The sequence below is a fragment of the Helianthus annuus genome, chromosome 3 (genome assembly GCF_002127325.2).
Source record: "Helianthus annuus cultivar XRQ/B chromosome 3, HanXRQr2.0-SUNRISE, whole genome shotgun sequence".
Lineage (NCBI taxonomy): Eukaryota > Viridiplantae > Streptophyta > Magnoliopsida > Asterales > Asteraceae > Helianthus > Helianthus annuus.
The window spans coordinates 75,512,128-75,584,216 of record NC_035435.2 but is presented as its reverse complement, the minus strand read 5'-3'; the positions used below and the strand labels follow the sequence as shown (position 1 = coordinate 75,584,216).

Here is a 72,089-nt window from a genome sequence, read left to right as displayed (position 1 = left end):
CAAGCCTCAAACCTGTTAAAAAAGTTTGTACCCAAATACGAAAATAACTATAAACCACATAGTCCATTTTCTGTAATTAACTCTTATTGTTATTAATAAACATGTCATGGTGGTTTTTATTGTTTCTTTCACTTTGTACGATAATTTCCATGTGTACTGAACTTAATCTGATGCGTGTGTACCAGTGTGAATCCTTATCTTGTATTGAATGACAACACTAATAGTATTCTGAATTTGGAGACTTTGAATAAAGTACAAATAAAAATGTAAGGAAGGAGGGGGGGTGTAATCAGGAAGGAGGGGGGGTGTGTATAGAATGGGCCGTGTATAGAATGGGCCAAATGTAACTGACTTATACAAGATTTATAAAACACATCAAAGGGATATTTTTTTTCTCTCAAACGTGTAGGGAGACTTTTCAAAGAGATATTTTTTTTCTCTCGAACGTGTAAGGATGCTTTTCATATATGTTTAGCTTTCCAATTTTTTTGGTTTAGAAAAGTGGCCAAAACAATCGTACTTTTTTTAGGAGCTAAAACTAGCCAAAACCATCGTACTTTTTTTTTCATATATGAACGGTCTATTGAATCCATAAAAACTAATTGTTCAATTAAACACCCTATATATAACTCATTTCTTTTACAAACGCTACACCACACTTCGCATACTCCTTTTTTCTAACAATCTCTAAACAAACATTACACCCTCTATTAATCAAATGGCCGAATGGACCAAAAAACGAAGAGATCACGTTGGCAAGTGTTTGGGTTACTTTCACTGTGCGCATGGTTCGAGGGTCTTGTGAGACGTGAATTCAAATCATCAACGTATTTCAGGAAAAAATAGGTAACCAAACCCGTAAAGTATACGAACTCGTGAATAGGTGGCATATTATCCAACTTAATGGTGCCAAGTTTGACAAATTGCTCAAAGAGGCGATGAACAATCAACAAAATCAAAACGAGGACGACATTTGGGTAGCCCTTGGTGAATATAAACGGACATACGGCCCCAAATAATTTGAATCTCACGTTGAGGTTTGGAAAATCATGTGAATTCATCCGCAATAGAAAGAAGTTTTATGTATTTTACCAATTTTAAGTAGTGTTATTTGTTAATTCTAAGTTATTTATTATCCTTACGTTTTAATAATATTATAATTTAGTAATTTCAATTTGTTGAATTTGTTTTTTATTTAAAAAAAAGTTGTAGGGTATTTGAAAGGAGTGATACCGGTGCTTTGATGGTTTGAACGTAGTTTAGGATAAAACTATATGACAGTGCAGGATTAAAGGAGGCTATAATACATGAAAGGAGTGGCTCCTCCACCATATGCAAATTGAAATCTTATGTTGGGATCTCAAAACTTTGGGTAGAGTTTTAATAGTCACGTCGCTTCCCAAAAGATAAAAAAGATAAGAGTCTTTTATTACTCGGCTAAAGCCTCATCAAATGAATTAGTTACAAAGGTAATTAGAATTACAAATTGTCAAGCCATCTTTATTTGTTTCAACTCAAACCAATGTCATCTTTGAACCATTAATCAGTCATTCTACATTTTCAATAGACATATGGAACAACATGCCTAAGTCTTCGATTTACACTAGCAAGTTAATTGATGGATGTTGACATACATATTAAAAGTCTCCTCTAGACCTCGACCACTCTACTACCTTACACACCATATATCAAAACCATCTACGTAGCATAACATGTGATTTAGTAAATAAATCAAGTAAATAAATCAAGTAAATAAATCTTGAATATATGACTTTTATTTTCTAGGGGGAAGGAGTGCCCAGATTAAATACCCAAACTCTCTGTAATCTTCTTGAGTTACATCACTGAAACCACCCACTGCCTTCTCCTACCCTCTTTAATGGCATCACTTAAACCTTCGTACCATCTTCGTTTTTTCTTGTTTTATTACAAATAAAAATAATTAAACACATAAAATTAATACATTTCTAAAATATAAAATTACTATCATTTGCGGTTGCTAAAAGAGTTGAAATCAACAACATGCAACAGAGGATAACACGTGTGTGTTTCATTTCGCTAACTCGAGTATTTCTAGTGTTTGGTTTGCATATTTTCATCAGCTTGAATGGTATACATACACTTTCTTAAACATGTTTAGTTTTTAAAATAAATATTAAATACTTTTCTTTGATGTGAAGGCAAACATAGCACATTTTTTACTATTCAAACCTATGTAAAATCATAACAACAATAATAATAATGAGTATATTTCTTCATAAATGAGTATTAATCATATCTTTTCATATGATTATATTAATTTTCAACATGGTCACTAAATTCGTGCATTTGTTTAAAAAATTATACTATTAAATCGAACATTTTTTTTTTCTTTTTGATAAGAGTACACAATTGATTTACTTTCTATAATTAAAGAAATAGTTTTCTAATTACAAAAACGAACGTGTTGTTATGTAACAGCACAATTATTAATAACGCAATTTTCCAGATCTACCACATATCGACACCCTGTAAATGATATAACAATAAAATTATATGCACAATTATCTAGAACTTGACACATATCAACAACGTGTTAATATATAACAACATAGTTATATGCACAATATGATTATATGTCTTTTAAAATATATACAAGTGTACTCATACAATAGAGAAAAAATTGTTAGATTTAATAGTATATTTAAAAAAGATAATATCGTATAAAAAAGTCAATGCCGTATAAATTAATTGAGAAAGATAAAAAGAGTTAACAATGGTAGAGTATACAAATTTTATCTCTCCACCTCACTTCTAGCTCTTTACAAACTTTTAAGTATTTACTAATATTAGTTATTAAAACTTCAAACGTGTTAAAAAAGTTAGTACCCAAATGTAAAAATAGCTATTAACCACAGAGATTCATCTGTGTAATTAACTCTTATTGTTATTTATAAACATGTCACGGTGGTTTTTATTGTTTCTTTCACTTTGTACCATAACTTCCATGTGTATGTGTACTGAACTTAACCTTATGCGCGTGTGCAAGTGTGAATCATTGTCTTGTATTGAATGATAACACTAAGAAATCTTGATCCTCTCTTAATAGTACAAATAAAAATGTAACTGACTTATACAAGATTTATAAAGCACTTCAAAGGGATATTTTTTCTCTCAAACGTGTAAGAGACTTTTCATATATGTTTAGCTTTCCAATTAATTTGTTTAGAAAAGTGGCCAAAACCATCTTACTTTTTTTAGCGGCTAACACTGGCCAAAACTATCTTATTTTTTTAACAGCTAAAACTGGCCAAAACTATCTAATGCATTAACAAAACCTTGACCAAAACCAAAACACATATGGTGTATATAGGTGGAGGGGGTAACCCAGGGGTAGCGTGCGAGGGTTTGAACCTACAACGGCTACACCGCTGCCACCCCTTCGAGTAGGCTTGGCGGGCAAGTTGCAAGGGTAGTGGAAGCTGCAGTTGTGTGGCCAAATATGACCGATGGAAACATGGGTTGAACGATCTTATGGATCCTTAAAAACTTATTTTACAACTAAACACCTTATATATAACTCATTTCTTTTATAAACACTACACCACACTTCACACACTCCTTTTTTTAACAATCTCTAAACAAACATTACACCCTCTATTAATCAAATGGCCGAACGGACCAAAAAACAAAGAGATCACGTTGGTAAGTGTTTGGTTACTTTCACGTGCGCATGGTTCGAGGGTCTTGTGAGACGTGGCGTCAAATCATAGACGTATTTCAGGAAAAAATAGGTAACAGAACCCACAAAGTATACGAACTCGTGAATAGGTGGCATATTATCCAACTTAACGGTGCTAAGTTTGACAGATTGCTCAAAGAGGCGATGAACAATCAACAAAATCAAAACGAGGACGCCATTTGGGTAACCCTTGGTGAATATAAACGGACATACGACCCCTGATAATTTGAATCTCACCTTGAGGTTTGGAAAATCATGTGAATTCATCCGCAATAGAAAGAATTTTTTATGTATTTATCAATTTTAAGTTGTGTTATTTGTTAATTATAAGTTATTTATTATCTTTATGTTTTAATAATATTATGTTGTAGTAGTTTCAATTTGTTGAATTTGTTTTTTGTTTAAAAAAAAGTTGTAGGGTATTTGAAAGGAGTGATACCAGTGTTTTGATGGTTTGAACGTAGTTTAGGATAAAAATTATGTGAAAGTGCAGGATTAAAGGAGGCTAGAATATATGAAAGGAATGGCTCCTCCACCATAAGCAAATTGAAATCTTATGTTGGGATATCAAAACTTTTGGTAGAGTTTTAATAGTCACTCCGCTTCCCAAAAGATAAAAAAGATAACAGTCATTTATCACTCGGCTAAAGCCTCATCCAATGAACTAGTTACAAGGGGAACTAGAATTACATATTGTCAAGCCATCTTTATTTGTTTCAACTCAAATCAATGTCATATTTGAACCATTAATCGGTCATTTTACATTTTCAAAGGATATATGGAACAACATGCCTAAGTCTTCGATTTACACTAGCAAGTTAATTGATGGATGTTGACATACATACGAAAAGTCTCCTCTAGACCTCTACTACCTTACACACCATATATCAAAAACATCTACGTAGCGTAACTGTGATTCAGTAAATAAATCTTGAATATATGACTTTTATTTTCTAGGGGGAAGGAGTGCCCAGATTAGATATCCAAACTCTCTCTAATCTTCTTGAGTTACGTCACTGAAACCATCCACTGCCTTCTCCTACCCTCTTTAATGGCGTCACTTAAACCTTCGTACCATCTTCCTTTTTTCTTGTTTTATTACAAATAAAACTAATTAAACACAAAAACGAATACATTTCTATAATATACAATTACTACATTCCTCAACATTAATATTAAACATTCAACACATAATTTAAAAATGAGTAAACTGCCATTTTGGTCCCTGTGGTTTGGCCAGTTTTGCCACTTTAGTCCAAATCTCAAACTTATTACATCTGGGTCCCTGTGGTTTGTATTTTGTTGCCATTTTAGTCCAAAACTCAAAATATCTCATTTTTGACTGTTTTAAGGTCCCTTTTTGTCCTTTTAGTGCAGGGGTAGTTTGGTCATAAAAGAATCTTCATCTTTTACCCAGATCTTCATCTTCCCCAAAAGTCTCACACCTCTCTCTCTCTCTTCTCTCTCTCTATCTCTAAAGTATCCTCACTCTCTCTCTAAAGTCATCACTCTCCTCCTCCTCCGGTTAACCTGCACAACTGATGAATATATATCACCTCCAAATGTATCCGTGTTTTTAAAGATCATTGAAAGAGTTGCTGGTAGGGAGATATCATGAGGATTCTGAGATCTTGTAGTACTTGCTGAGGCGTAAGTAGCTGAACTAAGTGCCTTTACTAAAACCCTAATAAGCCTGTGTTGTGAATGAATATGATCATCAATTGTGTCTGAGGACTCCCCAATTCTCATTGAATCAATCATTCTAACAACTTCTATATGCAGTCGGTTGGTGAAAAGGTTAACTCCTCCCAAGTCTTGTAAAAGAGTGACTGCTGAATTGCTGTAATCCATGAGTTTTTGTAGAGTCTTCACAGCAAACAGACAAGATTCATGTGTGTGGGCTCGGTGTCATCTAACAGGGGTAAAAAAGTTGAAACCATTCCCAAACCCCGTATAATGTTTCCAGGACTTGAAGTTGTTATCACTTGAAGTAAGTGAAATTGAAGGAGTGCTTCAATGAATGCAATAGACGGTGGATCAGTAGACTTGTTTAATGATGAAATCTCCTTTTGCAGCACATTAATTTGGGGATCTGGTGGGTGGATCTGGAAACATGAGAGAGAAACATGAGAGAGAAACATGGTGGGTGGATCTGGAAATTACCTTTACAGAAATGGCAAGCTTAGGTTTCGATTTGGCACCAGAAACGCCTCTGCCACGTCAGCATCAGCACCGTTCACCAGAGGAATCCGGAGGATGAGTGTCTTCGTCGCCACCGCCACGTCAGCTACAGCGGCGTTAACCGGAGGAGGAGGAGGAGAGTGATGACTTTAGAGAGAGAGTGTGGAAACTTTAGAGATAGAGAGAGAGAAGAGAGAGAGAGAGAGAGAGGTGGGAGACTTTTGGGGAAGATGAAGATCTGGGTAAAAGATGAAGATTTTTTTATGACCACACTACCCCTGCACTAAAGGACAAAAAAAGGGACCTTAAAACAGTAAAAAATGAGATATTTTGAGTTTTGGACTAAAATGACAACAAAATGCAAACCACAGGGACCCAGATGTAATACGTTTGAGATTTGGACTAAAGTGGCAAAACTGGCCAAACCACATGGACCAAAATGGCAGTTTACTCTTTAAAAATAATACATTTCTGAAAGGTAATTAAGTTTTTTTTTTTACAAAAATAGAAAAAATCTATAATATATAAAGAGTATTTAAAAGATAAAAACATACATTAATTTACATCACTACAATAAAAAGGGGAAATGGATTATATCACCCTAAACTAAGCAAAATTGGCCAATACCACTCCCAACTTTCAATTTGGCTCACACCACCCTCAACTAAGTCAAACAGTTTTTGACGAGCAGTACAGGAAGTGGGTTCATTCGTTTGCGAAGTGCTTGAGTTAGCGAGTTTACGGGTTATTGCTTGGTTCAACAATGAATTCTCCAAGCAGCGTTTCTCAACGTGAGTTGGTTTGGAAACAACTCTAGTTTTGGATATATCGAGGGTGAAACCGTAGAAGACGTGATCCGAAGATTTACGCAACTGCTTTCTGAGACCGAGAAGAGCGGATTAATTGTAACACTTGGTAGGATTAATAGGGCTTTTCTGTACGGTTTGCCACGTAGCAAGACATGGGACTATCGTGTTGCAGTTATCATGGGGACATACAATCATGCTACAACGGAAACAAAAGATGTGATCTCCTTAGTCAATAAATATGTCCAAGATGACAAGCAGAGGAATTAGAATCACGCAAACACATCGTCTTCTATGTCCAACTGTGGAAAGGCCGTTGCTAATTCGCCACTTGTTACCGATCTCAGCACTGCTCAGATTCCCTCATCTTCACCTGTGACTGCTACATCATCTGATGTGAAAGCCCCACACTCAACAGGATCTCATCCAGATGAAGTGGCCAAACCAGCACCGCAAGCCCAAGACCAAATTCAGCCAGACAAACCAAGATCGCTCATTGACACTGTCAACTATCTGTTCTGTACTGAACCGTGCAGGAATAGGGTTACACAAATTAGGGCACTCAATTCTAAAACGATGGACGATTACAACAGTGTCATGGCAAAGTACATCAGTCTTCGAGAGAACAATAAAATTCTCTATGAAAAGATTGACGCACTTAAGAAGGATATAGCTCAGCTTCACAGAGGCGTGAATCAACAACAATGTTGGGTTCACGACTACAAATATAGACTCACAGTTAAAACTCTTGAATGTGACTCTGTAAAGGGTGAGCTAGAGCTCCTCACTGGAAAGTATAAACAAAACGAGTTAAACATCAAAAAGTTTGATACTTCTAGTGACACTGTTCGTAATCTGTGCGATGTGCAACTTGCTTATAAAGAAAATAAGGGCAAGGGTTTGGGCTACAAGCAGGTTCCACCGCCATATAATCATAATTACTCAAGAATGCCTACTACTGAGCAAGAACAAGAAAATTATGATACAATGATATATGGTAAATCGAGTGATTATGTTCCATGGGAGCCTTTCAAACCAAAGAATGCCAGACCCGCTGATTTTAAAAAACCAATGAATTTTGTTAAAAATGCGGATCAAAATTGCTCGAACGAATCGGCTGGCGAATCTGAAAAAGAAAATGAAACCAAACCAGTAAAAACGTCAACTGAGGAGCACCAAGAAATTATGTCAAGTTATGATTCTGATTCTGTAGATAACATTAACTGTTTTAGTACATGTGCAGAATCAGTGATAGTTGAAGAGCAGTCTGTAGTGGATGATGAACCACATTCAGTTGTTGCTGATGTTGCTGATGATTCAGATGCTACCAAACCCGATCATTACGCTTGGAACTGTGTTATGTCTTGGTATGCTGAGAGTCGGGGTATTCCGATTAAAACTGATGATTCAGGTGCTGTGGTTTTAGATTATGATCATGACGAAAATGCTTTAACAGGGAAATCTGATGTTTTGTCTGATACACTTGAAACACCAGTTTCAAGTGACTCAGAAATCAGTTCTACTGATTCGGGTAACTATTCTAGTGTGCCTGAAACATCAACTGATACATCAGAAATTTTTAAACAGGATAAAGATAAGAAAGTTGATATGTTTAACTGTGTTTGTGAAGAAATTGATGAACAGGGATCATCTGATGAACCTGACATTCAAGTTGCAGATTCTGGTACTTCAGATGATGAGCGTAGCGCTTCTGGGAATTTTGAGTATGACAAACACTCAGAACTAAGAAGTGCAACGCCCGAAGAAAGTCAAACAGTTTCAAACATAGTTAATTCAACAGATGATTCAACTCTCGATCCCAAAGGATCAGATTCTGAAGAAAGCATTTCATGTAAAGCAAAGTCTACCGAATCTACTCCTTTAAAGAAAAGACAATCACGTAAAAGCAGAACCACAGAAAACGAAAATTCAAAAGGAAAACCCGTCTCTCAAACAAACTGAACCTAAGCTGAAGGGTAAAGCTGTCGATATGTTGGTGCATATTCTGTGACAACAGCTTAGATTTGGTCTTTGGATATCTTGTAATTAGTTAAACGATAAACAGTTATAGGGTTTAGCTTTGTATTAGTGAGATAATTGAGTTTGGGCTAAACTAAACCCACATTGGGTCATAGGGGACGAATTGGGCTTGCCCAAGTAGTAAACCCTAGTCCAACTTGTAAACCTTGTGTTATATGAAAAAGGTTAGGCTTTAGGGTTTAGGTTAATCAGCCAAAACAAAGTTTGTGAGAATTTCGTGAGAGCATTACTAGCTTGGACGAAATTAGGGCTAGGGATCTTGATTGATTGTAATTCTTGTTTGATAGATAATCAATAAAGACCCGGAATGAAAGTGATTTGTTGTTTCTGTTCCTACATGTTTCTGTAACAAATCTGATCTAGAGGATTCCGCACTCTAGGTTAGACATACAATTCTGTGACGATCCATACACATCAAGGGGACCTACAATTGGTATCAGAGAGTTAGGCTCTTGAAGGCTCGGTTCAGAATTGTTTGCTGTAGAAACAGGGAGTTTTTCAAATCTTTGAAAATTAGGGTTTTGAAATTATCGAAATTTTTTGTGTGTTTGATACTGATTTTCGATTTTTGTTGGCTGTTTTGATCTTCTGTTTTGTTTGATTGCTGTTTTGCAGGTTTTTGGGTTTCCAGGAAAGTTTTTGGTTGATTGTTTTGAAGAAATTTTGGTTGAATTTCTTGAAGATTCGAAGACTGTCTTCGTGTTCTTCATTAAGTTCATCATTTTTTTGTCAAGAGTTTGCTGATTTGCTTGTTTGATTGTGCCGAATTGTGTTGGAGAATCTTCAGAATTTCGAACAGATCAAGTTTCCAAAGTCAAGTTTCCAAAGTTACTGGTCCAGCGATTTTAACTATAGGCGATTTTAACAAATTCGCAGATTAGTCTAGCATATTTAACTGATCAGCGAATTTGGGAATAAACATCTCGGTGATCGGCGAAGTTAAATCCAAAGGAGACTTTGGTAATCGTATAATTTTCCACAGCGAAATTATTACGATTTTCGGCGACTTTACAGGTCGTCGTAATAGCGAATTTGACCAGCGAAAATAAACAGCGAACCTTATCAGCGAAATTGACTAGTGAACTAAATCTGCGAAATTAAACAAACACCAGACCAGCGAATTTAAGTGATTATCCAGCGAAATTAACATAACCAGCAAATTTAAAAGTGGTGGAATTTCAGTTGGCAAGCGTCGATAAAATTTCAGTGTTTTGCAAATAGAAATTGATCCGTAGCTCGTTTGACGAAACCGTTTGCACCGTTGAATTCGTGTGATTTTTAGGACAAAAAGACTCTGGAAAATCCCGAATTCGGTTTTTGACATTATATATCATTGGATTCGTCTTTTTGAGACGATTCTAACGGTGTAATTTGGTAACCACTGTTTTCGGAAATATTCTGTACGGTTTGCTCAAAGAGGCGATGAACAATCAACAAAATCAAAACGAGGACGCCATTTGGGTAACCCTTGGTGAATATAAACGGACATACGACCCCTGATAATTTGAATCTCACCTTGAGGTTTGGAAAAACATGTGAATTCATCCGCAATAGAAAGAATTTTTTATGTATTTATCAATTTTAAGTTGTGTTATTTGTTAATTATAAGTTATTTATTATCTTTATGTTTTAATAATATTATGTTGTAGTAATTTCAATTTGTTGAATTTGTTTTTTGTTTAAAAAAAAGTTGTAGGGTATTTGAAAGGAGTGATACCAGTGTTTTGATGGTTTGAACGTAGTTTAGGATAAAAATTATGTGAAAGTGCAGGATTAAAGGAGGCTAGAATATATGAAAGGAATGGCTCCTCCACCAAAAGCAAATTGAAATCTTATGTTGGGATATCAAAACTTTTGGTAGAGTTTTAATAGTCACTCCGCTTCCCAAAAGATAAAAAAAGATAACAGTCGTTTATCACTCGGTTAAAGCCTCATCCAATGAACTAGTTACAAGGGGAACTAGAATTACATATTGTCAAGCCATCTTTATTTGTTTCAACTCAAATCAATGTCATATTTGAACCATTAATCGGTCATTTTACATTTTCAAAGGATATATGGAACAACATGCCTAAGTCTTCGATTTACAATGGAGAGTTAATTGATGGATGTTGACATACATTCGAAAAGTCTCCTCTAGACCTCTACTACCTTACACACCATATATCAAAAACATCTACGTAGCGTAACTGTGATTCAGTAAATAAATCTTGAATATATGACTTCTATTTTCTAGGGGGAAGGAGTGCCCAGATTAGATATCCAAACTCTCTCTAATCTTCTTGAGTTACGTCACTTAAACCATCCACTGCCTTCTCCTACCCTCTTTAATGGCGTCACTTAAACCTTCGTACCATCTTCCTTTTTTCTTGTTTTATTACAAATAAAACTAATTAAACACAAAAACGAATACATTTCTAAAATATACAATTACTACATTCCTCAACATTAATATTAAACATTCAACACATAATTTAAAAATAATACATTTCTGAAAGGTAATTAAGTTTTTTTTTTTTTTTACAAAAATAGAAAAAATCTATAATATATAAAGAGTATTTAAAAGATAAAAACATAAATTAATTTACATCACTACAATAAAAAGGGGAAATGGATTATATCACCCTAAACTAAGCAAAATTGGCCAATACCACTCCCAACTTTCAATTTGGCTCACACCACCCTCAACTTAATATTTAGGTGTCAGCGTCACCCCTTCGTTAAATAATCATTAACTAAGTCTGTTTTTTTATCCTACGTGGCATGGAGCTGATGACGTGGATAGCCTACGTGGATAGACCCATTAAATAACCCCTGTATTATTAAGATAACCCCTAAATCAGTTGCATTTCGTCTCAAACACCAAGTTCACTGCGACGATGGCGATCGAGCCCTAATACCCTGTTATTTGACGATTGCAGCCAAAATTCAGACAACGTAGAGGTAAGGTTTATGTTAGGATTCATTGCATTGTGATTTTACACACTGATTTAACTGATGGATTGTATCGATGTTTGTTAGTCCCGAAAAACCCGTGACATCACTCGACGGTTCGATCGAACGCGGAATATAAGATCAAACCGAAAGAACAAAAAGAAATATTTTATTTGGAAACGTAGTGCCCTTGCTTAGATCGCACACAGTCTCGAAGACTTTCTGGTACGATCTTCGAGAACCTTGCACACAATCCCTAGGATTCTCGGGTACAAGGCTCTCAATTTGGGGCTACATGATTACACAATGGAGAGCTCTACCCTAATAATCTAATCAAGACTATTTATAGGAGCCTCTACCCCATTGGCCCACAAGGCGTAGCCCAAGTCCAAGTGCTAATCTAAACCAAATAAACATAAATAAAAGTAATAAAGATAAGCGTAAAACTTTGGACCTAACAATCTCCCCCTAGTTTGATGCTTTCTTTATTACGGTTTAGACAATCTCCAAACTCGGGTCTTCTCCTTTAGTGGCCCAGCGGTTAACGAGCCCATCAATGTATCTCGGATGTTACGAAGCTATTTTGGATGAAAAATGACAGAATGAGATGCGTCTCGGATTGTTGCGACATATTTCGGATGAACTATGTATGTGTTTTGGATGATCTCGAATAAGAATGGTGATTGTTCGAGAAGAGCCGATGATGTCTGACGAAGTGTTTAATTCGAGATGCTCAATTTTCAGTCTGAAATGGTTATATAACTGATAATGTCTGATGATATTTGCTGATAATAATATTTGATGGTATTTCCATGCGTGGCCCAAAGACCATTGTAGGGCCCAATCATGAATCAGCTGCCATAAGCATCCTTTTTACAAGTGTGCCCATAATTTTAGAAAGCAGAATGATTTGCTAATCATTGGGCCAACTCTTGCCCATCAAAAGCTTATGCGAGACCCTAGCTGAAAACTTTTGACAGCCGACAACATGCAAGTGCTGCAATCTCGACCGTTGATCAGCTCCATCATCCAATGGTGTATATTTCTTAGGGTTTTTGATGATTCTGATTGGACATCATGTGCACAGCCGCCACATTCATTCCCAAACATCCTTTGCCTGCTGATGTCATCAACTTCATTATTGTTCTCACCTTCTCCGATAATCCTCTCCGACATCGTTCATTTCGAACCACCGTGCACCTTCGTCGGACCTCCACAACCACCACCTCTGATCTCTGTTATTCTCCGTTCAATATTGTCTTATCATCTTCAGCGCCTCGTCATTTTGTGGTAGTGGTGGTAGGTTTTAAAATTAGGGTTTGGTGTTGTTTCAACGAAGAAGAAGACAGTTCGTACGGATTGTTTAAATAGATTTTCAGTTTTCTTAATAATAATATTTAATAATAATAATTAGGTAATCATTACATAATCATTAATAATAATATTAATTAAAAGTTTATATTAAGATATATATTTATAATATTATAAATAGTTTATTTTAATATTAATTAAAAAGATTTATATATATAATACTAAAAAAATTAATTAAAAATATATATTACTTTAAAAAAAATTTAAAGGGGTTATTTAAAAATATTTAAAAAAGGGGTTTTTGTTTCGTTTTGGGGTAAAAAGTTTCGACAGGTTTTTGACGAGCAGTACAGGAAGTGGGTTCATTCGTTTGCGAAGTGCTTGAGTTAGCGAGTTTACGGGTTATTGCTTGGTTCAACAATGAATTCTCCAAGCAGCGTTCCTCAACGTGAGTTGGTTTGGAAACAACTTGATAGTTTTGGATATATCGAGGGTGAAACCGTAGAAGACCTGATCAGAAGATTTACGCAACTGCTTTCTGAGATCGCGAAGAGCGGATTAAATGTAACACTTGGTAGGATTAACAGGGCTTTTCTGTACGGTTTGCCACGTAGCAAGACATGGGACTATCGTGTTGCAGTTATCATGGGGACATACAATCATGCTACAACGGAAACAAAAGATGTGATCTCCTTAGTCAATAAATATGTCCAAGATGACAAGCAGAGGAATTAGAATCACGCAAACACATCATCTTCTATGTCCAACTGTGGAAAGGCCGTTGCTAATTCGCCACTTGTTACCGATCTCAGCACTGCTCAGATTCCCTCATCTTCACCTGTGACTGCTACATCATCTGATGTGAAAGCCCCACACTCAACAGGATCTCATCCAGATGAAGTGGCCAAACCAGCACCGCAAGCCCAAGACCAAATTCAGCCAGACAAACCAAGATCGCTCATCGACACTGTCAACTATCTGTTGTGTACTGAACCGTGCAGGAATAGAGTTGCACAACTTAGGGCACTCAATTCTAAAATGATGGACGATTACAATAGTGTCATGGCAAAGTACATCAGTCTTCGAGAGAACAATAAAATTCTCTATGAAAAGATTGACGCACTTAAGAAGGATATAGCTCAGCTTCACAGAGACATGAATCAACAACAATGTTGGGTTCACGACTACAAACATAGACTCACAGTTAAAACTCTTGAATGTGACTCTGTGAAGGGTGAGCTAGAGCTCCTCACTGGAAAGTATAAACAAAACGAGTTAAACATCAAAAAGTTTGATACTTCTAGTGACACTGTTCGTAATTTGTGCGATTTGCAACTTGCTTATAAAGAAAATAAGGGTAAGGGTTTAGGCTACAAACAGGTTCCACCGCCATATAATCATAAATACTCAAGAATGCCTACTACTGAGCAAGAACAAGAAAATTATGATACAATGATATATGGTAAATCGAGTGATTATGTTCCATGGGAGCCTTTCAAACCAAAGAATGCCAGACCCGCTGATTTTAAAAAACCAATGAATTTTGTTAAAAATGCGGATCAAAATTGCTCAAACGAATCGGCTGGCGAATCTGAAAAAGAAAATGAAACCAAACCAGTAAAAACGTCAACTAAGGAGCACCAAGAAATTATGTCAAGTTATGATTCTGATTCTGTAGATAACATTAATTGTTTTAGTACATGTGCAGAATCAGTGGTAGTTGAAGAGCAGTGTGTAGTGGATGATGAACCGCATTCAGTTGTTGCTGATGTTGCTGATGATTCGGATGCTACCAAACCCGATCATTACGCTTGGAACTGTGTTATGTCTTGGTATGCTGAGAGTCGGGGTATTCCGATAAAAACTAATGATTCAGGTACTGTGGTTTTAGATTATGATCATGACGAAAATGATTTAACAGGGAAATCTGATGTTTTGTCTGATACACTTGAAACACCAGTTTCAAGTGACTCAGAAATCAGTTCTACTGATTCGGGTAACTATTCTAGTGTGCCTGAAACATCAACTGATACATCAGAAATTTTTAAACAGGATAAAGATAAGAAAGTTGATATGTTTAACTGTGTTTGTGAAGAAATTGATGAACAGGGATCATCTGATGAACCTGACATTCAAGTTGCAGATTCTGGTACTTCAGATGATGAGCGTAGCGCTTCTGGGAGTTTTGAGTATGACAAATAGTTTCAAACATAGATTGCTCAAACAAACTAAACCTAAGCTGAAGGGTAAAGCTGTCGATATTTTGGTGCATATTCTGTGACAACAGCTTAGATTTGGTCTTTGGATATCTTGTAATTAGTTAAACGATAAACAGTTAGCGGGTTTAGCTTTGTATTAGTGAGATAATTGAGTTTGGGCCAAACTAAACCCACATTGGGTCATAGGGGACGAATTGGGCTTGCCCAAGTAGTAAGCCCTAGTCCAACTTGTAAACCTTGTATTATATAAACAAGGTTAGGCTTTAGGGTTTAGGTTAATCAGCCAAAACAGAGTTTGTGAGAATTTCGTGATAGCATTACTAGCTTGGACGAAATTAGGGTTAGGGATCTTGATTGATTGTAATTCTTGTTTGATAGATAATCAATAAAGATCTGGATTGAAAGTGATTTGCTGTTTCTGTTCCTACATGTTTCTGTAACAAATCTGATCTAGAGGATTCCGCACTCTAGGTTAGACATACAATTCTGTGACGATCCATACACATCAAGGGGACCTATAATTGGTATCAGAGCGTTAGGCTCTTGAAGGCTCGGTTCAGAATTGTTTGCTGCAGAAACAGGGAGTTTTACAAATCTTTGAAAATTAGGGTTTTGAAATTTTCAAAATTTTTTGTGTGTTTGATACTGATTTTCGATTTTTGTTGGCTGTTTTGATCTTTTATTTTGTTTGATTGCTGTTTTGCAGGTTTTCGGGTTTCCAGGAAAGTTTTTGGTTGATTGTTTTGAAGAAATTTTGGTTGAATTTCTTGAAGATTCGAAGACTGTCTTCGTGTTCTTCATTAAGTTCATCAATTTTTTGTCAAAAGTTTGCTGATTTGCTTGTTTGATTGTGCAGAATTGTGTTGGAGAATGTTTAGAATTTCGAACAGATCAAGTTTCCAAAGTTACTGGTCCAGCGATTTTAACTATAGGCGATTTTAACAAATTTGCAGATTAGTCTAGCATATTTAACTGATCAGCGAATTTGGGAATAAACATCTCGGTGATCGGCGAAGTTAAATCCAAAGGCGACTTTGGTAATCGTATAATTTTCCACAACAAAATTATTTCGATTTTCGGCGACTTTACAGGTCGTCGTAATAGCGAATTTGTCCAGCGAAAATAAACAGCGAACCTTATCAGCGAAATTGACTAGTGAACTAAATCTGCGAAATTAAACAAACATCAGACCAGCGAATTTAAGTGATTTTCCAGCGAAATTAACATAACCAGCAAATTTAAAAGTGGTGGAATTTCAGTTGGCAAGCGTCGATAAAATTTCAGTGTTTTGCAAATAGAAATTGATCCGTAGCTCGTTTGACGAAACCGTTTGCACCGTTGAATTCATGTGATTTTTAGGAAAAAAAAAAAAAGACTCTGGAAAATCCCGAATTCGGTTTTTGACATTATATATCATTGGATTCGTCTTTTTGAGACGATTCTAACGGTGTAATTTGGTAACCACTGTTTTCAGAAATATTCTGTACGGTTTTCTTAGTCTGCAACGTTAAAATGTCGAACATGTCTACTTTGAATGAGCTGTTAAAGATGGAGCATGAGGTTGGCACTACCAACAAACCACCTAAAATGATGAAGGTGGAAAATTACTTGACTTGGAAGGATCGTTTTCAATCATTCGTTGAATATCAGGACACGCGTTTGTGGATATGCATTGAAGATGGGTACATAAACCCAGTACATGACTTTGAGGGCAGACCACGATTAACAGCCTTTGTGAACATGCAAGAGGCTGACAAAAAGATGTATGAGGCTGAAAAGAGAGCCTTGGCTGCAATCAAAATGTTCTTACCTGATAGCATCAAGCATACTTTCAAGAAGTACACAACTTCAAAAAATATGTGGGATGCGTTAGAGAAAAGATACGCGAGAAATGCAGATGTCAAGAAAAACAAAGTTGATCTACTGAAGAAGCAGTTTGCTGTTTTCAAGTACATGAAGCATGAGTCACTTGAAGACATCATCACTCGTTACTACCATCTGATGTCAGAAATGGAAAATTATGAGATCGATTGCTATTCTGACGTAGAGAAGAATGACAAGCTGCTAGATGCTTTGCCTACCAAGTGGGATATCTACACTCTCAAGATCAAGGGTGAAGCAGATTATGAGGCAAAAGAGCTTGAAGAGGTTGTTGGCAAGCTGAGAGCTTATGAGCTCAGCATGAAGAAGAAAGATACTGGATATGATCAGGTTCAAGATCTAGCGGTTTACAATGGGCTTACATCTTCTTCATCTCACAACGCTTCTAGTGACTCTGCTACTGCGTTTCTATCATATGAGAATGAGCAGGTTACGGTGAATGAGGATGGTGATGTGTGTTTTGTAGCTGCCTCAGGAGGATCATCAGGAGGAAAGAAAACATCAGCTTCTAAGTAGAGTAGTAGTGCTAAGTCGATGCCAATGAGTGTGAAGTCTGCTGAAGAACATCTGGCTCTACTTGCTTCATTTGTTGCTTCGTATGAGAATTATATTCAGGGGAAGATATCTGATCCTGCTACTTTAGATGAAGACTATGATCAGATTGACCCTGATGATCTTGAAGAGATGGATTTGCAATGGCAAATGGCCATGATTTCTAGACGAGGGAAGAGGTTTATGAATAGAACAGGAAGGAAGTTTGTAGGCAGGAGTGTTGGTTTCGACAAGACCAAAGTTGTAACATTTGTGCCTGTAATCATTGTGAACAGTTCAATTATCAATAAAACAATGTTATTTTATCCCAATGATTGTTTGATTGTGTTTTACATTTTTCATATTTTAACTTTTGTTCAATTTCAAACTCTATATCGCTTTCTAGAGAATTATACGCAAACTAGTACGTAAACGTACTCAGTTTAATGCGACAAATACTCCGGAACATCAACATATACTCAACATACCTTAAATAACCTTTACATAACTTAGAAATAAGTTTTGAAGGCTTTGGTATGGCAAAAACAAGTTAAATCGCTTACAGGGACTAAACTTGACAAACTGCGAAAGTATGCCAATTTAAACTGTAACGAACATTCCGGAACATGTCCATAAGTTAAACATACCATAAATATCCTTTACATAGCTTAGAAATAGGCTTTGAGGGGTTTGGTATGCTAAAACAAACTTTTGGATCATTCAGGGGCTAAAAGTGTCAAAAAGTGCACAAGTTTGCACTTTCGCGCATAACTTACGTTCTGAATACATCCGGACATCCAAAAATTTATGTAAGCATCCTTATATTATGCCTTAGTGTTTGGCATGAGAAAAATCCATTCGTCGATCAATTTGGATCGTCTTTTGCGCTTATGCGCATTCCGTCGTAATTAACCGAACATCGCGACCGTACGGCCAAACGAACTGACATCCGACATATTTTTGAGCATATTTTCAGTTCCCTATACTTTAACATCATTTTAGAGCTTTGAAATGAGGTTAACGGGGCTTAAACGTGCCAAAAAACGCATCAAATACCAAGTTTTGGTGCTGCAGGGACCAAAACTGTAAATCTGCCAAACTAGGGGCTTACGGACCGTAAGCCAAAGCCCATACGGTCCGTAAGGGGTCCCCAGTACAGCAGAACCCACATTTAATGCTGATTGGCTCTTCAAATGGCGAAAGGTCCAATTGCCTTTTCACCCAATCAAAGGCCAAGGGCCATATTCAGTGAATCTAGTAATGTAACACATGTACGCACAAGATCGTGGCACGATATTCGATAAAACGATCCTAACGGTTCCACTTTTCCTATAAATACCCCCCCCATTTTGCTCAAAACCCACACAATCTGATCTTAAGGCTCTAAGTTGGAACCATTGTTTCATACCTGAGCCATTTTGGTCTAGATTAGCATTCGGGGACCCTCCGTAAGTATTCTTTCGTTCTTTTATTCGCTTTTCGAGTCCGAAAGTCGACGTTTTGTTGACTTTCTGCATTGACCAGCTTATGGTCGATGCGAAGTTCATTAGAACTTCATAACGTGAGCGTGATCACGATGGTTATAGTCCGTAGTGACTATACCTACTGATCACCACGTTATCTAGGCTCAGTGACGAGCCGTAGTTTCGGCCAAAATGTGCATTCTTGCATATTTTGTAACCAAACTACTCGTAGGCATCAAAGCCGTTTGTTTTGATGTCAAACCTGTTTTCAAACTTAGTTAAGCATGTTCTAACATGCTTAGCTCGTCACTTTTAGTTTAGTGCTTATATAGGGTCGTAAGGTAAGCGATCTAAACCATCGCTTATACTTTCGAACCCGACCCATTTGGTCGATCATTAGGATCCGACCAAACACATTAGGTGACCATAGCTATAACCTTCCGAGGTTATGCCTTGTGGTCACGATGTTAGGCGTTCCAGACGCGTTCTACGCGAACGGCGCGTAAGGTAGCATAAGCTACCTAAACGGGTCGTGATGGGTTGCAAGCACCTAGGTTAAGTTTCATTTTAGTATGTAGGCTTTGTTAAACCATATTACACGAGTCTCCATACTCGTTTGGTTTACGAACCCGCATACTATCCGATCCTTCCGATTTGGTCCGGTATATTGACATAGCTACCTATTAGGTGCCGTTTGATATTCCGTGATCTCTAGCATTATTTGGTTATTATACAAGAACTACAAAGCAATCTCAGGTGAGTACATTGAACCCCTCTTTTACTGTTTTCCAAACTGTTTTGGGGTGAAACACATGTGCCTATCTGTTACATTCACGCTTTCCATGTTTTCACATCATATGCCTGCTATGTTGTTAGTACATTATAGTACACGATTTCATTACATTTCATGCTATGTATGCCCATTGTGTGCGTACTTAGTACATTGATTTACATTATATTTCTGTTGCATATGTTTACTCAGCATATGGACACATTGATTTACATGAACATTTCTGTTGCATATGTTTACTCAACATATGGACACATTGATTTACATGAACATTTTCGTTGCATATGTTTACTCAGCATATGGACACATTGATTTACATGAATATTTCTGCTGCATATGTTTACTCAGCATATGGGCACATTGATTTACATGAACATTTCTGTTGCATATGTTTACTCAGCATATGGACACATTGATTTACATGAACATTTCTGCTTCGTATGTTTACTTAGCATACTTAGTACAATTGTTTACATCACATGCCTTCATTTTGTTATGACATTTGGTTTGTTTAACATGGGACAATACATTCATTAACATTAGCTACGCCGTTCGTTAGTAGGTAGTGGTACCATAGGAATTGACAACTTCCGTTTCTGAAATCCTGGGTTTGATAGGATTGGAAGGAATGACCGAATTCGATATACATAACTTAGATAAACCTTTAGTTTGTTTAAGGGTTTATCGCCGCAGTCTCAAGGCTTGGATGTATGCATAGTTTACAATACCGCGTAAATGTTAATATCAATAGAGCATGCATTTTTCCACAGAACATAACGTTGATTTAAACCACGTTTTACCTCAATGACTTGTTTTGTGCATTTTACATATGGTTTAAGTTGATACATTTCGCTTACCATACATGATACATTTTGGGATACACATTACATAATTTACATTGAACATAAACACGTTGACATTGACATACACATTTAGTGGTTTTCATTGCACATAAACATTTAACATGGTTTACACAATAACACTTGACATTTGGTTTATACATGAACAATTTACATGGTGGATTGGTTTGGGTAAATGGTTTGAGTAACGTGGAGTATGTAATATAATGCAAACATGGTGGATACGCCGCTGGTACTTCCTATATATAAATGTTTGTATAATATTACATATCTTAGCGTTATCTAAATCATTTCAGTTTAGACATATAACATTTTATACAAATTACATACTTTTCATAAAACATTGTCTTACAAAACAACTTATTACATTCAACTCATTTTACCTGGTTACTCGTTTAACCTTGCACTTATCTATACGTATCAATTGATGTTATCGTTTTTCAAATGGTTTACAAAGCAAGACGAATTACAAGGTTCATGACTGACTGTTATTAAACATTCTTTAAACTCAAGTCATGAATCCCATTTTCACAAAACCTATGTATCTCACAGGCATTTTTATGCTGACGTACCTACTTTCACATGTGTTTTCAGGAGCTGTTCCATAGGATGTTGATCACGATACTAGGGCGGACCTGTGCCTTAGAGACTAAAACTGAAGATAGACTTAGTTAACTATGTTATAAACTCTTTATTTTCCTGTCTAAGACAATGTACTACCCTTGTTTAATAAATAAAATGTAACTTTAATTTCCATGGTTGTATAACAATTAATTCTGTCCACAACACTCCCCGACGTTTTCCGCCGCGGTTGCATGTTATACGCGGTCGGGGTGTGACAAAAGTGAGGTGCTTTAATTGTCAAAGTTATGGGCATTTTGCTAGGGAATGTCAGAAACAAAAGCAAGATAATTTGAGTCAGAGTTCAAACAACAGGAATGCATCAAACAACTCTAGCTCAAAGGCTTTGATCTCTACAGCAGGAGAAGGTTCGTATGACTGGAGCATCCATCTAGAAGACAATGACAATGCCACTCAGGCATTCATGGCAGAGATAGTGCCTATTGATGATGATAAAGCTACCGTGGGAGATGCTGAAGTGAAAGTGGATGCTGAGGTGAAGGTAGAGAATAAAGCTGCAGAAGAAAAGAAGGTTGATCAGACATCAGTTGCTAAAGATGAAAAGCAAAAGTCTGAACATGAAAGGGAAGCTGAAGAAAAGGATGCCAAGTATAAAAGAATGGAAGCTCAGCTTGCGGCTCTAATGGCCAACCTTGATAAACAAACAGGAGAGGTAAAGTCTAATTCTGTGTGTTTAAAATGCCGTGAACTACAGGGTGAGGTTGACAGGTTGTCCACACACAACCAAAGTTTGGTAAGCGAAATGTCTAACATTAAAGAATCAAATTTTTTTGCTAAAAGAAATGAATCTCTATACTTGAAGAAAATAAAAGGTTATGAAATTGAAATTGATTCTTTAACCTGCAAACTAAACGAAAAACTTCAAGTCATAGACTTAGCTCATGACATGATGGCTGAGAAAACAAAAGAGATTTCTGAAAAATGCAAAGAGTTGACAGATGCACAACTCAAAATTGTTGAACTTGAAAAGAAGTTAGGACAATTCAGGGATTCTACTTTTGTCATGAAACACATGATGGGTGGGTTAAAGAAGAGTAATGACAAGACTAGTGTGGGATTCCATGGCTTTAATGAAGTCTCACCTCCTCTTAGTCATGATTATTCATTCCTACCTGATGAAGATGAGCTAACCAATTTTATGTCAACAGCACCAAGTAGTTCCACATCAAGTCAAGGAAGTGTGTCTGAGAATGAAGATGTGAAGAAGGACAATAACAGCAAACCTGTTTTGAAAAAGAAAACTTCACAACCTAAGAATAAAAATTCGACTTTTGCTAAAAAGATAAATTTTGTTCAAGGAAGTGACATGAAAAACGAGACAGTTGTTATTGAAAATGAATTGAACGTAGAGTTTTCTAAAAATAAAAACAAAGAAAATTCTGAAATTAAGCAAACTGAAACAAATCCTTCTAAGGCATCTTCATCAAAGCCTGAATCTAGTTCAAAGGCTTCAGATAAGAAGTCTTCGAAAAAGAGATCGTGCTTCAAGTGTCACACAAAGGGACATGTAGCTAGCTGTTGTCCTAACAAAAAGAGTGAAGCGCAAGTTAGTGAGAGGAAGAGAGAGAAGTCACCAGAGAAGAGTGGTGATAAGCAGGAGAGAGAGTCCAACTCTCCAAAGAAATCTGCTTCTAAGCAACCAGAGAAAGTTGCTATTGGTGTGGATAAGGCTGAAAAAGGAACTCCACAAGTTCCTCGTTTTCAAAGAAATCAACCAAGATTTCAGCCTAGATCACCACTAGGCAGATATGAGAGACCTAGAAGCAGTTCACCAAGACTGAACAATTTTAATTCAAATAATTTCAGAAGTCAAGGTCAATATCAAAATCGATACCAAAATAATGGTGGTCGAAATTTTTATAACAATGGCTTTAGAAATTACAACGATAATGCTTCTTGGAATCAAAATAAAAATTTTCAAAGGTCAAATAGTCCAAACACACATAGGAACCCTCAGGACCAAAGACCTAGTGGAAATCAAAATCAAATTCCAACAGGTCTGAGATCCAAGACTCCAGTTAGGAGTAATGGATATTGGATGGATGTTCCAGTAGTTGCTGAATTTGGACGACCCAAGACCATTAAGGCTTGGGTCCCCCAATCTAACTAATTTCGTAGTTGGTATGTGCAGGAGCTGCTAAGGAGGATTATCAACTTATGTTGATAGTGGCTGCTCTAGGCACATAAAGGGGGTTGTGAGATTGTTTGATATATGTATTAAATGATTTAAATTGAAGTTCAAAGTGCTGAGTTGACACAGAAGATAACCTGGCAGATCTTTATACTAAAGCATTTGACAGGGCTCGCTTTGAACACTTAGTCGAACTCAACGGGATGAGGAATCCTGAATAACTGATTGTTCATAAGAATTTTGTAAATAGTTTACTGCTTTTCTTAAAAATCAAAAATACAAAAACATTAAAAAAATCAAAAACATAAAAAAAATTATTAGAAAATCAAAAATTGAGTTATCACTGTGTGAAAAAGGAGAAATGATAGTACATCAGCAAGTTAGACTGTCACACTGAAATTGAACCTAAATTGCTTAAGTGTGATAGCAGCTTCATCATACGATGTACCAGTAGGCAAAAGCATGAAATAATCAACTTACCAATGTGATATAAACCTAAACGAACTAAATATGAGTGGGGAACACATCAGTGGTGTATGGTTTAATGACCTTAAATCTTGTGTTGATAGATTGCCAAAATCTGAGGTTTTGGGTCTCTATACTGTTATTTCATCTGGGGATATCAGGGGTGTCCTTCTACTGCATCCAGATACATGCTGACCTAGACACACCCAGGATATCTTAAAAGATCTAAAAATGCCAAAACCCTGAAAATGGAGAAGCTCTCATAAAGAGTCATTCAAAAAGTGCAAAAAGCATAAATCGTACAAAAAAATGGTATTTGTCTTAGCCCTCGATAAGATATTTTGGTCTCTCTGCTGTACGGAAGTACTGACCTGTTCACCAATTATCTATTGTTGAAAATAAAACGGATGAATTCAGTATACTCACCTACTACGATGAATCTTTGTGCATACCTTGATCGCGGGGGTATATCCTGAAGCGGGACACACTCATATATCAGAAATAAAATTACCTTAACGTATCATACGGTAATGGTACTTGAAATGTTCATGCATTTTGTTTAAGTGGACAAACATACTGGTAATCGTCTTGAACTGCTTTTCACTAAAACATTAAATAAAGAATAATCTAATTGTGTGAAACAGTTTGATTATGCTGATATGATCTTCTTACCAGTGATTCTCACAAAAATAGAGTGTTTATTGCTTTTGTATTTCCTTACTTTCAAAAAATATAAAAATCCAAAAATAGTGTCTTTTCTGTTTAAAATTCTTAATGTACGGAAAACTGTTATTCTTGGAGGAATTGTTACTGATAGGGGGAGACAGTGTTAGAAAGTGAGTTCAAAATTTTCAATCAGGCAGGTTCTTCTGTGTTGGACAAAAGTTTTGCGTGTTGATGAAGTTGAAAATGCTTAATCTGTAATACAGTTTAACTATCTCTTGAAAAATAATAATTTATTTAACTTTGTTGAAAAATTCTTATGGTTTCTCGAGATGTTTGTTTTATAGTACACAGATTGAAATAGTATGTTGCTGAGAAGTTGCTAAGAAGATGAGAGTTTGATTGGATGCATGGTAGAACCTCCTTTCTACATTGCAGACAAGATTGAAGAGTTTGAAGATTGTTGTGCAAATGCTGAACTGGAGTTTACTCAAACGCTAACGTGTTGAAGATTTGGTGATTGGATGCATCAGCTTAGGGGGAGTTTGTTGCTGACAGAAGCTATTAAAGCTGAAGCTATCCAAAGACCAAAGACAGTGCAAGACTACATGAAGATTGCAAGAAGACTGAAGATAAAGTTTTTATGAAGCTATTGTCAAGGGGGAGTTTGTTGGTGCATATTCTGTGATAACAACTTAGATTTGGTCTTTGGACATCTTGTAATTAGTTAAACAATAAACAGTTAGCGGGTTTAGCTTTGTATTAGTGAGATAATTGAGTTTGGGCTAAACTAAACCCACATTGGGTCATAGGGGACGAATTGGGCTTGCCCAAGTAGTAAACCCTAGTCCAACTTGTAAAACCTTGTGTTATATAAACAAGGTTAGGCTTTAGGGTTTAGGTTAATCAGCCAAAACAGAGTTTATGAGAATTTCGTGAGAGCATTACTAGCTTGGACGAAATTAGGGTTAGGGATCTTGATTGATTGTAATTCTTGTTTGATAAACAATCAATAAAGATCCGGATTGAAAGTGATTTGCTGTTTCTGTTCCTACACGTTTTCTGCTTATTCTGAACAAGAGGATTCCGCACTCTTGATCGGATTGACAATTCTGTGAAGATCCATACGAACAAGGGGACCTACACGATACTTGCTCTTGTGCTGATAACTGTAAGCAGGGTTCTTCCAAGACCAAACATATGTACAAGCAATCAGCATCAAAGGAAAAGAAAAAACCAAATCAGTTCCCTGGAATAACACAAGCAGAACTGAATGTCTTTTTCTCAAAGAGACAAACCTGTTTTAATTGTGGAATTTTGGGGCACATTGCTAGAAACTGTGTTAATCGTCCCTACTACTCCGGTAACACACATCATCAGCTATGCATTATCGATCAGTCGGAGATCGATTTTCTCGAGCCAAGCCTTCTGATGGACACTGGAATCTAGCAAAAAGGAACCATCAAAGGTTTTCAACCACAAACGGGTTCCAAAGACAGCAAATGGAGTCAAAAGTCTCATTTGTAAAGAAAAATATTTCAAACAACACTGACTCTAAGATTTGGAAGCCCACGGTTCTTGCTGGATCTCAGTCTCACTGGTCACAACCGTCAACATCGACATCTTCACCTCAAACCTCAAATTATACCAAAAGTTATATGATCTTTCGTGAGGTTTCATACACTGATAGCGATGGTCAACTCAGGTCAATAATGGCTTGGGTTCCAGTTTCTAATTAATCCCGCTAAGTGTGCAGGAACGGCTACGGAGGGCGATCGTTAGACCTTGGTTTATCGGTAGTAGTTGTTTCAGACACGTGACAGAAGACTTATCCCAGTTGAATAACATAAAAGGGTATTTGACGGTGGATTTGTCAACTTTGCGGGAGGGGAAACTGGAAGAAAAACCATGAAGGGCGCTGTCAAAAACGGGATTCTCATCTTCTCAGACGTCAATTATGTCCCTGATCTGAAGCACAATCTTTTGAGCGTATCTATGATGTGCGATAAAAGAATGGAGGTTCTCTTCACCAAGAGTGGCTCGCAACTTCATTCTTCGACTGTTCAGAAGCCGATTTCTGAACCTGCTATAGCTATCCCTGATGGTGCAGTCTGTAACACTGAAGTCTCCTCAGGACTCTTAAACATTCAAGGAACTTCTCTGTTTCTAGGAGCAATTCCCTTAGATTGCACTGTAGATCCACCGGTGATCAACAACGCTACTGCACCAAATGAGGGGGAGCAATCTGGAATAGCATCAAGAAGTTTCTATATCACAAATATAATTAGCCCAGTAGCTGTTGGTGTACAAACTCGCAGCAAATCGGGCGACATCAACACATGCCTATTTAGAAACAAACAAGATGTCATTAGCATGATAGTGACGAACAAGGCATGACTGGAAATTCAAGGCTTCGATCAAGTTGAAGGTGTGGATTATGATGAGGTGCATGCACCGGTGGCACGTAATGGAGGCCATTCGTATATTCGTATGATGAGAAAAAAGTTCGAAATGCGCTCATTGGGAAAAGTGAAAATATTTATGGGCTTGCAAGTTCGTCAAAACAGGGATATCAAGTCTACATCGGCTGGATGCCAATTCTTGGGAGACAGTCTCATCTCGTGGCAGTGCAAGAAGCAACAACTCACATTTGCAGCGGAAGCAAAGTGCGTTGCAGCATCTGCTGCCTGCTGCTCTCAGGTTCTTTGGATACAACACTAGATCAAGGATTTCGGTTTGACTTATCTAAACTCTACTAATTATTTTGATAATGATGTCGTTATCCAGATTATCAAGAACCCTGTCTTTTACTCTAAAACCAAGCACATTGATATCAAGGTTCACTTTATTCGAGATTGCTTTGACAGAGGATTGTTTAAACCTAAACTGATCCACACTGATTCTAATTCAGCGGATCTTTTTACAAAACCTGTCAGCGTCTCGAGATTCAATGAGCTTGTAGATCTTTTGAGAATGATGCGTATCACCGACTGAGCAACGACAAAAAAAAAAAAATAACCAGGGTTTCTATACTTATGTAAATAAATAAGTAAATTTGCGCATAAAGTGTGATGCACAAATTTAGGGGGGGGGACGTATATGTACATATGCAAAAAAAAAAAAAAAACATATATGTACATATGCATTGTTTGAGGGGTAGAAAAGAAAACAAAAATCGTGCCAAAGAATACGCATTGTTTGAGGGGAAGAAATAGTTGCTTGGGAAATGAAATGAGCTTTCGTGTTAAAGAACTTGATTAACACACGTAAGGTTTCAATGTTAAACAAGTTAGGCTCCACTGCGATGTGTTGATAGGTCTGCCGCTCGAAAAGCAAAAGAAGCAAAAGTGATACAAACATAATGGACTGGACATCTCGTGGGTAACAGAGCAATGGTGTATGATTTCATGGTCTTAAATCCTGCGTTGATAGATAGCCAACATCTGAGGTTTCGGGTCTTTATGCTGATGATTCATCCGGGATATCAGGGTTGTCCCTCTGTTGCATCCAGATTATATGCAGACCTGGACACAATCAGGATATCTTGCTAAAAGAGCCACAAAAAGGGCCAAAACCTGAAAACGGAAGAAATCTCACAAAATAAGAGAATTCCCTGAGCTATCATAGCCAAATTCGTACCGTTTAAGGTATCTGTCTCGCCCTCGTCAGATCTTCCTTGGTCTCTCTACTGTACGAAAGTACTGACCTGTTCACCAGGAAGTCTGGCGTTGAAAAATAAAAAAAATATAATAAAAGGATGATCTCAGTATCCTCACCTGCTACGATGAACCGTTGTGCTTACCTTGATCGCAGGGGTATGCCTTGGAATGGGACACACAGATGTCACAGTATAAAACTACCTAAAAGTGTATCACAAAGCAAAAAGTTGAAGTTTGAGCGGTGGATTTAAAAGGACAAACATATCAACAATTGCGTGGACCAGCCTAAGTAAACGAAGAGCTGAAAAGTGTCCCTTAATCAGTTCGAGAACGATTTTGATCCCATGGCAGGTTCTCCCTATATTACTCCTCCATTGGTTTTCTATTGTTAATTTGTTTGATTATCTCTTTGCTAAAAAGGTTGCTCGGTTGGTTGGATCGTTGATTTTGAGAAAGATGTTTTCTGTCCTGAAAATGCAAAACATTAAAGTGATAGTCTGGCCCACTGTTTCGGATTGGGGCCCACTGTGGATAAAACGAATCAGATCTAGCTCATTGCTCTCGAATGTAATTCGGACCATTGTTTCGAGTTGGGGCTTGGCTGTTTGATCTCAGGCCCAATCCGAAACTCTATAAAATGTCAAACATTTCTCATACGAGTCGCATATTCGGACTAAGCTCATCTCCTAATCATTTCGGAACCTCTCATCATCTTCTCGGATCACTTATTCGAATTACGAGGTTTGCAGGTTCTTATACTTTTCAAACCAAAGCCTTTGAATGCCTTAGTTGCCGAAGAACATGACGTGCAACAAACACATGCTGCTGCTAAAGCTGAGATGGTAGCTGAAGTGTTAGAGATGGATGAAGAAGAATTTGTCGATGACAGTGATGTGGAAGTGATTGTCTCCGAGAAACTAAGGAACCCGTTCGAGAATCAACACTAATGACTGCAAAACTTCTACAAGCCCTGATTGAGTTCTTGAAGGATAGTGTCAGAAACCCTCCTTCTGTACCTAATCTTGAAATTGAAGATGACTCGAAAGATGATGCTGAAGAAGCATCCAACAACAAACAAAGAACCGAAACAGCTCCTAATTTTCATTCTACTGGCCCAAGCTCAGAACCATAGCCTACTATGCCCACCGATCCACAAGTCAGTGCTGCTACTCAAGAAACAAGCACGCAAGATCTTGATTTTGATTTAAAATTCGATTTCGATCTGCCTAAAACAACTCATTTCCAACCAGAAAGCTCAAGCGACATCAGGTTCAATGTAGAAAGTTCCAGTGGTGCCAATTTCTCTGAGCATGGTGAAGCAGCCATGCGCTTTGCACCCAACAAAATGAAATTTATTGAAGAAAGAGATAGTGATGATGATACGGCTGCTGATGTAGCGAAGCTGCAAAGAAAATTGATTGTGTTGGAAGAAGATGCTGCCCCGAAAGAATCACCGATCTCATCTTTGCAAACTCAAAAATCAAGCAAAGATCAGATGATCGAGCAACTACAAAGTGATGTGGGTATGCTGATATCTGTTGAAAGTTAAGCTGAAGAAGAAGTTCAAGAATCGTGTGTTTCCTGATCCGGCTCCGCTGCCTGGTGGTCCTCCTGACGGATTCAGCAACTAATCCAGTAAACCTGGGGGGAGATTGTTAGGCCTAATAGGTTTATGGATTAGTAGGATTGGCTAAATGGACCAAGCTTCTAGACGATGGTGGGTATTAGAGTGGGCTAAGGGATAATGGGCCTAAGGTTTTGGGGGAAACCACTTACTATAAATAGGAAATGATAATTAGGGGCTTAAGGTTGGTTCCTTGGTTTTTGGAACTTGTATTAGACAAACAAGATTTGTATGCAAGTTTAAGCCTTTGAATATTCAATCTCCATCTTCGTGTTCTTGATTTCTTGATCATCATCAAGTTTGGATTCCGCCCATCCTTGGTGATTGTTTGATATCGTTGTTTGATCTGGTTTTTCGGGACTTACAATGTTATGCTTTGGTATGGTGGTTCTTTAGTCTTTTCTTTTGATCAACCTTAGTATATTGGAGGTGAATCTAAGTTGTTGGTAATGGATTTTAACCATCTCGCATACTTTGAGCTAGTACAGTATGCCATGGAAACCAACCAGCACAAAAGTAGGGATTTTTATATGTGCAAGATAGATGCGGATAATGGTGAATTTAAACTGTTTGGGGATGATAAAGATGTGTTGGAACTCACAATGAAGGCTAAAAATTGGACTAAACTATTCATTGAAGTGTTCGTTCAACATAGCCCAATTATGTCTGAACATAAGACCCACTACTATTCCCAACCCAGTAAACCACAGGCCCAGTCCAGTTCCCAGCCCACTAAAACAAAAGCCGAGTCTAGTTCCCAGCCCATTAAACGACAAGCCCAACCCAAAAAACTAGTACCCAGCCCAAAAAAAGTAGTACATGTGAAACTGGGTAGGCCATCTGGTAAAAGTTTTACAACTCCTGAAGTCCCTAGATCTGGATGTACATCAGGTGTGGATGTTGTAGAACCAAGTGTTAAACAGGTTGTGGAAAACCAGTACACGAGGCTGCATGGGCATTTGATATAGATAAGGAGACAACTGTTAAAGAGGGGGTTGAGGTAGAACCAACCGTTAAACAGGTTGTAGAGGAAGAAGTCTTTGGTCAAGATACTAGGGTTAAATATGTTGTAGAGGAAGAAGTCTTTGGGATAGATAGTGATACTGGTGACAAAGAAGTTGATTTAGATAGATAGGATAATGAAGATAGTGAAGACAATGATTACAATCTTGAAGAGTCCAGTTCTGATGATGAGGATGGTTATTCTGATGAGGATGTGGTTCAAGATGAATTGATTGGCTTAGATTCAGACAGAGAATATGTTGAATGGAAACAGTCACAAGATGCAATTAAACAAGCTAGCAAGGATGAAGCAGCAGCCACAAAAAAGATACTTGAAGAGTGTCTAAAATCTAATGAAAAAGAAGATAAGGCATTGTTTGGAAGTAACTGATGGTGGGGCATCATGGACATTCATATCTGACCAGCAAAAGGTTGTTACTTCTATCTTCCTAAATCAGTTGTTTAGTTATTCATTACTTAAATTTAATTGGTTTGCCAGGGTCTGTTAAATGCTATTTCATGTATTTGGCCCTATGCAGAGCATAGAAACTGTGCAAGGCACATCTATGCAAATTGGCACAAAACATTCAAGGATGAGGAGCTGAAAGAGTTGTTTTAGAAATCAGCTAGGGCTTACTGTGAAGCTGACTATCTGCAATCCATTGAAGAAATGAAAGCAATCAATCCTGATGCATTAGAGGCCTTACTGAAGCAAAATCCCAAGTGGTTAAACAGGTGATATTTGGACACTCACAACAAGTGTGATGTAATAGTAAACAACACGGCAGAAACCTTTAATGGTTTTATCATTAATGCAAGGTCAAAACACATAATACATATGTTAGAGGATATAAGGATTCAAGTCATGAGTAGGTTAGTGACAAAAAGAACAGAAATGGTTGCCATAGATGTTATCATATGCCCTAAAATCTAGGAAAATCTTGAATTTTTAAAAAGTGCTTCTTATAGATGTGAGGTGTATCCCTCATCATATCATGTTTTTCAAGTTAGGGATTTGTATCTCCAGGTGGTTTTCTCCCAAGAGACTGGAGAAGAGTAGCCAGAAATCAACTCGAAAGGGAACCCAACAGTCTACTCAAGATGCAACCCAGCAGTCCACTCAAGAGGTAACACAAAAATCTACTCAAAAGGGAACCAACAAGTCAAGTCAAAAAGGAAAGAGAAAGACCAAAGAGAGGGGCAACAAGGAAGGCTGAAGTTATGTAGAGTGTATGTGATCTTTTGTGTTTGTGGGACAAGTTAATGTTATGCTAAGACTTATTTACTTTAATATTTTGTCTAAAAACACCTTCTAGTAATGTGGGACAAGTTAATTAGTCAATGCATGACTTTTCTATGTTGTTTGACTTTTTCTGTGTTGTTTGACTTTTGTGTGGAATTTGGATAATGGTCATTTTGTAATCAATTTGGATAATGGTCATTCTGTGTTGTTTGAATTTTGTTGTTTGACTTTTCTGAGTCACACATTGGTGTACATATTCCAGTATGGTCATTGTGTACACTTTAACTGGTTGACTCAAACATTGGTGAACATGCATCAATTTGATATGATTATGCTTCAGTTTTGATTTGGTTAGTCTGCAGTTTGGTTCGGTCATTCTGCAGTTTGGTATGGTCATTTTGCAGTTTCAGTTTGGTTTGGTTTGGTGATTCTGCAGTTTGGTTTGGTCATGCACAATTTGATTGCAGTTTGGTATGCTGCAGTTTTGATGATGTGAGGTTTGATATGCTTATTCTGCAAGTGCAGTTGCAGTTTGAGTCAAACTTTGGACAATTTTGCTTCAAGTTGCAGTTTGATTGCAAATTTGTCAAACTTTTTTTGCTTCAAATGTAGTTTTGGTTCAAACTTTGGCCAATTTTGCTTCAAGTTGCAATTTGACTACAAATTGGTCAAATTTTTTTTGCTTCAAATGCAGTTTTGGTTCAAACTTTGGCCAATTTTGCATCAAGTTGCAGTTTGACTGCAATTTGGTCAAACTTTTTTGCTTCAAATGCAGTTTTGGTTCAAACTTTGGCCAATTTTGCTTTACACAGTTTCAGTCAATTTTGGTTTAAACTTTGGCCAATTTTGCTTCAAATGCAGTTTGAGTCAGATGTAGGTATGGTCAATATGTACATAACTTAGATGTCCAGTTGAGTCAAAGTAACAAAAGCATAAGTTAGATGTCCAGTTGCAAATTCCATTTCAAAACAAGTGGGTACAAATGGACACAAACACTAAATATGAAAGAAGTCACTAAATACTAATCGACAAATACAACAATATTGCAATTGCAATTAACAAGGTTAGCACATATGGTTTCTTCGACTTCGTCTCTATATCAAATGTCATTGCTTTCAAGTTCTTGTTCTCTTCTATTAATAACATATTGTGTAATTCAAGGTTCTTTATCTTCAGGTCTTTAAACGTGACAGGAGTTGAGGTGCTGTTTGAACGTTCAATGAACATGTTATCAACATCTTCTTTCCACAGGAAGAATTTGCAATCGCCTCTCTACAAAACACAACAACTGTAAAAAATTGCAATCGGCTATCTACAAAACACAAAATTAAACTGCAAATTGAACTTAAAGGCCAATGAGAGCAGCCGTAAAATTGTTCACCATGTCTTTCACTTTTAAGTCCAGCTACTCAAAGAACTGCAACAATGTCGTGGTGGCAGTAGATATTTCCATCCAAATCAACCTTGAAGAGTTTAGGTTTTCGAATTATACCAGAGGTAGAAGACGAGGACATCTTGAATCAATGTTTCCAGGGGCAAAGGTGATGAATTCGACAACTTGGGGAGGAATTAGGGCAAGAACGACTATGGGGATTAGAAAGTGCGATTGATTTTCCTCTGCAATTTCAGAGAATATGTGTTCGTGTTGAATTAGGGTTCGAATTATGTTTCCAGACATGATAAAACAAGGGTGAGTCAACGTAGGCTGTCCACCTCATCATCCCCATGCCACGTAGGATTAAAAAAACAGACTAAGTTAGTGATTTTTTAATGAAGGGATGACACAGACACCTAAATGTTAAGTAGAGGGTGGTGGGAGCCAAATTGAAAGTTGGGAGTGGCATTGGCCAATTTTGCTTAGTTTAGGGTGATAAAATCCATTTCCCCTAATAAAAACATAAATTAAAAAAAAAAGAAACCTCATACCTTTCTTCACCAAATCAAACCTACAACTTCCTCCATCAAGTCACCTCATGTATATCTTCTCCATATATATATATATATTATATATATATATGTATTTATGTATATATATTTATGTATGTATATATATGTATATTATGTAGATGAAATATTAAAGTGAAAAAGAACAATAAAAATAACACAATTTCACTACTTTCTTCCTTAAGCCATCGGCTTTCGCCCAACCCAACCTCTACCTGCCGGCCCCTACCCACACCACCAGAGACGGTGTTTGGGTTGTGGGTAAAGGGTACCCGCTCCCCTTGGACCATGGCCTCGAGTTCCCTCTACCAAAAATTCTCGTTTAGTGGAATAGTAGTCTTAACTATATTGAACTATTTTATTTTTAATGTGTTATAAATAACAAAGTCTTCAAAAATTAAATTTTAGTTTCACACTAACATTTGTCACTATTGAAATACTGGTAAACACAAAACCTAATTATCGAATCCCAAAACAAATGGATAATGTGTACGATGTCGTAGATCCACTGCCGCTTACCAGAACTTACTTGCAAAATGAGACACCGTTAACCTCGTCACAGAGAGCCCGAGGAGGGGGTATCCGTGACTAAACTATGGCGTGAGAATAAGATACTTTTCCGGGGAACATATTGTATTAAATTTAAGTATTGAATGGGTCAGAATGTCCTTGATGGGTGATTGTATTGAATGTGGGAATTCAATGTGAGGGTAAAATATAAGTACTTGTCATAGGTTTGTGATAACTTACCTTGTGGTGATATTTTCTCCTGCTTATATGAACGAGACTCTTCATCTAAGGTAGGCGCCCTTCTACAAGAGACCATCGAATTTCTTCATGGAAAATAGGAGTCCAGGTATTACTCAGAGTGTTGTTTCCTCTGAAGGATCTTTTAGGATCTCCACATTTAATGTATGCTTCATCGTTAAGGAATAAACTCACTTTTCGCAGGGCCAAACCGTAAAGTAGTCGGCGGTCTTTGTAGCATTTAATGTAGGAGAGTTGTGACATTTGTGCCTTCACGATCATCATACAAATACGAATCCAATGAAATCTTGTGTTTCATTCCCAGGATTTGTGCAATTACATATGACAAGTACACATATCAAATTTTGTATGATTTTCTGGAAGTTTTACGTAAACTATTACGCAAATGTAATCGCTTTAATGAAACGTACACTCTAGAATAGTGACATAAGATTAACATACCTTAAATAACCTTTACATAACTTAGAAATAAGTTTTGAAGGGTTTGGTATGGCAAAAACAAGTTTATTCGGTCACAGGGACTATTTACGACAAACTGCAAAAGTCTGACGATTCGCATAGCAACGTACACTCTGGAACAAGATCATAAGCTAAACATACCCTAAATACCCTTTACATAGCTTAGAAATAAGTTTTGAGGGGTTCACTATGCGAAAATATGCCTATTTGATCACAGGGACTAAAAGTGTCAAAACTATGAAAGTTTGCATATACGTGCATATCCCGCGTTCTGACCATATCCGGACATCCAAATTATTTTTTTTGTAATCACTAGAATATTATATTTTAGTGATAGGAATACAAAAATACAATTCTTCGCGCAATTTGGATCGTTTTCGCGTCCGTTTGAGTTTCGTCGTAATTAACCAAACAACGCGATCGTATAGACAAACGAACTGACATCCATGATATTTTTAAAGCAAATTTCAAGTCCCCTATGCTTTAACATCCTTGTAGAGCCTTGAAAAGGGGTTAACGGGGGTTATACGCATCGAAAAACAAGTTCAGAGCTGCAGGGGCCTGTTCTGCCAAATTTTAAAACTTTCTGCAGCAGCCCTCGCGGGACGCGATAGCTATCTGGGCATAATTCTCCAAACAGCTTCCCAGCTGTTTCCTGCTGATTTCCAAGCTGGTTTGTGAGATCTTGTGGGTGTTTTGTGTATCCTCCAAGGCTTTGATTCTTGTCCAAACACTTGTAGGGCTATGATCTTTCCTTGGGCAACACATAAACACTTGTCATGATCTCATTAATCCTAGAACATTATAAATACCCTTCACCATTCACTTAAATCCTTGCTCATCTTCTTTCTCTTTCACCCTTGCTCTGACTAAGGCTACCATACTTGCTCTGACTAAGTCATTTTTCCAGCCTAGAACACTTGTAAGTGTTCTTTCTAGCTTTGTTTATTTATTTCAAGCAAGAAAGTCAAACAGTGTTTGACTTTCAGCTTTGACCATGATTTGGTCAAGACAAAGTTCGTTTGAACATTGCAACGTGAGCTTAATCACGATGGTTGTAGTCCCTTGCGACTATACCTACTGATTACCACGTTGACTAGTCGAAGTGACGAGTCAAAATTTGGTCAAAATGCACGATTATATGCATTTTGCGACGAAACTATTTTCGGGTATCAAAACACTTTGTTTTGATACCAAATCAGTTTTCTAACTTAGCTAAACATGTATTAACATGTTTAACTCGTCACTTTCAGTTTAGTGCTTATTTAGGGTCGTAAGTCAAGCGGTCTCGACAACAGCTTAGACTTTCGAACCCGACCTGCTTGGTCGATCATTAGGATCCGACCAAACATATTTTGTGACCATAGTTGTATAGGGAATAACCTTCCGAGGTTATACCTTATGGTCACTTAGTTTAATTAGTTGTATGATAAGTAGTTTATATGCCTTAGGAAAATGACCAAAATGCCCTTTTTGCGCATAATTTCGATTTAAGGACTAGTTAGGCCATCCGAACGCTTATTGTGCAAATGACGCGTTAAAGTAGCATAAACTACCTTAACGGGTCATAACGGGTCATAAGAACTTAGGATAGGTTCCAAATCAGAATGTAGGCTTTATTAAACCATTTGATATGAGTTCCAACACTCATTTGGTTTACAAGACCTCATTCTATCCGATCCCCCGATTTAGGTTCCGATTATAATATAATGATCCGATACTAGGTGCCACTTGATTCCTGTATTTCCCGAGCTTTGTTACGAAAACTTAATCAAGGATACTTGCAATCTCAAGTGAGTACTTAGCTCCCCTCTTTTATACTTTCAATTGTTTTGGGGTGACTCATATGTGCTAAATACTTTTCAAGTTTTCATAAACAAATGCTATGGTTTATATAAAACAAGATGATTTCAATAATGTGAACGAATTTGTTGGGGCGTTAGTCGGAAGACGAATGACATTCATTAACTATGATTAAGCCCACCAGTAGTATGTTATGGTACCAGAGGATCTGACAAATCCCGTTATCGGACTATCCCACTGGTGGGTAATGTGGGTAACAACAGAAACTGTTTTCTGATTAACAAATCATGTGTTGGTTTGTTAGTCTTTTTAAAGAGGCCTTTTAGGGTCTATTAAAGATACCCTATGGGTGGTATAGTCGAGTCAGAACAGGTTTGAATGTTTTCATTAAAGAACAACCAAAAGTTGTATTTCACAATTAAAACACGAACGATTAAACGATGGTTTATAACACAGACGATTTGAATGATATGAACGATTTGAACGATTGTACGATTTGAACGATTATGGACGAATGTTTTTAAACGATGTCACACAACGAGGTTTACTTAAAGATGTAAACCAAATAATTTTTACTTTCAAAGACGATTTACTACTTGGTTTTACAAAGACAAATGTTTTCAGTCAAGATTCATGGCTACAATGGTTTTGGTTTTACATAAATCAACTTGTAAGGTTGATAAAACATATTGCAATATCAAACACTTGATTTCAAGGTACATACTCGACAACTCTAGTAGTTGGTCGAGGTATTGCAATATGAATCCAAGGCCATGAATTTGACATACAAAACCTATGTACTCGCCGGCATTTTTATGCTGACTATTTCACATATGTTTCAGGTTCTACTATGTGATGATTGTTGATGCTTGTTACACATAGGATGGACGCGGGCTTTAGTGACTTAAAACTTGAAAGACAATTGTTGTAATTATTTGATTTATATCAAAACAATGAGTCAATTAACGAAATAAAACAAAACTTCAATTAGCATGTGTTGTGAAACAATGATTCTGTTACGACACTCCCCGACGTTTTCGCCGCGGTTTGTTGTATTACGCGTTCAGGGTGTGACATAAGAGTTGGTATTAGAGGTCATGGTTATAGGGAATTAGGTTATTAGTAATGCTCTTGACCTAGTCTATAATGATGTGACTACTCAAGAGGCACCTAAGAAGGCAAAATCCAAGCCTTCAAGAAAATCAAAGAAGCGTAAAGCTTCAAGGAATCTTACAACAATTGCTCCAGTTCCGCTTAACCAAGTGGGACCTAGCCAGGTGGCATCACAACCAGCTAAGAAACCATACAGAGGAAAAGCTCCTTTGTGCAATCAATGTAACCTTCATCACCATGCCAGTGTCCAATGCCGAAAATGCTCAAACTGTGGACGTTTTGGTCATACAACAAATTTCTGTCGTTTAGCCGCTACGCCAAAACCAAGCTATGGCAGTTCCTACTCAGTTATCACAACTCCTTATGCGATACATGTTTGTCCTAACTACGTACATGGAACCTGCTTCAATTGTGATTATCCTAACCACTTCAATTGACTTGGCTGGCAAATGATGACTCAACGAATGGGCACAAGATTAACACTGGCAATATCAAGGCTTGTGCTAATGTCTGAGTAAACACTTAAACTTTTGTGTTTTTTGTGTATCTTGAAACACTTTGGTTGTTCTATAAATAAATTTGGTCATTTCCCTCTTATTTACAAAGTCAATGTGAACACGCGTATGTATGGCATACCCTACGATATCGATACTAAGGAAACATGCTCCTTGCAAGACAAACTACTCTCGTAGTTCTTCCATTTTTGGGATCGCTCGCGATCTCCACGAAAATCCTAAGTACTCATTTCTTCTAAGAAACAAAGTACAAGCTACAAGTTACAACTCTGGACAAATACTCAAAGTACTACTTTAAATCCTTACTTGGATATCTAAGGGTACTTTTCGTAAGTCCTTAATTCGTCTTATGCAATATGTCTATGTACATATCATTACGTTCTGGTTTTCATAACAATATACATAGTATATGATATCAAAACATCATTCATGATTTCAAAGACATTTCATAGGGTTTAAAAACATTTAAACATAGTATATTTTCCCAATATAGCAAGTACATAATTTCAAAAACATTATCCATGTTTTCAAACACCTCATACATGATCACCAAAAATCATCTCACATGATTTTAAAACATTTAATAAACGTATTTACCTAGTACATGATTTCAAAAACATTACATAAGGTTTCAAAAACATTAAACATATTTTCAAAAATCCCATGCACGATTTTCAAGAACATTCTGCTCGTATGTTAACTTAGCATCCGTAATACACGATTTTCAAGAACATTCTGCTCGTATGTTGGCTTAGCATACATAGTACATGATTTTCAAGGACATTCTACTTCATATGTTGACTTAGCATGCCTAGCACATTGATTTCAAGGATCCTTTTTTGCTTCATATGTTGACTTAGCATATCTAGCACCTTGTTTTTATAAACACTATACTTCGTATGTTGACTTAGCATACCTATTACAAGGTTTCGAAACAATTTCTCGCTATGAATTCCAAAATCCTTATAGGATCTTCCTATCTTCATAGTTAGATCCTTGTGGATGTTTAAAGCGCAAAATCAAAGTCCTTATTTGGAATCTTTGTGTGCTTTAATACGTATGTTACGATTCAATGAGGACAAAACCGAATCCTTATAAGATTTTCTTATCTTCATAGTTAGATTCTTGAGGATGTTTAAAGTACTAATTGAATTCCATGGATTGGATTCCTGGTGTACTTTAAATGCAAGTGTACAAATCGATGACAAATTGATAACAAGCTGATGACCAAGTTGACAATTATGTGATTATGTGTTTATGTCTTTATGTGTGAATCCAAATGCTCGATATCCAAATCCTTGTAGAGCTTCCATATCTTCATATGATGGATTCTTAGAAGGATATCCAAAAGTACTCTCATAAATCCTTAATGGGCTTCTATGCAATAGTTAAGACCCTTGGATTGTAAAGTACTATTCTAAAGTTAAAGAGATCATGCGTTGATCTAATTAAAGATATCATTTGTTGATATAGTTAAAGAGACCCTTTGGTGGTCTAGTTAAAGAGACCCTTTGGTGGTCTAGTTAAAGAGATCATCTGTTGATCTAGTTACATATATCATTCATTGATATAGTTAAAGAGACCCTTTGGTGGTCTAGTTAAAGAGATCATGCGTTGATCTAGTGAAAGATATCATTCGTTGATATAGTTAAAGAGACCCTTTGGTGGTCTAGTTAAAGAGATCATGTGTTGATCTAGTCAAAGATACCATTCGTTGATATAGTTAAAGAGACCCTTTGGTGGTCTAGTTAAAGAGATCATTCGTTGATCTAGTTAAAGATATCATTCATTGATATAGTTAAAGAGACCCTTTGGTGGTCTAGTTAAAGTGATTGATTCGTCAATCTAGTTAAAGAGATCATGTGTTGATCTAGTTAAAGAGACCCTCTGGTGGTCTAGTTAAAGAGGTCGTTCGTCGATCTAGTTAAAGAGATCATTCGTTGATCTAGTTAAAGATATCATTCATTGATATAGTTAAAGAGACCCTTTGGTGGTCTAGTTAAAGTGATTGATTCGTCAATCTAGTTAAAGAGATCATGTGTTGATCTAGTTAAAGAGACCCTCTGGTGGTCTAGTTAAAGAGATCATGTGTTGATCTAGTTAAAAAGATCATTCGTCGATCTAGTTAAAGAGATCCTTGGTGATCTATTTGAAGAGACTCTTTGGTGGTCTATTTAAAGAGATCATTCGTTGATCTAGTTAAAGACACCCTATGGTGGTCTAGTCAAAGTCATCACAGGATTATTCGTTTAATTTTTTTCCCCTACACATTATAAAATGAACTATGCGGACTGTGCAAGGAATTACGTAATTATGGATGCATACATAATTATGGAATTCAGTGCACAGAAACCACAACAAGTTTTGTCATGTGTAAGAACCTATAGTGATAAGAATAATGAAACAGGAACAATGTAATAAGGGCATGGTGGATACGCCGATGGTACTTCCTATATATAAGTGTTCCTTATTACATTGCGAGCGTAGCGTTATTTAAGTTACTAGAAGCTCTGGACCTTGATCAAAGTTGTTTTATATTATACTCTCTAACTCCAATTTCGAGCATACACAAGTTTCCTATAATAGTATTCATAGGAAACATTCTCTCTATCCGTTGTTCGAAACTCCAACTTCTTGTTGAATTCACACGCTCTCCAAATTTTACTACAACAGGGATATCGTTTTGACAATTACATGTCACTCTTGAGATTCGGCACAATAATATACAAACCTATTGGGATGGAGTTTAACTCTTCGGATCTGAACTCTTCCCTACAAACAACAGATGAGTACGAATAACAGAGTTCGCTGGAAATCCAGAAGTGGCCCAGAGTTTTACTTAGGGAATGGAAGATTCATTTGAAAGCGAAACATCCACATCTGTCTTCACAAGTTTCCTCTAAATTAAATTTCAGGACGAAATTTCCTAAAGTAGGGGAGACTATGACATTTGTGCCTTTACGACCATCGTACAAATATGAATCCAATGAAATCTTGTGTTTCATTCCTGGGATTTGTGCAATTACATATGACAAGTACACATATAAAATTTTGTATGATTCCGAACTCTCGAGAAGCTTTTCTGGAAGTTTTATGTAAACTATTACTCAAATGTAATCAGTTTAACGAAACGTACACTTTGGAATAGTGACATAAGCTTAACACACCTTAAATAACCTTTACATAACTTAGAAATAAGTTTTGAAGGGTTTGGTATGGCAAAAAACAAGTTTATTCGGTCACAGGGACTATTCGTGACAAACTGCAAAAATCTACCGATTCACATAGCAACGTACACTCTGGAACAAGATCATCAGCTAAACATACGCTAAGTTCCCTTTACATAGCTTAGAAATAAGTTTTGAGGGGTTCGGTATGCGAAAATACGCTTATTTGATCACAGGGACTAAAAGCGTTAAAACTGCCAAAGTTTGCATATACGTGTATATCTCGCGTTCTGACCATATCCGTGCATCCAAAACTTTTTTTTGTTATCACCAGAATATTATATTTTAGTGATAGGGATACAAAAGTAGAATTCGTCGCGCAATTTGGATTGTTTTCGCGTCCGTTCGAGTTTCGTCATAATTAGACAAACACACTACTTGGGTGAACATTTTTATACCAAAACAAGGCTTTTAACTTCATAAGAAATAGATTTGTAAGATGAAACTTACTTAAAACAAGCAAGGAGAAGGAAATGTTAGAAAAGAAGAGATCTTGAGCTTAAATCTTCTAACCAAAGTTTGAAACACTAATAAACTTGGATCTTGGAGCTTGAGTCTTGATATTTATCTTTATAAAAAGGTCAAACTATCTGCACACCTTGGTTGGCTATCTACACACTTAGGGTTTACCTACGCTCTGTATAGGTCTATACGCAGCGTATAGGGTTACCCCTCTACGCTGGGTATAGACCTATACGAAGCGTAGGTAAGGGGTAGGTACACGACAAGATAGTCAAACTTAGTACCATGTCAATCAGTCTGACATACGCTGCGTATAGACCTATACGCAACGTATGTACATAAAGTAACACGATGCGTATAGACCAATACGCAGCGTATGTCAGACAGATTTGACACTAATACGATGTTTTCTAGGCGCGTGAATAAAGCTACATAGAGTATAAAGCTATACAAGGCGTTTGATTGTGAATTCAAAAGTGTATTTAGACATCCATCTCTGCCTACGACTTTAAACACACCTTCGATCTTAGTTTCGATGCTCGTTAGGGACCTACGCGCCTTATGGTTCGACTTGTACTAAATAATAAAAAAATATTTTAACGATGATCTTAGTTTCGACGCTCGTTAGGGATATACGCGCCTTAAGGACGACGTCGACTAAATAACAAAAAAAAATATTTTAACGACGATCTTAGTTTCGACGCTCGTTAGGGACGTACGCGCTCGAAATGCGTAACGAGTCAAAAATATATAATATTTTTATTATTTAGTCGATGTCGTCTGTTACGAGCGTAGTTCTGTTACGCGCATCGAAATCTGTAACGAGTCAAAATCTTATTGTATTTTTATTATTTAGTTGACGTCGTTCGTTACGAGCATAGGTCTGTTACGCGCGTCGAAATCCGTAACGAGTCAAAAATATATTGTTTTTTTTATTATTTAGTCGATGTCGTCTGATTATTATTTACTGACTGGTTTCCTTTTGTGCAGGTATTTTCACAAGATGATATCCACTTCCATCACCCCTCGAAACAAGAGCCGGGAGTGGTGTACGAGCGGTGACCTGTTTTTCTTGTATTGCCTCTGGTACAAGAGGCCGTGCGCTCTCGCACACGGGTTAGCGCAGTACTTCGCATCCATCCACAAGAGCGCGGACTGTTATACGGCGGCGCCTATTTCACTAGGATAGCCCTTTCGTTAGGCCATCACCCGGAGAATGACCACCCGGGTGTAGGCTCGGTGATACAGCTGAAGCGGATGGGGATCAACACGATATCAGTTATGCACGTTACCAAAAAATTCCCATGCGGGAAGCGGTTTAAGGGTGTGGACGGCTCGCCTTACGTGCTTACACTGTCACACCCCAAAAATACGACTCGCGTAAACATCGCAGGGCGTGTGACGTACCAGGATCTTAGCCACCAATCACATTGAACTCATAGGTATATGTAAATAAAACTTTCATTGATTAACAATAAGTGTTACAATGTTACATTATATTTTATAGTGTACAACGGAAGCATAAATCATTCGTTAAGTGTTTATAACCACATGTAAAAGCTAATAGTCTTGTATAGAGTTTCCATGTATCTCGACCCATGACCACTCCAGCTTCCCAGACAGCAAGTCCCAATGATATGCACCTAAAGGCCTGCAAGGCATGTAACAACGAATCAACAACAAAGTTGAGCGAGTTCACAGTTGGGTGTTCGTTTTAAGTTGTTTCAAAAACATAGTTTTCTTTAGCTGGCTTACTTGCCGTGGGGGTTACCACATAGTTGAAATCGTGATTTGTTTAATTCCATTTACTCTGGCCATCTAGCCGTGGGGGCTTCCCCATGTTTACACTACTAGACCGTTACCATATTGACTACTGACGAAAGTAAGTTGTGCCCTACGTCATTGTCTATCATCATTGATAGTTTGCCTTAGTCCATTAGTACACGCCCGTCCGAACGGCACGGTGTGAGGTTTGTCGAACCTAATAGCGCTATTAACTAATGACCCGCTCGCCATCGGCCTCGGCGATTAAGTCGATATAAAATGAAGGACTTATGATAGAGTTTTGTCTAGTAAGTTTAAGGTTGTTGTCCTACCCAAGGAGGACGAACGTACGTATTCTACCCAAGGAGAATACGCAGGATTAATTATTGGCATCCTACCTATGGAGGATGGCGGTACATATCCTACCCAAGGAGAATATGTAGATTTCCGTTTTAGTTCTTTAACCGATTCCCAACCACCAGGAATCCCATGCCTTGTAGAAAGTGTGAACTCACCTCGGTTTGCTCGGCAGATATACAAAGAGGTCAATCAAGCTGCTAGTGGTCAACCACTAACTAACATGGTTACCATACAAGTCAGGTCTAGGTTCAAGTAGTGCACGCAGGTTTACACATAAGCGAAGAAGTTACAACACATAACGAGCATGGCAAGCACATCGATCATATATCGGTAGCATACTATTCACATAGACATAACCCAAACTTGTTCGACTTTGAGTGATTGGGCTCGCACAAGTTCATTAGCCCAACAGTCTTGTATGATTTAATAAATGAAGCCCAAAGTTCCCGACCCAAAACATGCAACCCAAATCTATACGACCCAACTATTAAACAGATAATCAATCTTGTGCGATCCAGTTAATCTTGTGTGTTTGATATGGCCTTGTACGATTACAATAGGTCTTGTGCGACTGAGATTTGGGCTTTAAGGCCCAACAGCATAAAATGTTCAACAGATGTGTGTGGCCCAAGCCTTGTGCGATCGGCACTGTCTTGTGCGATCCACAAGGTCTTGTGCGATCATGCATATGCTGTGTTGTACACTGTGTTCTAACCAGTTGTACTCCAGCCTATCTTGTGCGACTGCCTTGTGCGATCAAACCAGATCTTGCATGATCTGATCTTGTGCGATCAAGGGAGTCTTGTGCGATCAGTGGTGGCCTTGTGCGATTAGTTGTCTAATCCCCTAATTTCAAGCAATCGGTTTTAATCCTTGAACAGTTTCCTTTTTACACAAAAATCAATTAACAACATCAACAGTTTCCATCTCTACTATTATCGATCAAATCATGGTTTTATCAATTAATTCATAAGAACCCTAATCATGTTCAATGCATAACAACAACCATTACATTAATCACTCTAACACGGCTCATATTCTTGATTTCTAGCATGCATCCTAACATAACAACACAACCACCATCCGAATATGAACACATCACAGCCGATTAACATGTATTCGGTTCTATATACATACGAGCCGATTAGCATATTACAACACCATGTTTCATCAGATTTACATTGTAGCTAGTCGTTTGTACCAATTTTCATGAATACATAACATCAATGATTCTATTAGCAAGAAACCTAACTATTGTATGAGATCATAACAATCACTATATTAATTAACATACATTCATAGCGATTATAACATCATGCACTAAACAAACAACAATGAAACACTAACCGGATTAGATGTTTGGAAGGAGGAAGACTTCGAGTGAGGAAAGGGGCTGCCGCCTTCGAGTTAGGGGGGAGAGAACTAGGGTTTGGTATGTGTTCTTGCTTTATAACTAAATGAGAAATAAAACCCCATAATGGGTATATGTATGCGCACAAGGGGAGTGGGCCGAACCCTTACATGGGCTGCCCTATGATCTCTCGTGCACGAAGTGTGGGCCGAGAGTGGTGTGTGACAAAAGACAAGGTGCACGGCCCAAGAGGGCTTGTGCGATGGATAAGTGTTGTGCGACTGGACATACATATATACATTACATTTCATAACACATAACATAGTAAAAGCATAACGTTCCATTGCAAACATTCACATCAATTAATCATATAACGTAACAACCATTCCATTAAAAAAAAAAACACATAACATGTAACCACATATTGTTAAACCAAGTTATATCGAAGTGCAACGAAAGGTTTGAAATACGAGTTGTCACATTATCCCCAAGTCGAAAGAAATTTTGTCCCGAAATTTAGCATGTACTCACTGAGGAAGCTAGTTAAGTTGTATGGTTTTCCTGGTTTTCCCTGGGGTATCACATCCTTCCCCCGTTGGTTTGGAATTTCGTCACGAAATTCCGCAGTAGCTTCAGCCTCAGTAGTGGTTTCGTTATTTTCGAACAACTGGGGATACTTGTGTTTCATTCGGTCTTCTCATTCCCAGGTGAACTCTGGGCCACGACGGGAGTTCCAACAAACTCGAACAAGAGGTATTCTGGTACGCTTGAGAATCTTATCCTCTCGGTTTGTAATCTCTACAGGTTCTTCGACGAATCGCAAGTGCTCATCGATAGTGAGCTCCTTAAGAGGAACTATGAGGGTCTCATCTGACAGACACTTCTTCAGATTGGACACGTGGAAGACGTTGTGAACTCCACTGAGTTCTGCTGGTAGGTTCAGTTTGTAGGCCACTTTGTCTATTTTCTCTATGATTTCGAAAGGTCCAACGTATCGCGGGTTAAGTTTGCCTCGCTTGCCAAAACGAACTACACCTTTCCAAGGTGAGACTTTGAGTAGCACTCGATCCCCAACCTGGAACTCGGGTGGTTTCCTGCGCTTATCATCGTAGCTTCTCTGACGGTCACGAGCTGCCGCCATTCATTGTCGTATCTGAGCCTTCTTCTCTATTGTGTCTACGATGAGTTCTTGGCTCGTGATTCGGCTGTTTCCAACTTCTGCCCAACAAAGGGTTGATCGGCACTTTCGTCCACACAATGCCTCAAACAGAGTAGTCTGGATTGCTGGTGGGGTAACTATTGATATACGAAAACTCCACTAAAGGGAAGATGACTTTCCCAGACATTACCAAAGTCGATGACGCATGCTCGATGCATGTCTTCAAGGGTTTGGATGGTGCGTTCAGTATGCCCCTCTGTCTGTGGATGATATGCTGTGCTCATGTCTAGACATGAGCTAAAGGATTTGTGCATCGCTCACCACAAATCAGATGAAAATCGTGGATCGCGATCAGGGACAATGGAGGTTGGCACCCCGTGCCTAGCACCCACTCTTACAGGTAGATGACTGCAAGTGTAGAAAACTTATCCGTTTCCTTGATGGCTAGAAGGTGTGCTGCTTAAATGAGACTGTCAACGATCATCCAGTTGATATTGTTTCCATTTCTAGTTGTAAGTAGGCTAGCGACCAAATCCATGGCAGCCTGTTTTCGCTTTTGATATAGGTGTTTCTGGTTGTAACACTTCACTTTGACTTTTCCACAAGTCAAACATCATTCCCCATACTTAGCTAGGTGGGCCTTCATGCCTGATTTCCAGTACAAGGTTTATAGATCCTAATATCTCTCATCAAAACCCAGATGACTATAATATCAAGGTCGATGTGCTTTGCTCAACACGAGTTCCTTACAGTAGTCGTTTAGTGAGGTCCACGCTCGTTCCATGCGGTAATGAGTATTGCCCGGCCTGTCATAGGTTGCTGCTCCATGCCCCGCATGGGTTTACTTGAAAATCCTCTTCCTTCAGTTCTCCAGTTTGAACAGAGCGAGTCTAATCAGGTAAGTTAAAGTCGATAGTGAGCTGCAAAGCTCGTGCACATTCAAGTTTCATAGTTGCAACCATTGTAAAGTTCCCTCCAGTGATGCCATTAACTGATTTAGTTCTGTCGAATTCTGTCGAAGTCAAAGTACACGGGAGGCCCATGTGATTGGTCTAAATAATGCATTTGGTACTGCCCAAGCAATGCCTCCATCTAAAATCCCAAGGCCACATTTTCATTGACAGTTGTGTGTTGTACAGTTCCTCTTTGTAATTCCATCACGTAGGTCACCAGTCGCTCGAGTTTCATCGATGTGCAACTGGGACTCTGATGCTAACCATCATGGTATACCTCTAACACACCTGCACCCTTGGGTGATGACGATGCTTGGTGCATTGCGGAGTTGGAACTCGAAAGCTGAAAAGACGTCCTCCTGTTTCGTCCTTCACGAACACAGTACCCTATTATGCTAAAAGGATTTAGGCCGAGTGACCTTCCAAAATCTTGTGGGTAAGTTGCGTTAGTATCTAGTGAAACCAAGGAATTGCTGTATCCCGAAGGAACCCTTGGTGTCGATCAGTTTCTAACAAGGTACATCTCAGCAAGATCCACGAGTATTTCCACTCTGATGGTTACTTGATCAAATGCATTACTGCGCACGTAATGGTTCCTCCTATAGAAGCGCTAAATAGAATACATATGCCACCCAGGGTGTTCCTTTTTCCTGGTCGTGATTCAGAACGTCATTAATGAACACAATCGATTCATGTGATCCCTGAAACTGCTCTGGTGTTGATCGACTCAGTGATCATGGTGTACCAAGTTGAAATGGCTGCATTGCGTTCGACATGCTGTTTCTAAGGGCATTCTCCTCTTGGAATTCCATCTGATGGCAGTTCGTTCGTTCACTAGCCAATCCTCGAAGGGAACTTGTTTCCTTGCAACTGATCGACAGGTGGCCAATACATGGTCGAGACAAGCGACTCCTAACTGTCACCTTATTAGCTTCTCGATAATCAGTACACATACGAAAATCCATGAATCTAACTGGGGCTCTCCAAAGCGAAAGTTAGGTTGAACAAAACTCCTGTTCAATAATCCCTATAGTTGATTAACACAGTCCTTGCAACCCTCCTGGTGCAGGACGGTAAGAGTACGAATGATCAGGGCTGCCTCTGACCTGATACTGATCTGATACTCCTTCGAACGATGTGAGGGTACACCGGATAGTTCTTCTGGTAGTACATAGGTAGAAATCATGAACAAAGGTTGGATCCTCGATCCCCTTCTCCTCAGCCTTATCGTCAATAATAAGTGCTAACATAGAGGGATAATCCTTCCATGGGCACTTCCAAGCTTTCATTGCAGAAATGACGCCAACCTTTGCATGATTCCGATACATTGAAACAGATGACAATTCTCCACTAGGGAGAGGGATACGCGAAATTTTCTCCTCACAGGGCATATCTGTGCGATGCATGGATTACCAATCCATTCTTCCTACGGCTTCAAACCATCAAGGATAGCAGAAGGAAGATCGATGTCAATTTCTTGTCCCACAAGGTCGAATTTGCATCCCAACTAACATACGAAATGTCAATTGTTTCGTCGTCAGTCGATTTCATAGCAGATTCAAATTCAAGGGGCGTCATGTCAAACAGAGCAAAGACGAAACGATTAGCTACTTATACTAGCTACCATGTTGCTAAAGTCTTGGCGTTGCCCATGCCAATTCTAAATTCCCTTCCATGAGCATCATTTCTAGTGTTGCTGTTTTCATTACAAGTATTTCAAATACTGTCGTTGTTCCTTTGGTCGTTGTCTTCTTTGCTTAACCACGGCCAGTCCATGTTGTAGTCACTTTTCTTTCCTTACTGTAGGCTAGGGTTACAAATACCTGGTTGTCGTTGCGATTGCTGCTCCCAATGACGTTGCTCGAAACGATGCTCTACGATTCTTCGCCATAGGGGTCAAGCTTTCCATATTCTGAGCCACGTCCTAAAGTACTTCTCACCGTGCTGGCAGTTACACATTCCGCGTTATAATCGATTGTCATTGCTTATGTCTTGATTGATTCGTAAGAGTTGATTCCCATGAGTCGCGGGCGAGTGTTAAGGATTCGCTTGAGACCAATTCGCTGGTACTCGTTGCTGGTAATCAGGGTCGTCATAGTACTGTGGTTGGTAAAGTACTACACTCATCCTCCTGTCCATTGGTGTTGCAAGTTGGCTGGGTATTACACGATATGCTTCCAGAGCATTGCAGAAATGATCGCACTTCAGAGTCTAAGACGTTATCGTGCTAGATTCTAGCAAACAAAGCTAGGCGAGGAAGGTATAGACCAGTCATTTGACGCGGAGACATCCAACTCAGGGACACTCATATACGAACCTAACATTCTACACAGTTTGCTAGGCGTTCAGATGGCTGTTCAGGTGATACTCGATAGCATCGAGATTCGAAAGGATCCAGAGATGAATGAAAAGTTCACGTTCGAGTAGGGGACAATCACTGCTATGACCCCTATAGGTTTGTTATGTTTACCTTGATCAAATAACGGAATGAAACCCATTTTCCACTTGTTAAGGCTTACTAGGACTCGCATGCACCCCGCATTATTATTATGTGTGCACCCACAATAATATTGCGATTTGCATGCTCATCTCAGCTCCTCTTAACTCATGTCAAATGGTTCCTCATACTCAAGTAGCAACCAAAGAGCATCACAAAGCGTAAGTCCTGAGGGTTTAGGGAAATACCACCATATCAGTAACATAACACATGCAAGTAATACACTAATTCATACTCTTGTGCTAAACGTGCAATTACATGCAATAACATAAGTAAGTGTTCACTAGTCTGGCAGTATAATGAGTATACAAGAGACGAACCTTGCAATCTAAAGCTGAGTGTCATGGTCGTAATCACGTTTTCAGAACTGTTTGGTTATAGTCTGGTTTTACAAAAAACATTTTCCCTCTTTTTAAAACCAAGTTCACTATAACCAATGGCTCTGATACCAATCTGTCACACCCCCAAAATGCCACTCACGTAAACATCGCAGGGCGTGTGACGTACCAGGATCTTAGCCACCAATCACATTGAACTCAAAGGTATATGTAAATAAAACTTTCATTGATTAACAATAAGTGTTACAATGTTACATTATATTTTATAGTGTACAGCGGAAGCATAAATCATTCGTTAAGTGTTTATAACCACATGTAAAAGCTATTAGTCTTGTATAGTGTTTCCATGTATCTCGACCCATGACCACTCCAGCTTCCCAGACAGCAAGTCACAATGATATGCACCTAAAGGCCTGCAAGGCATGTAACAACGAATCAACAACAAAGTTGCGCGAGTTCACAGTTGGGTGTTCGTTTTAAGTTGTTTCAAAAACATAGTCTTCTTTAGCTAGCTTACTTGCCGTGGGGGTTACCCCATAGTTGAAATCGTGATTTGTTTAATTCCATATACTCTGGCCATCTAGTTGTGGGGGCTTCCCCATGTTTACACTACTAGACCGTTACTATATCGACTACTGACGAAAGTAAGTTGTGCCCTACGTCAATGTCTATCATCATTGACAGTTTGCCTTAGTCCATTAGTACACGCCCGTCCGAACCACACGGTGTGAGGTTTGTCGAACCTAATAGCGCTATTAACTAATGACCCGCTCGCCATCGGCCTCGGCGATTAAGTCGATATAAAATGAGGGACTTATGATAGAGTTTTGTCTAGTAAGTTTAAGGTTGTTGTCCTACCCAAGGAGGACGAACATACGTATTCTACCCAAGGAGAATACGCAGGATTAATTATTGGCATCCTACCTATGGAGGATGGCGGTACATATCCTACCCAAGGAGAATATGTAGATTTCCGTTTTAGTTCTTTAACCCATTCCCAACCACCGGGAATCCCATGCCTTGTAGAAAGTGTGAACTCACCTCGGTTTGCTCGGCAGATATACAAAGAGGTCAATCAAGCTGCTAGTGGTCAACCACGTCCTAACATGGTTACCATACAAGTCAGGTCTAGGTTCAAGTAGTGCATGCAGGTTTACACATAAGCTAACAAGTTACAACACATAACGAGCATGGCAAGCACATCGATCATATATCGGTAGCATACAGTTCACATAGACATAACCCAAACTTGTGCAACTTTGAGTGATTGGGCTCGCACAAGTTCTTTAGCCCAACAGTCTTGTACGATTTAATAAATGAAGCCCAATAGTTCCCGGCCCAAAACATACAACCCAAATCTATACGGGCCAACTATTAAACAAATAATCAATCTTGTGCGATCCAGTTAATCTTGTGCGTTTGATATGGCCTTGTACGATTACAATAGGTCTTGTGCAACTGAGATTTGGGCTTTAAGGCCCAACAGCATAAAATGTTCAACATTTGTGTATGGCCCAAGCCTTGTGCGATCGGCACTGTCTTGTGCGATGCACAAGGTCTTGTGCGATCATGCATATGCTGTGTTGTACACTATGTTCTAACCAGTTGTACTCCAGCTTATCTTGTGCGACTGCCTTGTGCGATCAAACGAGATCTTGCATGATCTGATCTTGTGCGATCAAGGGAGTCTTATGCGATCAGTGGTGGCCTTGTGCGATTAGTTGTCTAATCCCCTAATTTCAATCAATCGGTTTTAATCCTTCAACAGTTTCCTTTTTACACAAAAATCAATTAACAACATCAACAGTTTCCATCTCTACTATTATCGATCAAATCATGGTTTTATCAATTAATTGGTAAGAACCCTAATCATGTTCAATGCATAACAACAACCTTTACATTAATCACACTAACACGGCTCATATTCTTGATTTCTAGCATGCATCCTAACATAACAACACAACAACCATCCGAATATGAACACATCACAGCCGATTAACATGTATTCGGTTCTATATACATACGAGCCGATTAGCATATTACAACACCATGTTTCATCAGATTTACATTGTAGCTAGTCGTTTGTACCAATTTTCATGAATACATAACATCAATGATAACATACATTCATAGCGATTATAACATCATGCACCAAACAAACAATAATGAAACACTAACCGGATTAGATGTTTGGAACGAGGAAGACTTCGAGTGAGGAAAGGGGCTACCGACTTCGAGTTACGGGGCGGGGGGGGGGAGAGAACTAGGGTTTGGTGTGTGTTCTTGCTTTGTAACTAAATGAGAAACAAAACCCCATAATGGGTATGTGTATGCGCACAAGGGAAGTGGGCCGAACCCTTACATGGGCTGCCCTATGATCTCTCGTGCACGAAGTGTGGGCCGAGAGTGGTGTGTGACAAAAGACAAGGTGCACGACCCAAGAGGGCTTGTGCGACTGGACATACATATATACATTTCATTTCATAACACATAACATAGTAAAAGCATAACGTTCCATTGCAAACTTCACATCATTTAATCATATAACTTAACAACCATTCCATTTAAAAAAAACTCATAACATGTAACCACATATTGTTAAACCAAGTTATATCGAAGTGCAACGAAAGGTTTGAAATACGAGTTGTCACATACACAGCTGCCGGCACAGTTCGAGCTGGTATACCCCCCGCGCGATCCTGGGGTGTTGGACGAGCCTGAGCCGGCCATGGTCATTCTAGAGCCACCACAGCCGCGTGGACCACCCGGGGCGCCTAAATTCCCACAACATGTTGGGCCCGGTCCTGCCCCATCATATCAGCGGCTCCGTCGCGACGTTGACAGGCTGAACTATCTGATGGTGTGGGTGGTTGCGGAGCTGCAGGAGCGCCGACAGCGTGACGGGTTACCTCCACGACCCTATGTTCCGATGCGGAACGGCATCAGCAGCATGAGCAGGAGGAGCAGCAGGATCCATAGGATCCACTGCCATAGTAATTTATCATTTTGTTATGTATGTACAACTTTTGCTATATTTATCAAACTTTTGTTGTATATATAAAACTTTTGCTATAAACAGTGTAACATATTCGAACTGTACCCGGGTATTTCAATTTATTTAATGCTCTAATATTCAAACGGTATAATATATTCGGACCGTACACGAGTATTTAAAAATAATTAACCGTATAATATTTAAACGTTTATAGTATTCGAACCGCATTAGACTTGGTATAATAATTTATTTCAAAACCTCGATAACGATACTATATATTTGAACCGTATATACGCTTTTCAAAATTTTAACGTTATACGCTTTTCGACGACATCGACTAAATAAATTAACAACGACGTCGACTAAATAATAAAAACATTATATATTTTTAACTCGTTATATATTTTAAGCGAGTTAACGTTGTACCCGGGTTAGAATTTATACCACAAATATGCCGAATAACCAAACAAAATTATGAAAGGTTATATACGCTGCGTATAGCTCTATACGCAGCGTATATAAACCTTGTGAAAAACTGATGCTTTAAACCCACCAAAATGACCCCAAAAGTTCAGATGGCTTATATACGCTGCGTATAGAGCTATACGCAACGTATATAAACCCTTGTTTTCTGTACAATGATTGCTGATTAGGCTCTCAGATCCATGCTTTACCTACGCTGCGTATAGCTCCATACGCAGCGTATAGGGGTAACCCTATACGCAGCGTAGGTAAACCCTGATTCAATTAGGGTTTGGTGTCCCAATAGGCACGTGCCAATAGATACACTGATGTAAATCAAAGTATCAACGGATAGGATTTTCGAAGTTTCAAACGAAATGAATGACAACGGCTGATCAAGATACAGAAACACCACTTGATCAATTCCGTCGGGCGAACCTAAACGAAGTTTCGGATACAGAAACACCACCGAGACTCACGATCAGGGTCCAAAGAACACCACCCAAGTGGCCAAACTTGAGCTAGCAATGGAAAATAACAAACTGGTAACTCAAAATGAGAAAACACAGTCGAAAATTTTAAACATAAAAATCACCACCATTGACATTCAAAAGTTGCTTACATGTAGAATAAAACCCACTAACTCACGTCCTAAATTCAGGGAAAACAAACAAACTAAAGTACTACTTTTGAAGCAAGAAAAACAACTAGATAAAGCTTAGAAAATAACTGCAGAAACATGGAAATAAAAGAAGTGGGAATAACCCACTCATGGTGGTGACGTGGGTAAAATGCCTTGCATTGTTTTTTAACCTCCATCATGGGGCTCCATATGACCGCATATTGACCCGTTTGTAGCATCCGACCCATTTGTAACCCTATCATCCTCTCCGTCTTGCGAAAAGTTTGACCTCAAACTTGAATGATCAGCCTCCAACTCAGGATCATATCTACAATAAAAGTTGACGTGAAAAGCTGCATCGGGAACTTTAGCTTTGACTGCAAACATGCTGTGGTTGTTGCTACTTTGTTCGTCCCACTCCAACTCGTGATTAGTATCGTGACCGATTGCTTTTTGTCCTTCGAATAACGTTTCTTCCGGTCGAAACGGATCATGTGATAACAACGAGAAAAACTGATCAGCAACTAAGGTTCGGTTGTTAAATGCAATTGTGGGGGCCGATGGGAGCAATGTTATTTTTTGTTCATCTTTGACAAAGGAGTACGTATTCTTGTACCCGTCATGAATAACTCTTCTGTCGAACAACCAAGGGCGGCCCAACAACACGTGGCATGCATCCATTGGAATAATGTCACACCAGATTTCATCCTTGTATTCATGTCCAATAGTGAATGAGAGCAAAACACGATTCAATACACGAATACCTTTTCCGTTATCAAGCCAGTGTATGTTATAAGGTGAAGGATGAGACTCTATAGGTAGGTTTAACTTTGTGACCATGGTTTGTGAAGCTACATTAGTGCAGCTTCCACTGTCTACGACCAGTGAACATACTTTATTCCGTATAGTGCAGCGGGTAAGAAACAACGATTCTCGTTGCATGTTGTCACCTTTAATTACGGACCCAGTTAGCGCCCGCTGAATCATTAAACAGTCTCCTTCATCTGGGCCTATTACCACCTCCTCTTCAGCTTGCTGTGGACCTATTTCTTCATCATACTTTGGTTTGGTCAAAGCTTCAAACTCGGTTAAAGTGATGATTCTTTTGTTGGGACACTCAGATGCAATGTGTCCCAATCCTTGACAACGGAAACATCGCCTTGTATTCTTCGAGGTTGTTCCCGAACTCTCAGGTATCTCAATGGGTTTGGAAGGTGTTGGAACTGACAACGGTAGTGAAGAAGAAGTTGGTGCAGTGTAGGGCGGCTTACCGGTTAGTTTTGTCGATTCCATCTTGGTTTGATTCTTCTGTCGGGATTCAACTTTGTGTGCAAGAAGGGTAAGCTCAGCCAACGTGGAATAGGGCTGTAACTCCACTATAGTGGCGAAATTTGGTTCTAAGCCTCCGAGATATCGCACCAATGTTTGAGGATCATCTTCATTTAACCCGCATTTCATGATAAGGAATTCGAATTCTTGGGAATACTCTTCAACGGACCGTGTACCCTGCTTAATAAAATGAAGTTTGGAAAAGTTTTCTTGGAGATAATACGTAGGCATGTATTTTTGTTTAAGCAGTTTCTTCATCTTCGACCAACTCCTCACCTTATCCTTCCCATTTTGTTCTCTTTTCCAACATACATTGGCCCACCAGGTAGAAGCATATTTTCGTAATTTTAAGGCGACAATTTTGACCTTCTTTTCCTCTGGAGTCTGCTTATAATCAAATACTCGCTCAACGGTTCGGAGCCATTCTACAAACTCGTCTGGGTCAAGCTTCCCATCGTACTCGGGGATGTCAACTTTGATGTCGGTATGGCTTCGGTTGTTAGGAGATCGACGACCATAAGGGTTATAGTCACCGGTATTGAAGAACTCATCGGTATCATATTCATCATCAGGTCTGTACCGAGGAGGGGTTCGGTCGTTGTCTCTTCGTCTTTGTATGGCAAAAGTTAACTCCCGCACTTGATCTTGTAGGTCTTTTATTTGTTGTTCCATGGCTATAAAATGAAGGCTGATATAAATGGTGATAAATTGTTAGTTACGGAATGGACTGGAGACGAAACGGAGGGTGTTTCGGCTCTGATACCAGATGATGTAAATCAAAGTATCAACGGATAGGATTTTCGAAGTTTCAAACGAAATGAATGACAACGGCTGATCAAGATACAGAAACACCACTTGATCAATTCCGTCGGGCGAACCTAAACGAAGTTTCGGATACAGAAACACCACCGAGACTCACGATCAGGGTCCAAAGAACACCACCCAAGTGGCCAAACTTGAGCTAGCAATGGAAAATAACAAACTGGTAACTCAAAATGAGAAAACACAGTCGAAAATTTTAAACATAAAAATCACCACCATTGACATTCAAAAGTTGCTTACATATAGAATAAAACCCACTAACTCACGTCCTAAATTCAGGGAAAACAAACAAACTAAAGTACTACTTTTGAAGCAAGAAAAACAACTAGATAAAGCTTAGAAAATAACTGCAGAAACATGGAAATAAAAGAAGTGGGAATAACCCACTCATGGTGGTGACGTGGGTAAAATGCCTTGCATTGTTTTTTAACCTCCATCATGGGGCTCCATATGACCGCATATTGACCCGTTTGTAGCATCCGACCCATTTGTAACCCTATCATCCTCTCCGTCTTGCGAAAAGTTTGACCTCAAACTTGAATGATCAGCCTCCAACTCAGGATCATATCTACAATAAAAGTTGACGTGAAAAGCTGCATCGGGAACTTTAGCTTTGACTGCAAACATGCTGTGGTTGTTGCTACTTTGTTCGTCCCACTCCAACTCGTGATTAGTATCGTGACCGATTGCTTTTTGTCCTTCGAATAACGTTTCTTCCGGTCGAAACGGATCATGTGATAACAACGAGAAAAACTGATCAGCAACTAAGGTTCGGTTGTTAAATGCAATTGTGGGGGCCGATGGGAGCAATGTTATTTTTTGTTCATCTTTGACAAAGGAGTACGTATTCTTGTACCCGTCATGAATAACTCTTCTGTCGAACAACCAAGGGCGGCCCAACAACACGTGGCATGCATCCATTGGAATAATGTCACACCAGATTTCATCCTTGTATTCATGTCCAATAGTGAATGAGAGCAAAACACGATTCAATACACGAATACCTTTTCCGTTATCAAGCCAGTGTATGTTATAAGGTGAAGGATGAGACTCTATAGGTAGGTTTAACTTTGTGACCATGGTTTGTGAAGCTACATTAGTGCAGCTTCCACTGTCTACGACCAGTGAACATACTTTATTCCGTATAGTGCAGCGGGTAAGAAACAACGATTCTCGTTGCATGTTGTCACCTTTAATTACGGACCCAGTTAGCGCCCGCTGAATCATTAAACAGTCTCCTTCATCTGGGCCTATTACCACCTCCTCTTCAGCTTGCTGTGGACCTATTTCTTCATCATACTTTGGTTTGGTCAAAGCTTCAAACTCGGTTAAAGTGATGATTCTTTTGTTGGGACACTCAGATGCAATGTGTCCTAATCCTTGACAACGGAAACATCGCCTTGTATTCTTCGAGGTTGTTCCCGAACTCTCAGGTATCTCAATGGGTTTGGAAGGTGTTGGAACTGACAACGGTAGTGAAGAAGAAGTTGGTGCAGTGTAGGGCGGCTTACCGGTTAGTTTTGTCGATTCCATCTTGGTTTGATTCTTCTGTCGGGATTCAACTTTGTGTGCAAGAAGGGTAAGCTCAGCCAACGTGGAATAGGGCTGTAACTCCACTATAGTGGCGAAATTTGGTTCTAAGCCTCCGAGATATCGCACCAATGTTTGAGGATCATCTTCATTTAACCCGCATTTCATGATAAGGAATTCGAATTCTTGGGAATACTCTTCAACGGACCGTGTACCCTGCTTAATAAAATGAAGTTTGGAAAAGTTTTCTTGGAGATAATACGTAGGCATGTATTTTTGTTTAAGCAGTTTCTTCATCTTCGACCAACTCCTCACCTTATCCTTCCCATTTTGTTCTCTTTTCCAACATACATTGGCCCACCAGGTAGAAGCATATTTTCGTAATTTTAAGGCGACAATTTTGACCTTCTTTTCCTCTGGAGTCTGCTTATAATCAAATACTCGCTCAACGGTTCGGAGCCATTCTACAAACTCGTCTGGGTCAAGCTTCCCATCGTACTCGGGGATGTCAACTTTGATGTCGGTATGGCTTCGGTTGTTAGGAGATCGACGACCATAAGGGTTATAGTCACCGGTATTGAAGAACTCATCGGTATCATATTCATCATCAGGTCTGTACCGAGGAGGGGTTCGGTCGTTGTCTCTTCGTCTTTGTATGGCAAAAGTTAACTCCCGCACTTGATCTTGTAGGTCTTTTATTTGTTGTTCCATGGCTATAAAATGAAGGCTGATATAAATGGTGATAAATTGTTAGTTACGGAATGGACTGGAGACGAAACGGAGGGTGTTTCGGCTCTGATACCAGATGATGTAAATCAAAGTATCAACGGATAGGATTTTCGAAGTTTCAAACGAAATGAATGACAACGGCTGATCAAGATACAGAAACACCACTTGATCAATTCCGTCGGGCGAACCTAAACGAAGTTTCGGATACAGAAACACCACCGAGACTCACGATCAGGGTCCAAAGAACACCACCCAAGTGGCCAAACTTGAGCTAGCAATGGAAAATAACAAACTGGTAACTCAAAATGAGAAAACACAGTCGAAAATTTTAAACATAAAAATCACCACCATTGACATTCAAAAGTTGCTTACATATAGAATAAAACCCACTAACTCACGTCCTAAATTCAGGGAAAACAAACAAACTAAAGTACTACTTTTGAAGCAAGAAAAACAACTAGATAAAGCTTAGAAAATAACTGCAGAAACATGGAAATAAAAGAAGTGGGAATAACCCACTCATGGTGGTGACGTGGGTAAAATGCCTTGCATTGTTTTTTAACCTCCATCATGGGGCTCCATATGACCGCATATTGACCCGTTTGTAGCATCCGACCCATTTGTAACCCTATCATACACCCTTGTCAAAATACAATAGATATAAATTACAAAAGAAATATAAGTAAAACATATCTCCTAGTTATGATAGAGATAATTACAATAAACGATAACCATTATATGTTTTATATAATAGAATTTAACCTCCATCTTATCATTTTAGCATGTTACCAATTTGTCTCGAAACATCTTGCATTGTTGGCCTTATGTCAGGGTTCGAATTAATGCATTTAATCGCTAGAATCAATATTGATGTTAGAATTTCTTTGATTTCCGAGAGTGGAACAAGAAGACGATGGTCCACCAAATCATTGAGCTTGAACTGATGATCATCTGCCAGCGGAGATGCTAGAGAAGTAATGATATTGCCTGGATGCTTCCCTTTGATGATTTCTAACACAAGAACTCCGAAACTATAAACATCACATTTTTCCGTTACACTCATTGTGTAAGCAAGTTCTGTGCAAAAAAATATTAACATAATGAATTTTGTTCTAATTATAGAGATGACGTGATAGTTCGTGTGACAAATGAAAGGAAAAAGAAAACAATATTACCGGGTGCAAGGTATCCAAATGTTCCTACAATGTTAGTCCAATTCGAAGAATTTGTGCTCATAATTTTGGAGGTACCAAAATCTGAAACACAAGCTTCGTACTCAGAATCAAGCAAAATATTTTTGCTTGATATGTCGCGATGAATGATAGCTGGGGAACAATCATGATGCATATAAGATAAAGCGTATGCAACACCTTTGATAATGTTCACCCTCTTCATCCAATCCAAATTTTGAGCTGTTTCATCGCACAAAATATCAGCTAGACTACCCCCTTCCAGATACTCATAAACCAAAAATGAGTTTTGAGAATGCGAACAATAGCCAAGCAGTTTTATGATGTTTCTATGTCGTATTCTTGTCAATGCTCTAATCTCATTTAGGAAATCATTGTGATTGATCACCTCAGAAGAAGAGTGAAGTTTCTTTACAGCAAGTACATCACCTGATGCCAACTTCACTTTGTACACACTTCCACATCCTCCCATTCCAATGCAATAGGCTTTGTTAAATTCCTCGGTTCGGTTTAGGATTTCATTGTAAGTCTCTTTTCCATTGAAAGTGGAAACCGAAAAGAAACTTAGGCCATTTTTATGCTCCTCAACATGGTGTGTTGACGGCAGCCTCTTCGTTCTCCAATTACAGAAAATGAATATACCCACTAGACTGCCGAGTATAAGAGCTCCAAGAAGTGGAAGTGAAATCACTAGTGTGAGATTGGTTTTCCGATCTGAGGAATGGCTTTCTGATGCACATTGTTTCATTCCAGTAACATTTCCGCACAAATCTTCATTTCCTAGCAATGCTTCTACTGGAAGATCCATAAAGACTTTGCTTTTGGGAAGGGGACCTCGTAAGCGATTATAAGAAAGATCAACGTTCGACAATCCATTCATTGATTCAAAACTCTCCGGAATGTTACCTGAAAGTTCATTGTGAGAGAGATTTAGTATCTCCAAGCTACTCATACTTGAAAGCCCAGAAGGTATCTCTTTGATGAGTGAATTATGACTCAGATCAAGATTAGACAACTGAACCAATCTACCTAATTGGACTGGGATTCCACCAGTAAATCCATTGTTGCTTAAGTTTAAGGAAAATAGTTTTGAGCACTGCCCAAGGGAAGATGGAATGGAACCATTCAACTTATTCATGGATAGATCAAGATACACGAGATGGGCTAGCGATCCTAAATCTTGTGGCAAGACACCAGAAAGCCGATTATTGCTTAGAATAAGTCTCCCCATGCGAGTTATCCTTCCAAATTCTTTGGGTATCTCTCCAACCAAATCGTTGGAAGAAAGATTAAGAACTTCTAACTGAATTGAGTTTCCGAGGGAAGTAGGTATTTTACCTTGGATTCGATTCCCTCCCATCTGTATAGTGGTTAAATTTGTGCACTTACTCCAGTTGTCTGAGATTTCCCCGTAAAGCTGGTTACCATTTAGATTAATGTAAGTGAGGTGCGGATAGACACCAAGACTCATGGAAACATCTCCAGTAAGTTGGTTTCCGTCAAAACGGACTCGGATCAAGCTAGAACAGTTGTACAAGCTCTTAGGAATTCTTCCTGTTAGTTTATTATTATCAACAAGAAGATACTCAAGCTTCCTTTGATTGCAGATTTCATCAGGTAAATTGCCAGAAAAACCGTTGTTGCTTATTAGAATTTCAACCAATTTCAGCTTTCCAAATTCTTGTGGAATAGAACCAGAAAGTTGATTATCGTTAAGCGACAATTTTTCAAGGCTTTGTAAGTTACCAAATGAACTTGGAATGGAACCGCTGAGTTGATTGTTTCCTAGTTGCAGATTAGAAAGGGATGTCAAGTTTCCCAACTCTTGTGGGATGGGACCGGAAAGTTTATTAGAATGGAGACGAAGAACAAAAAGGGATCCAAGTTTACCGAGAGACAAAGGAATAGGACCACTGAGATCGTTCAATTGTAGCTCCACCCGTATGACTGAAGTCATGTTACCTATTTCTCTTGGGATTGATCCATTCATACGATTGTCGTATAGACTTAAGACAGTAAGATTCTTTAGATTGACCAAAGTTTCTGGTAATAATCCAGTTAGATAGTTTGTATTCATATAAAGCTCCTCTAGATGGTAAAGATTTCCCAATTCATGAGGAATTGGACCAGAAATATTGTTACGATTCAGATAAACATAACGCAAATTCAATAACTGACCAAAACAGGTGGGAATCGAACCATGTAGATTATTATTACTCAACGCAAGCCCGGAAAGTAATCTCATTTGACAAATGGCTTGTGGAATAGAACCAGTCAGCTGATTTTGAAACAAATGAAGGGTGGAAAGGTTTCTCAGTTCCCCAATCTCTAGTGGGATTTTTCCAGTTAACTTATTAGAGGAGAAATCAAGATAAACAAGTTTTGACAGGTGACCAATTGTAGGTGGGATAATCCCAGAAAAGTTGTTTAAACTAAGTTCGAAATATAAGAGATTCGGGAACGAGGAGAAGGACAAGTGATCAAGAGTACCGTTTAAATCAGATGAGGAAAGGTTCAATCTGATTATGCTACCATTTTTATTACATGAAACACCATACCAATTGCATGGAGACATTGTCTTTTGATCATTTGTCCATGAAGGTAGAAGGAAGCTAACATTTTGGGTATGAAGAGTTGATTTCCATTTTAGGAGAGCATCAACTTCATTTGAAGAACCTACAACATATAAGGTACAGAACATTGCACATGTTGCAAGAAAGATGATTGAAAGGGAAACGGGTGCCATGCTTTGTGTTTATGGGTGTCTAGGAGTAAACCTTTTTGCTGTAATTTATATTGATTGGTTTTGGACTGTTGGTCAATCTAATATTCAAAAAACATAGTTTTCCTGGCTGGAATTAAATGAATGGAAGACAATTTGGGAGCCAAGAACGGATAGGTGAGAAAACAAGTTAGATGTTCAAAGTTTCCTATTGAATTTTTCAAAAATAACTGGCTGTGTCGATTTGTCAACAATTGTTTTAAGTTTTATATCGAATTTGTCAAAAATTCTTTAATAAGATTATACATAATACATTTTTATAGAACATTTTATGAACAAAATTTCTAAAACACTTTATAATATAATTACAAGATAAACAGATATAAGCAAGCCGTTATTCTACAATAAACTTTTATATTTATAAGAGTAACTGTAATTTTACCCCCTTGGGTTTGGGACAATAACAACTTTACACCCTATATCAAAATTTTGCTTTATTACACCCTGATGTTTTCTGGTTGCATCAATGTTGGCACTTCTTTGAAGACAATGTTAATTTAATTGTTAAAAATTTGTTAAAAGTCGTTTTTACCCCTGATTACTACTAGTACTACCACCACCACCACCACCACCACCACCACCACCACCACGACCACGACCACGACCACTACCACGACCACGACCACTACCACTACCACTACTATAGCTCAAGTCCTTGGCTACAATAGATAAAATATCATTCATTTAAAAACTATTGAGTAAATTGTCATTTTAGTCCCTAAGGTTTGATCAAAATTGTCACTTTAGTCTAAATAGTTTTTTTCTTGCCAATTTAGTCCAAATAGTTTTGTTTTCTGCCATTTTAGTCCCTTACTTTTGTCATTTTTTGTCATTTTCATCGACCACCACCACCTCCTACCACCCATCCCATCACAACTTTCTATCATCGCCACCAATTGTCTGCACCGTCACCACCGGCCACCCCCCCCCACCACCACCATCACCACCCCCCATTTCCACCACCACCGACCACTTTTCTGCCACCACGTCATCAACCAACACCACCGCCATCATCGTAAAACCAATAACCACCGCCATCATCTTCACTTTAAACCGGCACAACATCATCCACATACAATGTTGTAGAAGGCGCTAGGCGCTAGTCGGGCGGTTAGGTACCGCCTAGGGATTAATCGGGATTAATAGGGATTAATCGGATTGGACTTTTTAAGTATAATTTTATAAATTCTTTTATATATATAGATAACTTTATACTATTTATTAATAAATTTACAAGTCTAGGAGATAACTTTATACTTTTTATTAATAAATTTAAAAGTTTAGGAACCATATGTAGGGAAAAGATCAAATAGGAAGTTTATTTTGGCTAGTAAGTGTAGGAAGCAATAGGATTAGGACATGTGGCAACATTTAAAATAAAGAAAAATGGTATTTTAGTCAATCCAAACCTTTCTTCTTCCTTTTCAAAACCCAGTAACTTCAAAACCCACCATCTTCAACCATTTCTTCACTTTCTATCTCAATAATCACTACATTATAGTGCGATTTTCATCACCAATCAATGATTCAAACACCCGATCAACGTGTTCTTCAGCTTTTTTTTGAAGAAAACCGAGTTTAATTTCATAAAAAATCTTGTTTTTTTTCCGGTGATTTTAGAGATAATCACTCGATTCGTTCGATTCGAGCACTGATAAGTTTTTCAATTATTTAAAATTCGTTAATTGTTGAAGAAATCACTTCGATCCATGTAAGAAATTCTTTAATTTCATTTTTAAGATCTGGGTTTTTGAGTTAGTCATTGCGTTTTACGATCATGGCGGGGGTCCGGGGGCAGCGCCCTTGGTAGCGGGGTCCCAGGGGCGGCAGCCCCTGGCGGGGTCCAAGGGGCAGAGCCCCTGGCTAGGGTTGAGCTCGGAAAATTTTTATTCTGATTAAATTGTTGTAATAAAAATGCATCAGAAAAATTAATTTTCCAGAAATTGGCTCATTTCGAAGACAGTAATTCGTAGACAATTCAGACAGTTCACAGACAATTCACAAACAGTTCCCAGACAGTTTTATGTGTCCATTGCGTTTTAGAAATAAGAGAGTTTTATGTGTTTTCTGGCTATTGCGTTTTAGAAAAAAAACACATTTTTAAGTGTTTTTAGTCATTGCGTTTTAGGTAAAACACATTTTTGAAGTGTTTTTAGTTATTCCGTTTTAGGTAAAACACATTATTTAGGTGTTTTCAGTCCATTGCGTTTTAGAATGAGTCATTTTTAAGTGTTTTCTGGCTATTGCGTTTTTACAAATAAGACATTTCTTTGTGTTTTTGGTGCATTGCGTTTTAGGTAAAACACTTTTTTATGTGTTTTCAGTCCATTGCGTTTTAGAAAACATACATTTTAAGTGTTTTCTGGCCATTGCGTTTTACAAATAAGACATTTCTTTGTGTTTTTTGTGCATTGCGTTTTAGGTAAAACACATTTTTATGTGTTTTTAGTCCATTGCGTTTTAGAAAGTACATTGTCTTTTGAGTTTTTAGGCCATTGCGTTTTACAAATAAGTCATTTCTTTGTGTTTTTTGTGCATTGCGTTTTATAAAAATGTCATCTTTTAGGTTTTTTTTTTTCATTGCGTTTTACGTAACTAGGGGTTTTTCTATTGTGTTTTACACAACTGGGTTTTAAATTTTTTTTTTAAATATAGCAATAGTATACTCGTTTTAAAGATAAAAAAAGCTCGTTTTTTGGTGCAATTTTTATAAAAAAATAATGTTGTATGAAAGAGTTATTAACGTTTAAAAAATGGGAGGAATTGGAGAAGAGAGAAACTATTGGCTTGGATTGACTAGAATGCCCTTAAACAAATTCACGCGTCTCTTTTCTTCCCTTCAATTTCCATCATTTAATCTTAGCTCTTGATTAACTAAATGGATGGTCAAGATCACTTCCTAGCCTTCCTAGCCAAATAAACTTCCTATTGTATCTCCACCCACCATATGTAAACTAGTGAAAGATAAAGGGGGTCAAATGTTAAAATACCTAAAATTAAATGTTAAAATAGGTTTATAAGTAATATTTGGGTTGTAAAACAATGGGCCAGATTCAAAAATGGGTCAAATTTTGTGTTTAATGAAATTTTGTGTTTAATGGGCTGTAAAACATGGACCGATTAGTCCGATTTTGACCGCCTGGGACCGATTTTGACCGTCTAAGACCGATTTTGACCATATCCGCCTAATTGGACCGACTAGCTAAAAATTAGTCAGTAACTCACCGCCTAGCGCCTAGGCGACGATTAATCGGCCGCCTAGGCCGATTTCTGCAACATTGTCCACATACCATCGTGCTTGCATAAAAAGAAAGAAAAATGTGGTTTGATCAAAATTCACCTAAGTTAACTAAATTTTTTGAATTGAGTTAATGGGTTTGGATGATAATGGCAAAAAATGACAAAAGTTAGGGACTAAAATGGTAGAAAATAAAACTACTTGGACTAAAATGTCAAAAAAAAACTATTTGGACTAAAGTTTCAATTTTAGTCAAACCTAATGGACTAAAATGACAATTTACTCAAAACTATTTACAAAAATGCCATTTATGCTTTTTTTTTCTTCTCATCCTATATATCAAAACACTTCAATGGTTTGAGTCTAAACTAGATAAATTAACAAACTATAAATAAATAACATTTGTATGCATATAGGTGTGTACCTTATGCTTAGGGTGGTTTTCAAAAAAAAAAAAAAATTGATGTTTCATTTTTAACCCAAAGCTATTTGTTTTTCTACTTTTAACACAAAAAGTTTTTATCTCTTGCAATTCAACATTACAACTTTTGTACTTTCAACTCTAGTCCCCAAACTTTTCATATGTCGCTGATTTTTCATTTTAAATTTTGTGAGTTAACACGACGTAACGTGTGTGTGGTTCAATGTTTTAACATTTTGTTTTACGCTTCGTACTAGATTTTGCGAGTTAACACGGCTCCACGTGCGTGTCACTACAAGAATGGACCACCTTTAGCGGCGACAGCTGTCGCCAGTATTGATGGAAAATGTCGTCGGTATTGACCTTTAGCGGCGATATGTCACCGGTAAATGGTCGTCGGTATTGATCGGCCGCTATTGGCCTCCTGTCGTCGCTAAAGGCCTACGTTACTGGTATTGATCTTAGACCTTTAGCGACGACACTTGTCGTCGTTAAATGGTTGCCGGTATTAGTAACGGTCGGTAAAGGGTTAAAGGCAATAGCGGCGACACGTGTGTCGTCGCTAAATGGTCGCTGGTATTATTAATGGTCGGTAAAGGGTTAAAGGCAATAGCGGCGACACGTGTCGCCGCTAAAAGTCTTTTTTTTTTAATACAACAGCTGTATATACAGCACCCAGCCAGTTTTACGGCAAAAAAAAACAGAACCTGCCTATTTCAAACAACGCAAACATACCCCATGAACATATACTAAAGGTAATATAATTAAAAACTACGTTTATACTACAACGTTTAATTAAATCATATACTAAAAACAACAAGTTACTCGTCGTCGGAATCATTATCGAATAAGTCATCAAAATCATAGTCGTTTGACTTTCCTTTTCCTTTTCCTTGTGAAGCAAGATAGTTGTTAAGTTGGTTCAAAAAGGACGGGGTTTGGAACAAGCTGTTAACAAAATCCTACAATAATAGATATCAAAACGTATATTAGCATATTAATTAACGCTACCAACATATATTTAACAAGGAAACATGCGTTCGTTTGTCATTTTATAAATTGCGTAGTTTACCTCGGAAAAGGGTTCTTGCGTCCGAGCTTGCGAAGACGACATGTTCGAGGACGTGTTCGAGGACGTGCTGGAAGAAGGTTTAGGCCCCATCTCGCGGTACCATCCTCGCCGCTCTCCCAACGCTTCCTGTTGTATGTTTCGCTGTATTTTACGAAGATGATTAAATATATGTGTGTGTGTGTATATATATATTTGTTATAGAAAATAATACTTAAAAGAAATACTTACGTAATTTTGTTCAGCAACGGGATCACCCAATTCCCTTGATTGTCCGTGTGGGTTTTAGCATACGTAGGTACCCAATCCATATCCTGTTTAACATTAAACTTAAATTAGACATTAAATAAACAAAAGCTTACACACATGCACACATACATAAAACATTACATTTTTATAGGCGGTGCTACCGTACGATGATGTCCCCCCATGGTATGGGAATTGTTGTTTCTCGTGTACTAGTTTGTTGGCCTTGCTTCTTTTAATATATTTTTCTTCCCGGAAACCTTCGATATGTTTTAAATGATAATTTTAATTCAAGGAGAGTATTTTCTATGTTCGTTATGTTTTAAATGATAATTTTAATTCAAGGAGGGTATTTCCTAACTGAGTATAGGGTTGGGCTCTATAGAAAACCCCATCTTTTTTAAAAAACCTTGGAAACCCAACCTCATCCATTGATTGTGTTTGATCAATGGCTCTACTTTTTTTGGGTAATTAGTATATTTAAAATAATTCTTATATATTGTCTAGAACCACTTCACTTCCCCATGCATTACCATCAAATCACCAACTCTTTCTCTTTCTCTTACCTCTTTCTCTTTCCTCCCCACCCCACAAACGTGAAGAAGAACAAGAAGATGATGATCTCATTTAAGAATTCAAATATCTACCTTCAAGATTCCAAGAAACACTAATCCCAGATCTTTTAGAGAGAGAATGATGGTAGGACACAAGTTTTTAGAGAGATGAATTTTTTGTTTTAGAGAGAGAAACAACAATCTTCATCATGTTCATCTATAACACCAAGAACACACATACAAGTGTGTGAGAGAGAAGAAGTTTGAAGTATGTTGTTTTAGAGAGAGAACGATGACAAGATGAATGTTTTTAGAGAGAGAAAGTTAATGTTTAGATAGAGAAACAACAATCTTTATCACAAAGACACACGCACGAGTGTGTGTGTGAGAAGAAGGTTTGAAGATCTTCTTCGTGTTCATCGGATGGGTATAGATCCGGTAAGTGTTCTTGAAATATCATTTCACACTTGATTTTTTGTTGAAATGGTTGTTAATATGTTTTTCTGTGCTAAAAGTGTTTTAGTAATGCTTAATATTCATGTATTTTAAATAAATCAAAAACTTTAGGACGTTATGCATGAACGTGTTTTTTGTTGGTTTGGTTGCTTGTTAGGGGCTTTTCATCTTAACAGTAGCTGTTTTTTTGTTCGTTTGGGTTGCTTGTTTGGGCTTTTGATCTGAACAGTAAGTGTTTTTTTTATTGGGTTGCTTGATTCACATACTCAGGCCCATAACATGTGTTAAGCCCCCCTATTAGAATGTTATATAACGTGTGTTGATTTACAGAAACAAACCCATAAAGATATTCAATTGACAAGCTGGATGGATGTAGGCGAAGTTAATGCGTGTTCTAGTAATGGTTAATGTTCATGTTTTTTAAATAAATCCAAAACTTTAGGATGAGATTTTGAACGAGTTTTTTTGTTGGTTTGGTTGCTTGTTTGGGGCTTTTGATCTTAACAATAATTGTTTTCTTGTTGGGTTGCTTGATTTACAGAGACAGGCCCATAACATGTGTTAAGCACCAGTTAGAATGATATATACGTGTGTTGATTTACAGAAACAGATCCATAAAAGATATTCAATTGACAAGCTGGATGGATGTAGGTGACGTTAATGCGGGACATTGAATAAGTCACATCCTTTGGGAAAGAAGTCTTCGTTCAATTATAACATGTATTGGTGGTTCATGCTGTAACAGAACACCATGATGTAACTTGACATGTGATCATGTATAACATGTGTTAAGCCCCTGTTAGAATGATATATAACGTGTGTTAACCTTTTATTAATTAAAAAAACAAGTAATATCTATTTTATTTTTGTTGATGTTTAAAATATCCGATAATGTGGATACTGAGCTTAAAACTTGTACAAGTAATAAATGTACAATTTAGTATGTGTCACACCCCGATTTTTACACGTTTCACCAGTGGGCCCGGTGGGGAGTATCGTGACGTAGTCGATGTCATCATGGTCAAACAACAAAATATATAAATGCACAGCGGAAGCAAAAGATAAATATATCACAATCCGAATATAAAGTAATATCGAGTATTACAACGGAAAGTAAAGGATCCACAGGCGGATCAAATAAAAGAAAACTGTTCAACAGACTTTAGACGCTTAGAACTTGCAAGATTCCTTATTAACGCCCTGAGCTTCCAGCCAATTACGTTCAGTACCTGTCACTTAACCTTTTCGGAAAATACGTCAGTTTACACTGGTAAATACAATTAGCCGACTCATTTGAAAAGGTTTAATAAAATTGATTTGAATGCACAAGGCACAACATATCTTTTATAACTTGGGACAATTATATTATAATCTTGTATACAGATTTACATGTTCGTTGTATGTTCAGGGCCCGATGTAGAAACCGAGTCAAGATTAACAGACACGCCATAAGTATAGGCCCACAAGAGAGTGAGATACCGTTTCCCTTATGCACTGTCAGGGGTATGCCTACACCTCGTGCATAAGACGTGGCCATTTTATAATACAATGATGTCAAGGATATCCGGGACATGGTCATTAACCCCTAAAGGCTTTTATTTCAAACAATACAGATTAAAGCGGGTTACCTCAATAATTTAATCACAATACGACTAAACATTCAATACCCGACCAAGCGGTATTATTATAATACCGTATCCCAAGCCCGTATAGGGAAAATAAGTTAAACGTATTTACCTTAGCTAGCAATGCAATTTATACCCAGCCGTATATTCTAGTCAGCAAGCACAAGTACTTCTACTGGGGCTCTCAATCTGGAGCGAAGGTTTTTATTAACCTTTTAGATTCCTAACGGGTCTTATTCAAGTCGTAACTTAGACCGGTTAGTTTTAAGGAAAGTTTCACGGTTTGAAACACATGATTAAGCGAAGACCGGAATTGAATGTGATTTAGACCTGACAAGTTTGGAGACTTGTACAATATGGGTAAACTAAACACATTCTGAATTTTGAGATAAAACCGACAAGGTTTGACCCGTTTCGGCTAATTTATGCAAACTAGTTACATAAACCGAACCGAATGCGTAATTAGCGTAACGGGTAACCGTAAGAGTCCTATACAGGTTTTCTAAGTCAATATGCTCTAAATATGTTGTGATATCCTTTGGATACCTTCCATTATGCCCAAAACGAGTTTAACCTTATAATACGCCCCGTAGAGGTATTTTGGTCATTTTTAAAGATTATAAAAGAGGTTAATTGTAGTTCTGAAACTCGGGTCTGAATACATTAGTAAAATAACTTATTTTAACAGGTTACATCAGTTGATGATAAGTCTTATGTGACAAAATGGTTTTAAGCCCAAACTATGCGTTTAATACGCGTAAAAAGCCATTTTAAGCGATTTCCAAGTTATACCGGAAATCTGAGTTTTTTGATCAGATTATAAAGTTCAAAATACTATATTTATTATATAAAATCAGTAGCAGTTGGATTGGTGTCAAAAATTGGGTTTAGATAGGCTTTATGCTAAGTGCGCCGTTTAATTACTAAAAGGCGTTATAATTACGCTAATGAGCATAACTCCTAATCTAGACCTCCAACTGATGTGAAATTTTAGGGACAACTTTATAAATCAGTAATAAGGATTATTGTCCATTCACATTTCAAAAATTCTCGTTTTATGGTCACAAGGGCATATTGGTCAATATTAGACAATTAACGGAAACGCGTAAACGAAAGGGGCAAACAACGAACCAAACCCAA

At 38.0% G+C, this 72,089-nt stretch overlaps 1 protein-coding gene and 1 pseudogene across 1 annotated transcript; both read right to left on the bottom strand.

The window, feature by feature from the left end:
* Window positions 1-5,206: 5,206 nt before the first annotated feature.
* Window positions 5,207-5,862, bottom strand: LOC110931401 (annotated as a pseudogene).
* Window positions 5,863-60,121: 54,259 nt separating this feature from the next.
* Window positions 60,122-63,350, bottom strand: LOC110928899 (MDIS1-interacting receptor like kinase 2). The gene is made up of 2 exons (XM_022171951.2): window positions 60,544-63,350; window positions 60,122-60,445 (listed from the first exon to the last, which is right to left on the bottom strand). Exons 1-2 carry the CDS (start codon window positions 63,302-63,304, stop codon window positions 60,141-60,143), a joined length of 3,066 nt encoding a protein of 1,021 aa, XP_022027643.1. The 5' UTR covers window positions 63,305-63,350; the 3' UTR covers window positions 60,122-60,140.
* Between the last annotated feature and the right edge of the window lie 8,739 nt (window positions 63,351-72,089).

What these genes read in the sequence shown, in the direction of transcription:
- LOC110928899 (XM_022171951.2), bottom strand. Translation starts at nt 63,304, where the DNA reads ATGGCACCCGTTTCCCTTTCAATCATCTTTCTTGCAACATGTGCAATG. An exon ending in ATTTGGATACCTTGCACCCG is followed by an intron (nt 60,446 to 60,543) that starts GTAATATTGTTT and finishes TTTTTTGCACAG; the next exon opens with AACTTGCTTACACAATGAGT.